We start from the raw sequence: 50,735 nt of genomic DNA, 5'->3' as shown, positions 1-50,735 counted from the left end.
TGTTTTAAGGGGCCCGTAAGCCTGCTTTTTTATTCAGAGCTGTGAGCGGGAACCCTTTTAGCTCAGACATTTGTCATTGAATGAAAGCTTTGTGACTCCTTTTCCTTAAAGGATTTACCTATGAGATTAGCAGACACACATTTGGAGTAATATAGTCACTGCATAGCTCGACAGCTAATTTATGAGCGACTGGCAGGTTTTAATCTGAAACCTGAGCCTGAGAGCTGCTCATATTTTACTCTGAACAAACACTCAAACTGCGACAAAACATCTTCAGGGTAATGCTAATTCCAAATGTTGCCAAACTTTTGGTGTGAAAGTGATCTTTAATCCTAATAAAGTCCCACTCTGATCATCTTTTGATCTATTTTCAAAGAGTTCCCAGTGGGCTATCAATAGCCAAAATAGAAAGACCTGTGTGGTTTTAGGTTCTGCAGAGCGGCAGGAGCTCATCAGAGAAATTCACCTCTATGTAGTGGGCAGGACTGTGAGCCACGCCTCACTTCCCATCATCCATTTGTTTACACTTTCTCCTGCTAGCTTACAGCCGCTCACAACCCTAACCTAACATTACTGGTGCAACAAAAATGGCGAGGAGTATTGGAGCCATCCAATCATACCATTTAGAGCTAGATCCCAGCTCAGACGAGGAACAACAAAGAAATAGTTCAGTCTTCTACATGTGGATGCATCGGAATGCAGCGGAGCAGGGAGCTCGTGGCCCACCCTGCATATTATTTTTTTCACAAATACACTTTTTTAATACTTAATTATTTTGTCTGCTACTGGTTCACATCGATTTAAAGAACCTTTACCATGCAAAGTACATTTTTTTAAGGTTTAAAGTGTAGTATAAGGTAGTGTCTGCGCTGCCAGCACCGCCCCCAGGCTAATAAAGACACACCCATTACCTCCGCTGAGCTAGCAGTGATCGGGAAATCGCTTTCCCTTTATATGCACATCCATCTTTGTAAAAGTTTGGAGGGTATATATATATATATATATATATATATATATATATATATATATATATATATATATATATATATATATATATATACATATATATATATATCACATCTAGTCCATTTCAGCAACAGCTAAATACCTCCAACGAGTAAGGCAAGTCCTGAGAAGCCAGCTCAATGGCAAAAATAAGACCCGGGCAATAAACAGCTACGCACTGCCCGTTATCAGATACCCTGCAGGAATAATAAGATGGCCAAAGGAAGAGATACAGACCACGGATGTTAAAACACAAAAGCTCCTCACCATGCATGGAGGGTTCCCTCCCAAATCCAGCACCCTGAGACTGTATGCTAGCCGCAAGGAAGGAGGCCGAGGATTAGTGAGCGTAGAAGCCACTATCCAGGATGAAACATCCAAGATGCATGAGTACATCAAGCTCAAGGCCCCAACTGACAGTGTGCTCAGTGAATGTCTCAGGCAATGGAGAGCAGAGGATACAGTGCTGGAGGACAGATACTCATGGGAGGACAAACCCCTGCATGGGATGTACCACCGGACCATAACTGAAGTGGCTGATATCAAGAAGTCTTACCAATGGCTAGAAAGGGCTGGCCTACAGGACAGCACTGAAGCACTCATCCTGGCAGCTCAGGAACAAGCCCTGAGCACCAGAGCGATAGAGGCTCAGATCTACCACACCAGACAAGACCCAAGGTGTAGGCTGTGCAAAGAGGCCCCTGAAACAATCCAGCACATAACTGCAGGGTGTAAGATGCTGGCAGGGAAAGCGTGCATGGAGCGCCACAATCAAGTGGCTGGAATAATATACAGGAACATGTGTGCAGAATATGAACTGGAAACCCCAAGGTCAAAATGGGAAACACCTCCGAAGGTTGTAGAGAATGAGAGGGCAAAGATTCTGTGGGACTTCCAGATCCAGACTGATAGGATGGTAATGGCGAACCAACCAGACATTGTAGTGGTGGATAAAGAACAGAGGAAAGCCGTTGTGGTGGATGTGGCAGTGCCAAGCGATGGGAACATCAGGAAGAAGGAACATGAGAAACTGGAGAAATACCAGGGACTCAGAGAAGAACTGAAGAAAGCCTGGAAAGTGAAGGTGACAGTGGTGCCAGTGGTAATTGGAGCACTCGGGGCAGTAACCCCCAAGCTGGAGGAGTGGCTACAACAGATACCTGGAAAGACCTCAGACCTCTCAGTCCAGAAAAGGACAGTGCTAGGAACAGCTAAGATACTGCAGGACCCTCAAGCTCCCAGGCCTCTGGTAGAGGACCCGAGCTTGGAGGAGAAACCACCCGCGGAGGGTGAGAGGGGCGTTAAATTTTTTTTATATATATATATATATATATTTATATGTATATATATATATATAGAGAGAGAGAGAGAGAGAGAGAGAGAGAGAGAGAGAGACAATGGGTCTTCAAGAAAATTTTAATTTTATCAGTTTGGATCTTCAGTTTGAGTCCATGAAAAAATGAAGACTAAATCAAACACATTGTCAGTTCAGTCACAAAAGCAAACACACGCGTGAGTAAGAGCTTAATGCAATCATGGCGCTCTTACACAAGCAAACAATCCTTCCCATGCCACACTCAGAAAGCAGGATGGAGCAGCTTCGCTTTTATGTTAAACCATTCCAAATTTCAAGCGCGCTCTAAACCGCATTCACCAAGGTTTGGCTGTGTGCTGCAGTAACACCACCCCCTTACTGTTATAGTTTTGTATAAACTGCCTGCTCCAACTTCATCGCCCCCACTCCACCCACCACCCCCGGCAGGTTCAAGTTACCCCTGAAAAGGAGGAATCTTGAAAACAAACTGAGGTCAAATTCCTGCTCCCAGCTCAATAGGGTCTGATAGGCACAGTAGATCTGTCAGAGTCAACAAGGAGCTCCTCTGAATTGAATTAAAGGCACCTCGTTTACTGTCTCCAGGTCGACAAAGGTGAAGCATGGTTTGTTTCCAGCCCCTCCATGATGTATGGACTTCTCCAAAACACTTCAGTCTTCCTGCGAATGTTTGTGAAGACTCATGCAAAGCTGCCAAAACTTTCCCTTTCTCTCTTCCACAATGCAAGACTTTATAGAGACCTTAAACAACGGAAGAACGACAACAGTAAATATTGAAGACTCAGAGAAAGAAAGGATTTATTCCTCTTCGCTCACTAAACTGACTAGCGGGTCAACTTGACCTCTGACCTCCTCCCCTTCAACCCTTTTCCAAAAACAATCAAGTGAACGCGCCTTCTCTCACAAGGAGGGCTCTTCATCTGTCTGCTCCCTCTAGGTAGGAAATCAGGTCAGCAGTGCGCTGAGCATAGCAGACATAGTTTGGAGCGAGGCCGGGAGCGTGCAGGAGTGTGGCGCTGAACCCGGCGCCGCCAGAGCGCACAGCAGCCTTCATGACAATAGAAAAGAGCACGCTGGCAGATAACTTGAAGTCTGGCTGATGAATCGAAGGAGCAGCCAGATAGCAGGAGGAGCAACCTATAGGGGATGCTTGAATTACAGGAGGAGGGAGGTGAGCCGGGGCAGTGTGGGTGGGCTGAGGTTTTGGGGAGAAAAGGAGAAAGCTTTCTGACAGCTTTCTTCTGCCTCTTTCTTTCATTTCAGGGAAAGTGGACGATGTTGCTGAGCAGCAAACACACAAACACAGTCGTCACTGAGCTGCTTGTCTTCTGTGTGCATCAGTGCTGCAGCGCCTTTATTTCTGCATACAGACCCTTTCCAAAAAATTAGAACGTCATGGAAAAGTGTGTTGCTTTTGTATAATTTACCCCAAAAAAACTTTCATAGAACATAGATTTAAGGTGCACTTTTTAATTGATTAATTTAATTGACCAACTATATATCTATTAAACTTAAAGCAGCAGCATAGGTTCCCCAGATGACATTAAATTGGTTTAGTTTGATTCCATATAGGAAGGACTTCTGATTTGGTAACTAGCCAAACAAGTATCATTGATCTCCTCCATGGTCTGGTTATGCCAAAATAGTTTGTAGTTAAGGAGACTGTCTGTTCACAGAGCGCTGTGTCCAAGCAGATCGATGGAAAGTCTAATGGAAGGGCAAAATGTGGCAGGAGAGGGTTCAGCAGCAAAAGAGACAACTGCGGGCTTCAAGAGATTATTAAAGTCAAGATTCAAAGAGCTGCAGAAAATCCAGAAAGAGTGGAATAAAGTAAAGGAACAGCTTCAAAAAACACATCTAGACACATTTGGGAGATGGGCTGTTTTGTTTTTCTGTCAGGTTCCTCGGGTCAAGCCACTTCTGAGCCTGGACCAACAGAGGAAAAGTCTCAACTGGGCCAAGCAGAAGAAGGACTGGACTGTTCGCCAGTGGTCCAAGGTCCGGCTTTTTGAGGAAAGGAAAGTGAGCCTTTCATTTGGGAATCAAGGTCCAGTGAAGAGCAGAACCCAAGCTGCCTGAGGTCCAGTGTGAAATCTGAACCATGTCAGTCATGATTTGGGCTGCAATGTCCAGCACTGGTGTCGGTAAACTCTTTCTTCAATCCAAAATCACTGCAGCAGTCTAGCCGACTGTTCTAGAGGACTTCATGATTCCTTCTGCTGAGGATGGAGATGCAGAGTTTATCTTCAAACAGGACCGGCCTCCTGCTGGTTTTCCAGAAACCCTGCTTTTTCTGCTGCTGATTACCTGGATCAGGTGTGTTTAGCCAATAAGGAGCTTTAATGGCAGATTACTGGTACTTGGAAAACACGTAGAACACCTGCCCTGAAAGCCTGGATTCTAACATCCCTGAATTAAACAATGGCTGCTGAATCTACAATCTATGAAAGAAAAAAAATGTTTTAACTGTTGGACAAAACTCGAGTGTTTGACACACGTGTGCATGAGCTCATGGTGCTGGTGGCTGAGCAGTGGATTCAGACTATGTGTACTATTACTGCAGGCATCTGAGCCAGTGTGTATAGTAAGAGGTCAGCGGGGGAGTGGGTGGGTGGGGGTGCTCTGTCACTATTTGTCTCACAGCCTCACAAACCTGCAGTTATTGTTGTTTTCAGTGGCTTCACTTTCTAAGGCCGAGTTAAATCACACGGCTCTGCGTTTGCTCCCACACTCTCCTCTTTTGTCCACTCTCTGGAGAACATGCACTCATAAAATGCACACACACACACAAAGAGTATTTATAACAGAGCGGAGTGGGAAGGGAAAAGCAGCCTGGCCTTGAAGGGGATATTTTGGGAGGTTCAACCTTCAATCACTCAGGCTGACAGCTTCTTGGTGATACCGGGAGAACAATGCAGAGCTCCTTGTTTATCTTTCTCTGAGCAGTCAGTTGGGCTCTGCCTCCCAGCAGGGTCACAGTCACCCTGCATCCCACCAGGAAGGCAGGACTTCCAGGACAACACTGAGCGCAGACCACACAGCCACTTTGGAGCATTCAAATCTTTTTCTCTGTCTCCACTTGCAGGAATACACCCAAAACAAATTGGGGACATTTTTGGTGGCCTGCGTTCTCTTTGACGGCTGAAACTCCTGTAACCATGAAGGCAGAGAGACCGTGTGGATGAGCTTCTTCTTCTTGAGACTCCATAGTTTCTAAACTAAACGCTAAAACAACCTCTTCCGAAACTCCGGAACAATCTCAGACTACAGTAAATCCAAAACTGATGCATAAAAAAAAATCTAACTATGACAACATTTGTTCAGAGATTGATGCAAAAACATTTCATGTTTCCCTAAATGGATTTAGAAAAATATTTTTCTCTTTAGGATTAAAACAAATAACCCTGCAATATGAGCGTCTAGGCAAGAATGACTGGCTGCTGTAATAAAAGCTCATTTTTCCAAAATGACCCAACTGTAATTTTCTTTTTGCTGTAAGTCACTTTCGCTAAAAATAATTTCCTACGAACTCTGTTTGACTCCACTTGAATGAAGGATTGCTTTGTGTAAATGGGTGTGTGTGTTTGCATGTGCTTGTGTTACACTGAGGAGATAATAACGGTGGCGGGTGAACACACAGGAGATGTAAGAAAAACCAAGGGGGGGGGGGGGGGGGGGGGGTGCGAATCCTGTTATCTACAGCAAAGATTAGAGCAGTGTTTACTGGAAGTAACGGTCTATGTCATCGCCATGCAACTACTGTGCAATTTAGCCTGATGACTGGGAGTCACTTTTTATGTCCCAGTATTGGAGAAAAGCTGCAGAAAAAGGCTTTCAGCACAAAAACAGGTCATTCTGTCAAAAGTTCCCCTAAGAAAAACTATCCGTGCTGTAATGTTCGTCCTAAAATATTTTAAAATGCCTCAAAATTAAGTTCCATTCATCCATTTATCCATCATCTATACTATATTCTTCCCTCTCGGGGTCAGGCCATCCTGGCCACTGTCGGGTGAAGGCGGGGTACACCCTGGATTGGTCGCCAGTCTGTCGCGGGGCCAAAAAAAACAAAAAGCATTTTGCATGCAAACCGTCTGCAATTAAAATTACATTTTACACACAACACAATTTTCAGGGTCTTTAAGGTTTAGATTTCACAATATTCAAAAATATTGTTCTTTCCATTATTCAGCATCATCATTGTTAATAAAACAGCATATGTGCCAATATGCACTAAAAACCAAACCTAAGAATGAAAATGTGAACAGTTCAGATTTCCATCAAAGAAAAGTTTTGGCAAGTCTTATTCCTCTATTTTCTCTGTTGTTGTTTTTAAATAATGTATAAAAGAATGTCCTTTAGTTAAATGTTTGGTATGTAAATAACAAAGCTCTTAAGCACAGGTCTTTCTCCTCCAAGTTATTTTTCATGCAAAAGTTAACCCAAGTTAACATAAATTTCTGTAATTTGTTTCTTACATGAACTTGTCTTAAAATAGCTAATTTAGCAGCATTAGCATCAATATCCATGATAACTAAAAAACTTTTTTTTTGTCAAAATAAATACAAATAAAATCCAGAAAACATCAGTTAAGTCCTTCATCCCTGAATTTATTACCAATGATTCCAAAAATGATTTTGATCATCTTTGTCCTTTTAAGATGATGCTAAGAGGAGTCTTGACTTCGATGGCGAGCTGGCGACGTACGGAGTGTTGGGGGTAACTCGACTGATAGCACTGCACCGTTTTCCTACCAATAAACTGCCATGAAACGTTTTAACATTAGCTTGATGAGGTGCAGAAAATCGAAGTTTATTACAAACTATTGCCTTAAATAAGAATCGCATTTTGTGCAGGTGCTAAATTTTAAAGTCATTTTTTATGGTTTTAAATCCAGTCTTGCTGAAAGATTTAGAAAATAAAAGCTCATTAGTTTTGTTCCATGAAATGATTTCCTGATGAAAGTACCACACCATCCCCTCCAGTTTCATAAACACTTGATAAATAGCAGCTTTTATCATCTCTGGAACGTTGTGACTGTTTTGTTCTTTTTCCATCTTGCTGCCCCCTTTCAATTAAAAAGGAAAAAAACTAAAATCCTCTTGACCTTTACCTTATTTTGGCTGTTTCCACCAAACACAAGTAAAAACACACAGCCTTGACACGGCTGCTCCCTCTCCTATTTTAGTCAAATCCCCCTCTATGTCCTCCCTTTCATCTGCTCTTTTAAAAGTATGTCTGGTTTTCTACTTCAATACCACAACATGACTTATGCAGACAGAGGGTTTGCTTATATTTCATGGATTTCAATGAAGAAATTGCTTCTGAAGCTGCAAACTGATATCTTTTAATAAACTCCAACTTTTACAGCATTAAAAAAGACAGAAACTTGAAAAAATACAACAAAGTACATCAAGTAGAAGGCTTTACAAACCTTCAATACAAATGATTGCAGCCACATCTTGATTAAAAACTGAAATGCAACACCTTAAACATGAAGAAACAACTTTTTCATAAACAGAAGATGCAGTGATTTTTCCGGGACACGCTAATCAAAACTCGTCCAGATTGCTCCTGGAGTCTCGCAGCTGGGAGAGGGATGTCAGCACTTCCACCACCGGCCTCCTGCCAAGCTGTTTACCTCCTCTGCTCCGAATGTTTACTGTTCCACTCTCATTCTCCTTATCACCCACCACTACAAAAAAAAAAGACTAAAGAGATTTGTCTTCTAACTAATATCAAAAATATGTGTCTAATGTGATCCTTACCAAATATATAGTTGTACTGGGCAAGCTGAGCAGAGCGAATCTTCTTATTAAAGGTAGTGCCCTGGTCAGCATTCAAATCAACCATGAAGCCAGCTTCATTGAACTGCTGAACCACCTTAAAAGGAGAAAGTAAAGCTCTGATTAACATGCGTTACACTTTAATAATTGAGGACGACTAACAGAGTCAGACTAAATTCCCACCCTGTGAGCAGGTTGAAAAATAACCTCACCTGTCTGGCATATGGCTCACTGTTGCCCCCTGCAGGGAGAACCATGATCTGAGCTGGAGACAACCAGAGGGGCCTAGTTTGGGTAAAACGAGGAGTGATGAGTAAAGGGGTGACCACATTTCCTCTCTGAGAGGCACCATTATAGATGATTATCCTCTCCTCACCATTTCCCTCCAAAGTTTTCAGCCAAAATAGCCATCATCCGCTCCAGAGACCCCAAAACTGCTCTGTGGATCATCACCGGTCTGTGTAATTGTCCATCTTGTCTGAGAAAAAGGTTAGAAGACAGCTTGAGAATACTACAAAACCATTTGACTTCTAAACTACACGATTTGCCATTTTACTCTGTATTTTTATGACAAATGACATAAAACAAGAAAAAAAAACTGTTGGAAAAAAAGATGTCTGCTAAGTAGGGCAGGTAGAGCAGTTCTGCAGGAGTTTAACCTGCCGGCACAGAGCTGACCTGACTAACAGCACACCAAGACTCCTGAGCTGCTTTAAGCGCTTGCAGATGTAGGAATGTTCAAAGGCTAAACCCACTCACCCCACATACTGCAGGTCGAACCTGCTCGGCAGCTGGAAGTCCAGCTGGATCGTGGCACACTGGTGCTGCCGGCCGATCGCATCTTTGATCAAGATGTCAACCTGCCATAAGATGTGAAGAAGGAGTTCGTTGGCAGAAGGCTTCATGAGAGTTTGGATCCGAGACATTTTGCTGGTCTCCAAAGTACATTTTTGTGGACGGAGCTGGTCGCGAATGGATTTCTTGGAGAAGCTGCTAATGCTCTGTGACTAAGAACCTGATGGTGTCTAAGGCTCTCGGAACATATTTTATTAACAAAATTAATGAAAAAAGGCAAAAATGTAGGATTCTGTTTCAACTTTTACTGAAACGCGTCTGTTGATGCTTCATGTTTCTCTGCAAAACAAAGCAGCCTTTGTCACTCACTAATCTGTTCTTACTCTAATTATGTTAATCTCAGTGGAATGACATGACACCATCTCACTCATAGAACTGAATCCTTGTGCTGATTTTACTGATCTGACAGATGACAAATGCCCTTTTTATTTGGATTACTTACATTTAAGGAGTTAATGTTTGTGGTTTAATAAAAATGTCTATTAAAGTCTTCATCTCCAAAGGAAAGAATCTCATCTGAGACCATAAAATTGAGTCACAGAGCAATAGAATAACATTTGCTGATATAATATTAATTAGATTTAACTGTTAAGAAAAAAGCTCTTTTGTTTGACATTTAACAGAAAACTTATATTTTGGTTAAAAAAAACAAAAATGATTTTAGATTTGCTCATTACACTGCAAATTTAGTTTTTCTTTGTTTTTTTAACAGGAGAATATCACATTTAAATTTTGTGGGCAAATGTATTACTGTACATGCAACAGACTTCAGGGAACAGTCCAAAAACAAAAACGTGGCTTGTGTCGGAGTCTGGAGTTAACCCGGTTACTAACGGGTTACTAACCTTTGGTCCATAAAAGGCTCCATCTCCAGGGTTTAACTCCCAATGTTCTCCAAACTGCTGCAGACTGCTCTGCAGCTGCTGCTCACACACACAGAAGCACATCGTCAGAAGACGCATTAAAGGAACACCCAATGAAAAATTGTGTTTTTCACATGTTCTTGTAGCATGGAGGGCAGATATAAAAATTAATCTCAAATTTGCTTTTCTGAGTATTTCTTTATTCAGATTGTTGTGAATCAAGGGCAGATGGGTAAAAAAGAGAAAACGATTGTATTTATGACATAGAAAATATCACATCTCTGTTTTACAATGGGGACAGGAAGAGGGGTGGAGTGGCTCTGCAGAAACTATGTCCTAGAAAACAACACAGATTTGGGGGATTTTGGCTAAAAATTGCATAATCAGAATTAAAAGACCACTGGGAAGGCTTTTCCAACAAATCAAAAGATGATGGGAGTGGCTATTTGGAGCATTGCTATGTCAGCATGACCATTGCTACTTCGCTCAATTTCAAAATATCCACAAGGATTTAGAAAATGCGCAGAATATGCCCACCGCTGCTGCAGATTTAGGCGAGATCTAAGGACAGGGTTTGGGTTAGCGAACACGTGAGCTCACCTGCTCAGCGTTGTCCCATTGCTCGGGCTCCCCGAGGCACGGCGTGGGACGTGTGGACAGCAGGCAGTGGAAGGAGAACCCAAACACCTGATAAACACTGCGCACAAAGTCCAAACAAGAAAGGATCTCAACTTCTAGCTGGAGAAAAACAGAAAAAGGGAAAACAATGGAGGGTCATCAGTGATCAATAGAGCAAACCGTTTAAACAGCAAAATTCCAAAGAAACTGGGAAAATAAAGAGTGAATCAGAGAACAAGGATCAATTTGTATGAGAGGGCTTTTGGGATCTGCATGGTGGGGGTCAGGACATGTGTGCAGCTACAACAGCACACACCGAAGCGTCGTGGTCAAACAGGACAAAGACCCTCATTCATTGAAGCTGTGGCCTCCTGGAATTTCTCAGGAGATGTTTGTCCAGCCCACCTAGTTCCACATGTGATCCCACCATTTCATCTGAAGACAGACCTCAACTGAATTGTTTTAACTTTTATTTCACACTGCACCTGTTCAGTTGTGCAGAAGATGTGGGCGTCGTCTTGACAGAACCTGCGGACTCGGGTCAGACCTCCCAGAGCCCCGGAGAGCTCGTTCCGGTGCAGGGCGCCGAAGTCGGCCCATCGCAGAGGGAGTTCCCGCCACGAACGAACCCGCTGCTCAAACATGAGACTGAAACACAGGAGGAGAGGAGTCAAGCTGCTGTGACGACACCCGGGGGGCGTGAAGAGGGCGAGTGCTCCACTGTGTTCACCAGTGTGCAGGGCAGTTCATGGGCTTCAGGGCGAAGGTCTGAGAGTCTTCTAAAGTCACGGTGAACATGTTCTCACTGTAGTGCTCCCAGTGGCCCGAGCGCTCCCACAATGCAGTGCTGTACAGGGTGGGGGTCACGACCTCGGAGAAGCCTCGCCTTCTGTATTCACTCTGCAGGAAGAATGTGTGCAACAGAAAAAGGCACAAACTTCAGCAAAAATGCGTCATTGTTTGGTTATTAGCTAGAGTTAGAAAATCCCTTTTCTTCAAAATGAATCATTTCCCCAGCTGGTTTATGGGTAGAGGTTTGGTACAACCAGAGCCAGAACATGTGGATTGTGCAACCCCATCAATCCAAAACTAATTAGGCTGCTCAGCTCAGACAAGACCATTGCCCCTTCCCTCATATCCACGTCTCCCTAAAAAGGCTCACCTTAATGAAGTCAGTGAGGGTGTTGTAGATGTGGGCTCCTTTGGGAAGGAAGAAGCAGCTGCCTGGACTCACATCGTGGAAGAAGAACAGCTCCTGGTCCTGAGCAAACGCATGATGAAAGCGGGTTTGTCAAAGAAACATCCAGTTTGATGCTAACAACTTTCTTCTTTGGAGTACTCACCGTCCCAATACGCCTGTGGTCCCTCCTCCTCGCCTCTTCCTGCTCCCTCTCCCACTCCTCCCTCTCTTTCTCTCCGGGAAACGCCACACCTAAAAGACGCCTCAGATCCGAGGGCCCAGTCTGATCGCCCAGGGTCACAGAGGACAGCTGGGGTGACGAAGGAAAAGAAACACAGGTAAAAAGAGAATGTGAGAGTGAAGAATGTTAGACATGGGATGGGAAGCAGGACAGGCATTTTAGCCTCAGACACACACTGTGCCTTCCTGTTGATAATTTCCGGTCTCTTTCTGTTTGTCAAAGTCAAAGTTTGTACAGATGATGATCGGTATGTCTCCTTATCCTTATATCTATAAAGCTGAGGAAAATTTAAAGTTTCTTTCAATCCATTCAATCCATTGGGGTCATGAGGTTGCTGGAGCCTATCTCAGTTACTGATGGCCGAATGCGGATACACCCTCAACAGGTCGCCAGTCAGTTTCAGGGCCGCACAATCACACACTCAGATGCACCCTTAGGGGAAATTTCGAGAAATCAGTTCACCTACGAAGCACGTCTTTGGACTGTGGACGACAAATGCACAGAGAGAGCATGCATACTCCACACAGAAGGGTCCCAGCCGGGATTTGAACCAGCGCCTTTTCACTGTGAGGCAAGGGCGCTGACCACTGCACCACTGTGCAGCCCCACAAAAATGCAATGACACTCAAAACTATTGCTAATAACTTTAGTCTGGCATAGCATAATTGACTAGTGCAGTTCATAAATTCTTGATTATACTAAATAAAGCTTTTTTTAATAAGAAAAGACAAAGCAGATTAAGTGTTTTTTTTGTAGTTTAACTAGATGTAGTAATAGAGAATAAGCTAAATTAAAACTAGCAGAGTGGAGGGGGTCACACAAACATACCTGAAGCATCTTGAACACCTTGAGAAAGCCTGTGTGTGGGAGGAGGGGGCTGCTGCACACTGCTAAGCTGTCTCCACACCTGAGTCACACAAAAGACATGGAAACCGTTAACCACCGAGTGACGGCCTAAGAAAGACGTCTGCATCTGGCTTGTACACAACCTATAGACTGTAACAGTGGAGCCATTAGTCTGATCTTCAGCAAGCTGCAGCCTCAGGTCACTCCCCTGAAGCGAGAAAAAAACATTAAAAAATGCCCTGAAAAAAGACAAAGCATTCATTAGGCAGAATATAAACAAGAAGCAAACATTCCAACAGGGGGGTATTCCAGAAAGCAGGTTATGCTAGCTCCCACGGTAAGTTTGAGGCTAAGGAAGTTGATAACCTCAGCTTTCGGTTCCAGAAATGGAGGTATGTTTCAGGGTAGGTCAAGTTGCCATAGCAACTCATGCTCTGAACATAACCTGGTCTGGAGCAGGTTTAGTTGAAGGTTAGTTTGTTTTCAGAGAGGTGAAGCAGCATGGCGTGTCCATTTGAAGATGATTTAGTGGATGAAGAAGCTCAGATAATACTTTTTCCACCATGAGAGGGTGATGAGACCACATATGGATGTTGGAAAGAGAAACCTTTTTACTTTGATCCAACTTAATTATTTTCTTTAGTTAAGATAAATCATGTTTTAGTTAAGTCAGCTTAAAAATAACACATAGTTATCAGACAGTTATTTTGCTTTCATTCAAATTAATTCAATTAAGTAGGTGTAACTTTGGTGCTGCTGTTAGATCGGCACCGCAAGGAATTGTGGGATACCATTCCCTTTGCCTGTCTGGACGGATTTGGGTTTAAGTGTGGGTTTTTGACCTAATGTGTATAGTTGTATAGCTGTTTTACTGTGTTTTGCCGAGTTATTTTTTCCTACTATGCTTACGTCTCTGCACCATGAGTGAGAGGGAGGGAGAGGATGATGAGTTTATTTCGCACAACTAGTGCTGTGTATAGTCACAAGAAAGAAAGTTAAAGTATGAGTCATGCTAACTGATGGCATGATATATATTGTATATTAATTTTGCATCCTCCATTTTAATGTTAAGAAAATGAATATATCTGCGGCCTCAAACTTAGACATATCAAGAAGTACAATAACTTAAGATGGAAAAACGTTTACTTGAATTGGAGAAATATGACGTTTAGTTAGATAAATATGTAATCTTGAGTTTTATAAACAATTATTGAGTTGGATAGACATGAGAAATTAGGTTGAATAAATTTAACTCAATTCTTTGTTACCAATTGAAGTAATTCATTTAAGATGGAGAAGTTGGATATACACATATATTCTTAAAAGCATTTTGCGTCTCAATGAAAATAGAAACGAGATAGAAACTCTTAAGTTTACTTTGTCCGTTCCTTTTCTCCAAGCAAAAACTCTTTCTTGCTGGTGCAGCCGTGTTACTTTTTTGATGGTCATATAATATTCATACGCCGTCGTTAAAATCTCAGACTCCGCCTCACTAAAGTATAGCGCTCTCTTTTTTTCACCACGTGTTTCCATGGTGATTCCGGAAATCGGCGATCCATTGAGAATGTCTTTATGGTCTTTATGTACCTCCTGTGCACGTGCATTAACCCAGGGTTACCAAGTCAAGCATAATTACGCTAACCCATATCCGGTATTTTGGAACCCACATACCCAGAGTAAGCAAGTTCAGGCGGAATTCAGCCAGAGTTCAGGCTTAAAGTCAGGCTAGTTTAAACGTGCCATCTGATTACCCCCCCAGGACTACAATGAGATATACAGACAAAAAACTCATTATTATTACTCGTTTCCACCTTTTTGTTAACTATAGCTGTTGGTTACATCAAGTCTTTGCTGTTTAAACAAATCCAGCAAATGCCGCTGACCTGGAAAAGTTTTCGGAACTCCTCAATATTAAGATCCAGCCTGGACAAGGGAAGATTGAGAGCTGCTGCCGCCTGACATTGCAGCTCCACATCCGTTAGAGACAAGGCACTGTTGCATCCAAAAATAAGGAAAAATCAGTAGGAAAAAAAACAAAACAGGACACGGATTGTGGAACAAAAGCCTATAATAAATCTAAGCGCGTCCATCACAAGTCAATAAATATACACACATGGTACTAGAAATACATTTCTATCAAGAAACATCTGAAGATTTGTTAACCAAAGGTCCATAAAGCTTTTAATGAATATTTTACCTGTTGTCCAGCACATGATCACAGAAAAACCCAAACGCTGTTGCTCCTTCTCTGTACACCTCAGCAGCAAAAGTTCTTTCCAACACGCCACCCAAGATGCACGCTGCTGTTCTCCATGCTGCCTGATTAAAATATTAAAAATAGTTGAAGTGCTTTGAATATTAACTTCCTTTCAACTCCATTTCATTTCAGTCTCTTAGCATTTAAATAATGAGTTAAAACCTTTAAGAGGTTATGAGATTTGGGCTTCATGAAACTGTGGCACATTTTTAGACAGAAGTTGTATAATTCATTTCAAACTTACCTGCTTTCCTTCAACTGTGTCGAACCCAAGAAGCTGCAGTTCACAATCTGCCTCTAGAGGTCGTCCGAGCTCCCAGAGCTCCCCATTCACTTTACTCACCAGTGCCCCTTTTACCCTGCAATTCCACACATAAGGACAATGCTGTACCCCAAAATACACACCAGAACAATGAGAATATTGCATCATGGGTTGTGGATTTACCGCACACTTTGTGCCACTGTGAGAGGCGTGGTTACACTCGCTGTTCCCTTGACTGTCCGGCCATTCCCCAAATGGATTCTGAGAGGCTTTTCTGCGACTTCAGATCTTGAATGAGCTTGTTTTGACTTTAAAGACTCAAAAACAAGCAGACGCTCAGATGAAGATGGGGACACCTGCAGGAGAAAGAATAAGAGTCTTAATGGGTGAAACAGTAGATTAAATACATGTCAGGAAGCACAAAAGCCAAACAAACTAATGACCTATAAGTACTGAGAATGTGTTTTCAGCTTTGGCATAGAAGGTAAATTATCCAAACAGGAGGCTAGAAACTAATTTCCTTGTAAAATCTTAGCGAGGGATCAAAGGCTGTGGTGTCATTCATCTGTGTAACACTAGTTCAACACTCAGAACTAATGTCCTCTTTCAAATTAAGGATGGTATGTCTGTATACATGTTTCACTGCATCTAGTGTATAAATACTGATGGAATGAATCATTTTGTTTTTAATAATGACATTTTCTAAACAAATACGAAAAAGGAATGCTACACTCTTGGTTCAGGGCCCATTTTGGGTTCCAGTACTGCTCATGTCTGGATTTCAAAGTTAAACTTATTTGGAGTTAGATGAGGTTTAATTTTGTTGAAGTTAAATATTTTGCTTGCAAGGAGTAAAAAAAACAACAACAACCCTGCAGCTGCAGTTTCAAAACCAAAGAGTAAAGTTGATGTTAAAGTTTTTGTTGAATTTAAAAAAGGGAGAAGAAAAATAAAATGTACTGAGTTTGCTTGTTATGATAAATTGAATTAGCAGTACAAAAATAGTACCGAATCCATGCAAGTTTCTGTTTAGAGTGGAATGTTGTCATGAGCATCACAAGTAAAAGAAAGTAGATCTGCCTAATTTTTCAGTTATTAAAAGGCGATTTTGCAGACAAAACAAATATACATGAATATTTATTCAATTTATTGTGTTGGTATTGTTCCAATGAAAATGTGAACTTCCTGCTAATCTAATGGAGGAAATCTCAATTGTTAATTGTCTAATAATAATTAAAAGAAATCTGAACAAACTTCCTGTTTTCAAAGTAAAAGACGGAAAAACTGCAGTTTGTAAAAATAATTTTTAAAAAAAAGTCCTACCCTTACGAAAATAAACACCAGCCACAATTCCTACAAAGGACAGATATAGATGAGCATGTCACCCCACTGACGTAACAGTGCTGGAGGCTAATGCTACAATCCGTTACTGCTTTGCTGAAATAAGCCGTCACACCTTGCTGTAACTGCGGAAAGTCACACGTGCTGCCGACCCACAAGCGACCAACCGGACCAGCTGTGTCACCGCCATTTTCTCCCGGCTAACTACACGTTTATCCACACAAATAACACATAACTCTCCCCTTCCATACAGGCGGCCATAACACCGGAAGCATGAAGCAAGCGGGCAGGGCGACGTCGTGGTTGTAACCCTATGACGCAGCCTCGACGCAGCGTGCGCGCTCTCTCTCGCTAGAGCGCGCTTGAACACAGACGCTTTGCGTGTGTGTAAACAAACATGACACCACAAGTTAGAAGTGAGGTTAGTCAGACGCTACACATTCCTGCCACAGATATAAATCCATATAGCCTGTGACACTGCGGAGTGTTTATTAGAAGAACAGCGTTTTAATACAGGAAAATTACGACGAGAAACCAGCTGAAATATTGTTCACTTTAAGACCCCCTTTACTGAAAGTTGGCATCGTTTGGTTGCAGAAACATGTTCTTTGACAAATACGAGAAAAAATAAAATGTTATTTTTAAAAGGCGAACTTAACGTATTAATCCGTCTCGTATTTTATTTTTGTGTACATTCTTTTTAATCACCGCGAAGGGGTCAATTGCATACAACTGCTGCAGGTCAGTCATACTTTCTATACTTTAAAGACGTGCAGTTATTTTTGAAGTAGTTACTGCACTTCCGGGTTACGCAAATACTGTAAGATGAAATATCGCTCAAGTCCACTAGAGGGAGCAGAAGAGCCAACGCTTAAACATCGAACTATTCTATTAAAGTCACAGTACAACTTCTGACACCCCCTCTTCCGAAAATAATAATAATAAACATGGCGACTGCTTTTAGAAGTGTCTGTTTCTGACTGTATTCGTGTTAAGATGTAGTGAAAATGAAGGGGGCTTTCACATAAAAGATTCTAAGTTCACTTTTGATAGGGACTTGTAATTAAGCTTAGTATGGACTCTATCAATTTAAAAACCATAACATTTAGCTGTAGAATAAGACTTCAAATTGCAGCTGACTATTAAACATCAAACCAAAATGAGCCACCAAAAAGCTTTCAAACCATATTTAGAAAAGAAGAACTAAAGAAAAAAATTGCATTATGGGTAGTGGGTGGCTGCAACTTAAAGTCATTTATCCCCACTGGAAATTCATCTTTTAATCACTGACAATGGAGGTAAATAAGCATAGTCTGTGACTTCAACCAAGTGTTTTCTCATAAATTTGAGTTTCCTTAAAAAAATAAAAAAAGTGTAAAGCAGTTTGCAGCAAAATAAATCACATAAAAAAGGGGGTAAATAAACCAAAGAATTTCTTTGTGACAAAGCTGAGTCAAACGCAAAGAGGCAAACCGCGGCTGCAGAAATGTGTTCATCACACCAGAAAGGACTTGGACACTCAACGATCAGTGACACAACATCATTGATGAGAACAGCAGGTAAAATATCAAATACACACAGGCCATCAGCTTCTTCAGTCATTTCCACCAAGGTGTCCTACAGAAAACAAAACCCTCATTTACAAGGACAGTTAGGATGTTCACTGTGGTTTTAGCTAAGAAAGGTTGCCGTTTTGTCCTCATATTTTACTTTTGTAAACAACTAGTATGTAGTAGCTCCAACATGTTATTGCAGGTCATATTAAATGGTAACAGTAAAAATCAGCACTTGTGCCAACAATGTAGTAGCAAGCATTTGTTACATTTTTACAATGTAAGCTTTCACATTCTATAAACAAGAGCATTTTTGTTTAGCTGGCATTTGAACTAAATAAGCATGGGAGATGAAACACTGAACACATTAGAAGTGGGCTGCACCTCTTACCACCAAAATAGACTACATGAAAGAGTGCATACAGTTCCTGCACAACAGGGAGAATTCCTGCCTTAGTGTCAACTTTGACTTTTTTTTTTTATTAATTCAATGAAGATTTGAAAGATACAGATATTCTTCTCTTAAGATGGGTTAGGAAAGATGTGAAATTAGTGGATAAAAAAATGCAGTGAAGAGGTCTCAAACACCTGGAGTGTTTCAAATAACTATATGAATTTGTTTAAAGAGGACAATTTAAAGGGATTTAACCACATAAAGTAACCCCACCCTTGCCCAAATCAATTCAAACTATGGATTTTATTCAAGTTGGTACATGTTGAAGTCTCCCCACCGGTGAACTCCACCTTCCACTTACTGAGTATCTCAAGGGAATCTAACTTCTAGTCCCGAAACATGTTTATAACAAAGATCAGGTTACATTATCCTCTTCCTCTTTTGAGTGGATTCAAAAAGGAGGACAGAAGTTTGCAGGAAAAAAAAAACCCCTCCTCAGCTTCATAAAGCTCATCCAAGGCCTCAATCACAGTGAAGACTGGGTGCGTGAGTAAAGCTCATCGTCCTCTTAGTTCAGGAAAAAAAGGCTTGAAGAGAAAAAGTGGTATTAAATCAGACACTTTTTATATGTACAAGCTCAGAAATGTACAGCGGGAGGAATAGACGGGTCAGAAAGGTCGAGCAAGAGAAGAATATTTACAAGCCTGTAGTTCAGAGATAAGAACAAGTGATAACCTCAGCTGCAGCTAAATATCGCTTTAGAAGAATATTTATATAAAAAAAATACTATTTTTGATGCACAGCACACTTGTGGAAGAGGAAATTACTTTGGAAAGTAACTTAACACTGCAGTCACAATTTCTAAAACTAGTTTGACATTTTGGGAAAAAAGGGATGCCTTGCTCAGAGGAGACATTTATCCTTTAAATATAATTTAGAAAACAAAAGAGTATTAACAGATCTACATGGAAAAAAAATGTTTTTGGTCAAGTTCAAATTTAATCTCCACCCTGGTTCAGAGTTCTCAATAGACATCGGTTTTCCATATTCCAGTTACATCGTTAACCTCCTCATATTCAGAACAAACCATGCCTCGCTGCTTTTTCCCATGAAACATTGCAAGATGATTTGTAAGTGGAAAATCTTTCATTTAAATCTGGGGTTGGAAGCCAAAAGACACGATTCCCAAAATGTCAAACTACCCGATCCTCAGTTTTCTTGGAGTTACAATCCACTGCTTCACTCTGTAACTTAGGCAAAGTAGCCAAACAGGAAGAACAAGTTGAAATGCTTTAACGTGAAATTTCTGCTTGAACTAATTGTGTTTTATTTATGTTTTATTGTGTAGTTCACACTTTTATCTAACTAGCTTGTGTACGGTATGTGGAAAAATAGAAGAAAGAAGGTTTTTGTTTTGTTACATTATGTGCGGTGTAGCACGACTGCTAACCAAACTGAAGCATGGAGCTGAAATCAGTTATTTACACAGCCTAGCGTCATTTTAATTGAACAGAGTAAAGATATGTGGGCTCATACCCGCAGGGCTAACACACACTGCACTCTTAGTTGTGTGGCTTAGACTTCTCATTCGGTTTTCATAGACGACACTTCAGTAGCGTGGGGGCAGAAAAGGCCTCTTCTGCCCGTGGAAGGAACCTCCAGAGAATGAGGGGCCAGCATGTTTCCCGCCACGGAACCCGCCCCTGGAGAGACCTTGAAACGGGGTTCGGGCTCGCAGCGGCGGTCTCTGTGACGTGGGACCGGACAGGATTGGGGGACGAGGACTGGGCAAGTTGAGGAGGGGGACGGGGTTGGATGTTTGGTTGTGGGACTGGGCTGGAGGGCTAACGGGGGGTTTCTGATGAGAGGGGGCAGGAGCTGTGTCGACTGCAGGGGAATCAGGTGTAGATGGTGAGGTTGAGGAGGATTTGGGGGAGGAAGAGGAAGAGGGGAGAGGTAGATTCAAAGGCTCCTTCACTCTGCCGAGTAAAGGTGGAGGAACACCAGGAGTGCCTGGGCGGTGGAGTGGGGGTGTATGGCGGGGGACAAAAGACTCTTTAACAGTGCCGGGACGTGAAAATCTTGGCGGCTCGCCAAGCAGCGAGCCCATGAGAGGTGGGGGGGTCACTTTTCTTCTTTTAGGCCCCATGTGACTAAGATCTCCACTTTCAGATCGGACTCGGGGAGGGAGAGATGAAGGATGATCGGCGTGTCGTAACAACCCCCCCATCATAACTCCAGGGGGCACAGGTGGCGGTGACAGGCAGGGAGGTGCAGGGGGTGGAGGAGGTCGAGGTAAGGGTGGAGGAGCGCCAAAGAAAGGGGATGTTGGAGGAAGGTGCTGGAGGTGTGATGGAAGAAGAGTCTGCATGTTCTCTATGTGGTAGGGCATTTGGAAATGAGGAAGAGGATGCGGGAGAGGGAGAGGTGGGGGTGGATGAAGATGAGGCATCAGGAGATGTGATGGAGGAAGAGGAGGCATTGAGGACATATCTTTAGTGCCTCCCTGTCCAATGTTAAGAGGATGAGGAGCAGGCTGCGCTTCCCTGTACTGTTCCTCTTCATACCACACTGAAACCCCCGGACGACAGTTAGCCCCTCCCCCCCGGCGGGAGCCTTGACCAATCACGCGGATGCTCTCTACTGTCTTGATGGGTTCCCCAGCAAGTGGTCGGTTGGAGTACCCCAGAGTCTGGATGGGTGCCCCCTCAGTGTGGGGAGACACCAGTGTCTCAATACGGTGGTACTTGCCCTCCTTCCCATCTCCCCCTGGAGCCTTTTGGTTTTTCTCCTTCTCCTCCATCTTGCCATCCTCAGACCCAATGCTCATTTTACCAGAACTGGCAGAGACTCTCCTCTCTCCTAACCCTCTGCTATTTCCCACAATCCTTTGCTGGCTGAGGTGTTCTTTCTTTCCCTTCATGTCATTACCAGAAGAGGCGATCTGCTTTTTCATGACTTCATTCCCCTTCAGCTTGGTGGTGTTCTTCTTCTCAGCCCTGTATCTGGAGAAAGACGAGCCTAAAAAGTTCTCGTTGTTTCCTCTTGTGGGGCTGACGGCAGCATCCCAGGTTTCACTGCGATAGGCGGTAGGTGAGAGGTTGTGTCCTCCAGAGGAGCCTAAAGATTCTGGCACACTTGAAGGCGTGTCCATGATCTCATCCTGGGTTGGGGTACCTGCCCCCTCGTCCCTTACTGGGGTCCCGTCAACTCCGTCAGGACTCACATCCCCCAGAGCGAGACTAAAACCTGGATTACCCTGCAAGAAACTGTTGATCTTGGATTCTAAGCTGGGAGGAGAAACAGTAGGAGCTGAGGGACGAGGAGGAGGAGGAGGGGGGGGTGGTGGGGGAGGAGGGGACTGCTCCCTTTCCTTCTCCCAGCTTCTGCTTCTTCCAGGGGGGGTGTCACGCTTGAAACTTTTCTCCACAGTGGGTTTGTTTTTCGGGGTGTTTGGGGTTAGTGGGGTTTTTACACTTGTGGCATCGGGTGAGGTACGGGAGGAGGGGGCAGCGGAGGTGTTTGTCACACTTTGCAAGAGAGAGGACAAAGCTGTTCCAAGACAAAATGGCAGAAAGTTATTTATAAAAAAATACACATTTAAAAAAAAAATAACCCATCGCGATCACTTTAAACCTAACCTGGTGTGCTGGTTTTAGACAAAGCACTCAGTATCCCCTCTGGGGTAATGTCCACACGTGACAAGATGCTGGCCAAGGCTGGATTCGATGTAGTAGCTTTGGGGACAGCTGACTGGCCAGTGGGAGTGGTGGGTGTCCCAGGAGATGGTCGAGGCATGGGGCTAGCTTCTGAGTGGCAACCAAGCAAAGAAAATAAGCACATATACAGGAAAACAATACTCAGATTATGGAAATGCTAGAAGTACCTCTTAAACCTTTAACAGTAACCTGCTATTTCCGATAATTACAAAAGACTCAAATGAAAGCAGCTTTTAATAGAAATGTTTTTGTATACACCCAAAAGCTCTTATTTGTATCAGTTTGTGATAAGAACTGGTTTGTATACACATTAAGACTTTATCTGTAGACAATGGTCCCTCGATATATCGCGGTTGGCTGTTGACCTTGCAGATCAATCTCTGTGTGTTTAGTACAGAACGCATTCAGTTTTGCCAGAGTTCCATAAATCTTTAATCGTGAGCAGATCTTTGTTTTCGTTTCATTATACTGGGCTTTTATTTCTATGAGAGTTTGAACTCACGGTTTAAACAAGAGAAAAGTGTTAAAAAGTTCCTTCATGTCTGCGAAAAGTGTATAAATTGTGCAATGAGGTATTTTTCAGCCTTCTATAGTTCTACTTCTTGGCATTCACCTATTGCAGGTTATTTTTAGAACGTAAACCCTGTGATAAACGAGGAAAAGCGGAATAACATTTGTGCAAAACTACAAGAATTTTCAAAACCAGCTACAACTGTTTGATGGATTTAGTTATAGTTTTAGTTATATAAGCATCAATCGCCTGGTTTTTTTTTAACAATTACCCCTTAAAACATCAACAACAAAATTTAGCCTGGAGATACATGCGGACAATGCAGCAATGTGCATCTTGAGTTTTTGTGCTGTCGTGTCTAAAATGTGTGAGAACAACATCAGCCGTAAAAACAAAAAGGTAAATGTATAGCTGTATATACTGTATTCCTCAATTGATAGATAAAACGTGCAAATAAGCCGTTTATCCTTCTTTTATCATTAGTGTCGCCAAAGCTTTTTGCTCATTGTCATGCATTTTTAAAACAAGCAAAATTAAGAAAAGAAAAAAAAAAAGAACACAATTTTTTTAAATATCTTGGATGATTCTTTAGCACCCAGGTACTTGACATAAAACTACCTATTAATGATTTATCCTGACAAGATTCAGCAGGACATAGCTGGTTCAGAAAACATCAAGAAATCTTCAAAAGGAGGTGTAGTCATGAAAAAACTCCATTGTGTTTTAACCTCAATATGTCTAAATATCAATTTGCACAGCTAGATTTTTCTGCAGTTTCTGCTGAGGAATCCTGTTTGTGTAATATTGCACGACTGTACTACAGCATGTGAACATCGTTAAAACATTTACGCTAACTTAATAAGAGTCAGAACAGCTAATTCTGGCGTGTGTACAGTAATGTTAGTTTGTTGTAGGGATGCAACGGTACACTTTCTTGATGATTCATTGAAACCTTGACCTTCTAATGTGATTTGCAATTTACAAAAACAACATCTGGTCGTCCAAGCAAGCTCACATTGACAGTAGCAAAATGATAAGCGAAATCCTCCAAAAAAAAGAAAAAAATTTCATCATGAGAACCTCCAGCACACCCTTGCTACAAATACTATGAAAGTGTATAGCTATACAGTAGATGCAGTACTTTTATAGTAGCTGCACTCCAAGAAAACAAATGGCATACTAAAGCTCGAGCATAAAGATCAGAGCTTCTAGACCTGGATTTTAATAACAAACAGGCCCAAAATTTCATTTTCGGATGCCAGAGAGCATTCCAAGACAGGAACCTCATACCCACAATGAAGCATGGAGGTGAAAATGTCATGGTTTGGGCATGCTTTACTGTAGCAGGAACTGACCAGCTCACCATTACACACTCCAGCATCAATTCTGGTGTATAAGAGGGTGCTTGAGAAACAAGTGATTTTATCTTCCAAAAAAATAATAATAAAAAAAGCTGAAGCTGAACGGGGACACTGAAACATGACATGTTCACTGACCTGGAGGAAAACTAAGAAATGGAGTCAACGCCCACATTTTCAGAGACCCTTGGATAACTAGAAAAAGCCTTTAACTGTATGTATTTAGTTACAGTGTACAACTAGATTTATGGTGAGGTATCCTATCTGAAAATGCTATAGTGTTCTTTTTTTCTTACATGAATATTTAAGAATAAAGATTACATGAGATCTTAGAAATACTCAACTTACAAAAAGCCTCAAGAAGCCACCAAAACATTCTCTCCATCAAACCCACCTGTATTCTTCATTGCAGATGTGAGTGAGTTGAGAATGGAGCTGATTTTCCCGAGGTCCACTTTAGCCAAATTCACTCCCAGAGGAGAAGTTGGTGCACTGGTAGCTTTGGTGGTTGTGGGAGTCACTGGGGTTGATGTGGGAGTAGAAGCATTGACCTTTGAAGCTTTTGCAGGCGTGTCTGGGAGTTTTGACAGGACATCTGGCTTTAAAGTCTTGGAAACGGCATTTGTTGGCTTTTCTTGCTTGTTAGCTGGACCTAAAAAGCAAAATTGCCACGGCTGATAAATTCCTGTATCAGACACAACAACTTCTTTGAAAGCGCTCTTTTTTTCCTATCAACAAGTTCTTTTAAGTGACTGCAGGTCTACACCATCAACTCACCGTCAGTTGCAGCAGTGTCAGTTTCTTCATCAGACATATCCATGTCCTCCGTGTCTCTGTTTTCACTTTGAATTTCTCCTTCATCCATCGCTTTTCCATCCAGCTCGGGATCCACCTGTGCTCTGCTGGAACCCAGTCCCAGAAAGGGAGACTCAGACCCCGTGGGTGAGGGGGCGTCTTCAGAAGGGGAAGGGACAGGAGAATCCTCAGGTCCAGGTAGTGTCGCCTTCAAAGAATCTAGTTTACGTTTTAGACTGGTCACTCTGTTGGCAAACGCGTTATAAGCCTGGAGAGAGTGACAGTGAGTTATCAGAGGACAAAAAAACCCAACAAGTTAGATGTTAAAAGTCTGAAAAAAAGAGAAGTAGCACTATTAAACAAATTTTTGTAGATTTTAACAATAAACAAAAATAGTTTTATCATTTTAGATTAGGATGGACACATTTCCATAGAAAACACTCACATTAGCCACAATTTTGACCTCCTTGTACTGTGTTTGGTAGAAGATGTCTGCATTTCCCAAAGCTTCCAGCAAAGGTGGACCTGTTTTCAACTCATTTTCCAGGAAGGTGACCAACTCCTGAAGCTTCAGACTTCCTTCCTCAAAATCTTTTGCAAACTTATTTCCCCCAGCCTTATCTGACGAGGGACGACAAAGGAAGAGTTCAACACCTTTGACATCTTTCAGAGCTCAGCACACTTCATTTAAAGCAGGGGTCCCCAAATCCAGGCCTCGAGGGCCGGTGTCCTGCTGATTTTCCAGAAAATCTGCCTTAAATGCTGCTGATTTCATGGATCAGGAGTGTTTAGCCAATAAGGAGCTTCAATGGCAGGTTGGTTGGAAAACATGTAGGACACCGGCCCTCAAGGCCTGGATTTGGGGACCTCTGATTCAAAGCTTTAGTCAAGCAAACAAACGCGGAGCAATGATTTAGAATTTAAATGCTATTTAAAAAAATGTATGTATTATTTTTATTTTGACAGGATCTGAATTATACTTTTGTTTACTGAATGTGCTCAACTTGTTTTTAGCTTCAGTAACACCCTTGCAGAATGCATTTGAGCACTGCTGCAGAAAAATACTTGGAAACCAAAAAAAAGGAAACTCGAAAATGGAGCAAGTGTTCTCCTTCCAGTCATACCAGCTCACTTAGTTTCAAATCATGTGTTTCTTTGATAACTGACCACCGACCATGTGGAAGATAAACTTTCCTGTGCTGAGTTTTGGATGTTCGCCCTAATGTACAAACACCAGGCCAATCATTAAAAAAAAAAAGGTGTTTATCTTAATGCCTTATCTTAAAAACTTCTTAAATTTTTTCTTACTGTGATTTAGAAATTTAAATCAAACCTTCTACATGCAATGGTTGGCTTTTTATTTAAACAAAGACCAGACGGAGCTTAAATTATTTCAAATAATGATAGTATTTTGCAGGAACCCCAAAGAAGGATGAAAGTTCAGCATTTACTAAAAACTTATATATGAAAAAAAGTTTTTTTTTGTCTTGAATTTGAATTCCTCTTTCTCTTAACAATCGTTTACTTCATTAGCAGTTTAAAACAATGTGACGAAAATGACCTCTAGAGCTCAAAAACAGCAATAACACGCTCAGGACAAATATAGGCCTGTGTATGAAGAACAAAAACTTTTTGCACTTCTTTGTGAATGGTTTAGATCCATTTAAAATTATTTTCAAAAACTACAAAATAATAAATTAATATTTTAAAATGATATTGTTTCTTTCAGTATAAAACATTCAAATAAATAACTTTGATAGTAAATCCATTTTAATCAGAAATGCAACAGTGCCAGGCCGCTAAATTAAGGATGTTTTGTTTCCTGCAGGTCTCAACTCTCATAAAATCTATATTTGTTTAAATAGCTCTTAAATTGAACTTGAGGTAAGTCATTATTTGGTTATCAGGATTAAAAAAAAAATGAGAGAAATTTGAGCTGGCAATCAAATTAGCACTAAAAATGTAGGATTTTTGGTTTGTATAAAGAGATCAGTTTAATATAAATATATGTAATTATAGGTTTAGTACAGCAAGACGACGCAAACATTTAGTCTCACTTATAATTGCAATGACCCTGTTTGGAAAATACACCTCACTTTTGCTTTTCCTTCTTATAGAATTAGCTTCTACTGAAAAATATTAAAATCCAAATAGTTAAAGTGTAACAAATTTTTGTGCAACAAAATACTGAACAAACTTAATGACTGCTCCTACACATCAAGTTTAATAGAAAGGGAGAAAGTGTGAAGGTGCAGAAATGGCTTTACCCTTGAGCCGCTTGAGGGCCTCAGTGCTGCAGACATCCACCCCGAGAGCTTCAAGCTGCTTCTCCCTGAACTCCTCTTCACCAACAGCTTGCTTAGATCTTAGCAACAGCTCAATTAGTGGCTGAGGCTGAAGAGGAGAATGTAAAAAAAAAAGAGATGAGCATATGTTACATAAACAACATGTCTGTTTTAAGAATATAGCAAAGTGGCAAAAACATCAAAAACTTACAGTGAATTCTGCCACAATCTTTGACTTCATGGCAGCTTTGGTTCCTGTAGTGGCTGTAGAGTAAAAGAAATATTATCTTTCAGAGTTTGGATTATGTTCTTAATAAAACCCATCATGTTCCTTTTAAACATAGTGGCAAAAATTCAGATACATTTCTTTTTTTTGTCTTTAAATTGCATAAACTAATGACCTTTGATCCCTTTTCTTTTGTTTCATGGATAGCATTTTTGGGTAGAACCAGTGGTATGTAAACAAATCAGCAAATTTATCAAAAGCTTTTTGTTATCACTCCAACAAAAAAGGCTAAATAAAAACAGGAAAACAGAGGATTTTTTCCCCCAAGATTAACTCATTTTTAGACAAGGTCTAACCCACCATTTTGTGTAACAAAAAGTCTCACCATTAGAGTTAGGGCTGCACGATATGAGGAAAACTTGCGATGTGCGATATGAGTGATCAATAATGCGATAACGATATAATTTGCGGTACATAAAACAAAAGCAAAACGACCAAAAACATCATTCCTATTTCATTGCAACAGTGTAAAATTTATACTCCAAATGACCCTTGTCGCGGTAGGATGCAAACATCAAACATAAAAGGGCTCATCTGATTGGTCAACAACGTGAAAGGGTCCATCCGATTGGTCAAATGCATAAATGGATTTATTTGATTCGTTAAATGCTTCAAGCTGCCATACGATTGTTTTAGCACATTTAAGGTAAACATTTATTGCGATTTTTGCTGACTTTTGCGATATGCATATTGCACAGCTTGATATTGCGGTAACGATAAATTTGCGGTATATTGTGCAGGCCTAATTAGAGTACAAAAATTACAAAAGCAACAACACAGAAAAATGTAATTTTCTGTGTAAGAAACTTAGTGTTCCTCACTCGTAAACTGTTACGCTAAACAGTTTTGGACCAAGACGCAAAGGCTTTTTCTGTAGCTTTTTGTACTTTTTATGTTATGCAGTATTGAAAGAATAAAATACCTTTATCCTTAATTTTTCATACCTTTGAATTTTCAAAAATAACATCATTAACTTTCAACAAATAATAAAGTGGATGATTATAATGATGAGGAATAAGTTAATTTTCTTTTCAATGTGCAGCAATAGGTTCTCGAATCTCCATTCATTGACAGCGTGATCAAACATTGCATTGATCAGTGAGGGTCTAAGCAAGCAGCCAACTGTGTTAAATATACCTGCTTTCCACTTTCACTTAATAATTATATATCAGCTAAAACCTAAATAAAAACACTTTGGCTTTTATTATTACTGCCTAATCAATAAACTCCCAAAGGGTAAAAAAAATTAATTGTATTCTTGTGTAGTCAAAAAGAATCAAAACGTATTATTACTGAAACATTTTCAAATAACAAGAATGAAATCTCTATTCTTGATTATTTAAAATGTACTTGGTAAAATGCTACTAAAATAATAATAGTTTAACAAAAATAAAAATTTAAAAACAAGTCTAAATGTATTACTAATATATCAAACACCAACACAAAGAGCCTTGCATTAATAAAGACAAACATGGAGTTTAGAAACATTGAGGCTTCAATGAACAAAGCTTTGAAAACAAAACCCTTAAACTGACCGTTAACAGGAGGAGCTGCCTTTTCTTTCTCTTTCTCCTTCTCCTTTTCCTTTTGCTTCACTCGATCTTTTTCTTTTTTGTGCAGGTAGGTTTTGAACTGGGCAATGACCTCCTCTGGATACACGTTCCTCTCTGCCCAAATCGTAAAGATCCGATCCACAGATTTGCGGACTTTCCCGTCCCTGACAGAATAAAAGGAAGACAACACAGTCCTCTTAGTAAATAAACAAATACATGTACTCTGCACACTTTTTAACATTTTTCTAACTAAACGACTGACTTCTTTCTGTAATCTTAGCGTTTTGCAAACAGACCAACATAAAACTTGGTACCCACTTGATGAGTTGAGCAGCATTGGGCAGGACGTCCGAGAAGGCTGAGCGGAAAATGGTGGCGTTTTTCCTTTTACAGTTTTGAATCACGTCATTGGCCAGGTAGAAAAGATTCAAGCGGTGATTGCTGTCAGCTGAAGGACAGAGACAAAAATTTATATCAAAGACACAACTTAAGTATATTCTGGGTATCTATAAATGTTGAATAAACAAAAATGCAACAAGAACCTTAGTTAGTGTTCATGTTAGGTCATTCCCCTAGAAATGTAATCGTTTGATAAAATTAAAGAACAACATCAATTTCCAACTCCATAAATATGTTGCTACTAAAAACACAAATATAGCTACTTCTTTCTGTTTAAAGATGCTTCTCTGTAGAAATGATTTGAGATTAACTGATTAACAGAATGTTAAAGGCAACTTCAACGTTTCAGTTCAGATTTATTTTTAAAATATGAAAAAGTATTTTAAAAATAGCAATATTTACATAATATTTGCAGTTACAACCATTTCTGTGAGATAAGTTTAACATTTTTGTAATAAGAGATTTATAGAAAAAAGGAACTTTTCTTGACAAAGTAACAGGCACTGCCAGGTGATGAACCTTAATGGATATACATTTCAAAAGTATATAAAACAAAAACTAACAAAAAGAGGCTCTTTTAACATCTAGATCCACATTTTTAATAATGGCAACTAATTTTTATCCATTTCTATTTTTTATTTTATTATTATCTATCCAAAATGTCACAGGCATGATTGTAACTGCTTTCATTTGGTCTCAAATATATTATTGTTGTCTAATTCAATCACATTTCATTTTATTCTTTTAATGCAGTGACTAATGTGAGGGGAATCACAACACAGAAGCAGACCGAGTTAAGAATTTGTGATGCAATAATAGGAACAAAAACACTCAGAGCGAACCAATGTAAGGAACTCTTTCAGGCAACAAAGAATCCAGGAACAAATTCTATGCATTTTAGAATAGATAGGGATGCATGTTTCTAATAGACCCCTTGCAATGGGGAGCTTATGGTTTACAGTTATTAGTGTGATTGTCAAATAAAAGAAAGGTTGTGCATGTCTAATAAAGAAACAAAAAGGATATTAATGTATGACATTTATCTATCGGTGTTGGTAAATATCGGCTATCGGCCACAATTGCAAGGGGAAATATTGGTTATCGGTTACTGGAAATGTCGGTTATCAGAAAATATAATCTCTGCCTATCCCTAATTTAAATGTGACTAAAAAATTTCCAACAAGGGGAAAAAAAAGCTGAATTTGGACAGAAAAGATCTACACTTACAACATTTACTCCATTTTTGCAACTGCTAGTTATTGTATTTAGACAAAAAAAAAAACTTTTTTTTGAATAGTCCTAAAACAAAGAAGCTGAACTCAATGCTTTCAAAAATTAGGAGTTGGTTCACACCCAAAGCTTTTTTTATTTTTTTCATTGGAGTTGATTTATTCTTTAATCAAACTGCCACTGGTAATAAATTTAGTTTGGCTACAAAATACACTTATACATTATTTGTGGTATAAGCTGAATAAAAGGTCAAAGTTCTGTTGATTAAAGGATAAATTCTCATATCATAATCTAACTCTGAACAGATTTTATCCAGAGAAAACCAGATAATACCTTAAAAAATATATATTATATGATTGCGTTATTATGGGTTCAGTGAATCAATATTGATCAAATATCTTCAGGGGCCTCAGAAATAGCCGGTGCCTGGCGAAAATTTGCCGCCTGTGAGTGAAGTAGTCGCCTTTTTGCTGACAAACAAAACTTTCATTTAGTGCTTGGCAGCAAATAATCCATGTATGTAGGGTCTGAAATTAACAATCGTCAAATGCAAGCTTTTTTTGGGGGGGGGGGGGGGGGGGGGGGGGGTAAAAGCACTTTATTATTTGTTAAAAGTTAAGTAAAAGCTAGAGGTCTACTCACCAAATGGCAAGTAAATGTCCGGGTTAAATTAGCCGTGCTCATTAGCCCTCCTTTTGGTGATTTTTCTTTAATGCTCCTATTGTGAGCACGTGAGGTACACACAGGCGCACGTGATACGTGAACGCGGCCCCCTCGTCACTGCTGTTAATTCACCATCTTGTAGGGTTTGGCTGATAATGCAGCGGGACATAACGATTTTTAAAAGGATCCAGGCAGATCTGGAGGATAAACCTGCTGGACTTACAGCAGCAACAGAGTTTTTAATATAGTGGTGTGCTTAGACACCGATGCTATGATGACATGACATCATTATGATGCCAATGAACTGTTCCTAAATATTAGAAACAGACGTGAATCCACAGTGAATAAAGCTTTCGTAGCAGCATTTTTCTAACATTACAAAGCCAGTGTTCAGCTTTATCTGTTGTCTGATGTTTTTTCTAATGTCTTTACAGTCAATGACATTAAAATAGTATGTTTTCAGGAGTTTTTTTTAAATTTAATTTTGTGCTAAAGAAAACAGAATTCATTTAATTGGGATTGAAAAAATTAACCCCTTCATTGACAAGTAAGTTTACTTTATAAACAATGGTCTTATAGAGAAAACTGAAAAGTTTGGGAAGTTTTGTAAAATAGTGAAGCAGTCACAGGAATATAGGTTGGAGGAAATCCTAGTTGTCAACAGTGATAGAGTAGAAGTTAAGTACTAAATCCCCTTCTCCACTGCTTATCGATCCGGTATTTTAACGGTACTCTTAGCGATACTTTTTGAGGACGAAAAATAAATAAATAACAAATTAAGAACATAAAGTGTTTTATTTCCTCATTATGCAACAACAGTTTTTTTTACAAAAAAATTTACTTTATACATGAGAATGTTCCAGACAGGATATTCATTTAATTATTTAATCTAATTATTTTTATTCTTTATGAGCGTGATGTTTCCTTTGATCTTTTGTCCATTTTCCACAACCTTGAACAGACTTTTCTTTCTGTCAAAGACCAGAGTTAGGATTGAGTGAGATGATGGAAACAAATTCACTTTGATGCAGCCTCCTTTCTATTTATTTATTTTTGTTTAAATCCAGTAAACCAAATAAATTATATTAATTTTACGGATGACAACTATCATTAGTCATTAATTATTATTAAGTATTAGGAAGTATTTTGTATGTTAATACTTTGTTCAATAAAGTTGAAAAAAAAACAAGTACCGTAATTTCCGGACTATAAGCCGCTACTTTTTTCCTGCGCTTACAGCCCTGCGGCTTATTCAGTGACGCGGCTAATTTATGGATTTAATTGGCGGCCGCCATGTACGTACTTTCGGACTTAGTGTATGGTTTGAATTCTCTATCCAACTCCAAGCAACAAGTCATTTATTTTTCAACACACCTCTTAGCAGCCAAACAGCATGCACCTCACTTTAGGTCTTAGACACTTCAGTCATGGTTCAACAAAAAGAAACACGCATGCCCAGCTGCATCCCAGAATCATTTGGTGCCATTAGACCCAACGTGCACGTGATCGCCACTACAATATGATGCAGCTTTCAAGTTAAAAGCAATCGTTAAAAGCAGCGTGAAAAAATCCACCATCACCAACGGGTTTGGAAAAGCCGGTCAGCTGCTGACGGAAAAGCTGCAATCTGCAGCTGGGCTGCACGTAAATATGTGGGAATAACATTAGCCTTTATTTTGTCGGGACACAACTGGAAACACAAATTGACGTGGTCGTTTTAACTGTTTCTAAGGACTGAGCGGAATTTTGCTTTGAAAAGCTCACAGCCTCTGTGTGAGCTGGAGACACTGCTGATGGCAGTCTGATGGCTCCCACACGTAACAACGCATCCGCCCCTCATCCACAAAACGTTCAGTATTAAGTCCGATTGCTCTGCACAGACACGATTTGCTCGGTCCACCGGCGCAATGGGGACGAAGCGCTCCTCCTTGGAGCCACCCTGGCCAGGGGTGTCGGAGAACATAGGAAGGGGAGACAAAGAGCCCGCTTGGCGAGCGCGGAGCGCAGAGGCATCCGCGGAGCAACAGTGTTTGTTGTGGAAGGAAACTTCTGACGCACGCGCCGCACTGAGGCGCGCGTATCGCGCTAAAGGCGCGCGCTTTTCAGTCGCCGATGCTTTATTTTACTGGTGTGTTTTTTTAACCAGCCCTGTTACTCCCATAACGCTGCCGCGACACAAGCAGAAGGAGAGATGCTCTCCCGTTAGCCCCACCATCCACTGCTGTTCCTTGCTCATTCTTAAACACGTACAACAGTCTGGCGATCCGGGTTAGACCTGCCTTTAGCCCCTAAGACTAATGGGAAATGGGGTATCGCGGATGTAAATTTCCTCATCATAACTGAGGGATGTAATGTTGATTATATGGTTACTGTTTGTAATTTTATGTATGATACCTAGATTGTCAATAAGTAAAAAAAAATAAAATAAAAAAATTAAAATAAAAAAACCATAACTGAGGAACTTGTGAACAGAATAGAGGTGCATGCTGTTTGGCAGATGTGGGTGTATTCAAATACATGAGCCTGAGGCAAGGCTGTCTCCTCCCACAGTGTGCTAATGAATTGCACTCGGTCTGGGAGTCAGGACGTGTTTTGTCAGGCTGACCATGTTTCATAATACATGCGGCTTGTACACTGACGCGGCTTGTGTATGTACAAAAGAAGTTAAACACATGGAAATGGGTGGGTGCGGCTTGTAATCGGGTGCGCTTTATAGTCCGGAAATTACGGTATTAGGAAGCAGCTGATAGTGTGTCACGGGTCTGGAATCATAAGCGGTGAATTTAAGCCACGCCTCTCTACCAGTTTGTTTTGTGTAGAACGCGCCGCTACAGCGTGTTCTACATACGGTAGCACAACAAACGGTCATCGTAGCAGCAAGGTGACGGCATGGTAGGGGCTCCTTGATACAAACTTCATTAATTTTACGCAGAAACGGGTGTTCTTAGTCCCCTACGAGATCGCCACTGACTGTGTGTGCGCTCCCTTGTCTTGTGTGTGTGCGCGCGCGCGTGCTGTCTGAACAACAGCCCCCCCCTTGCACACAAATAGACAGACAGAGCTCTCCGCTTCAACGAGAATACCGAAATTAATATCATCATTAATTAACGGGAAATTGACTGACTTGGTGAGTTAAATATGGCAGATATGGCTTGTGGGACACAAAAAAGAAAAAAAAAAGTAACTTCTGCAGTACAGATAGCAGAACCGTTCAGGTCAGATCTTAACGATACTGCGGTCTTGAAGAAAGTGGCCCCGGGGCTGGTTCAATACCGGGGCACGGTACCCATCCCTGGTTCTGGAGAGCAAAAGTGCATTCTATTTTTAAAATTCAATTTTTCAAAAAAAAATGGAAATAAACAAGCATGGGAAGGACTAAGAGGAAAAACAGCCTTTAAGTATTTTGAATAGAGAAGAGAAGAGCAGAACAGTAACATTATTATAGAAAATATTTGAAAAATAAATGACCACATTAAAAATAAACGCAAATAAACAAACGAATCACAAGATTTCCACACAGCTGTGCTAACTAAATCTTTTCAGAAGACAGAACAAATAGAGAGTGAGCAGGAAGGCATGTATCCAGACCAGTATGTTGTACAACATGAACTACGCAACAACAATGGCCGTTTCTCCAACAATAAGACGCTGCTATCAACACAGAGAAACTTCTAACACACATATACACACTCACACACTTTCTGATGAAGAGAAACTTGAAAAAATATCATTATGCAATGATAAACATATACAACTATTGTTTGACCTACCATGCGTATGTGGTCAAATATGCCTGTTAAAATTACATTTGCAGCAACATAATCTAAAGAACAAATCACGTCTTCTAAAGCACCAAACCAAACTATGAAAGCTTTGTATGCTGTTAAGGTTAAAAAACAACAGTGTGTGCATATTTGAAATGGAAACTTATTGATAAAACAGGAAAGTACATGTATGAACAGGTTATATGCTAGTCTTCAACCTAAAGTCAATACATCTGTAACATACAAACCTAAAACCTACATTCATGGCTTTAAATTAACTACTCTGAACTTCACACATTAAATTACAACACTGGAACATAGAATCTAGCAGGGATCCAACAATACAAAACCAGATGTTACAGCATTAAACTGAATCTTGGTGAAAGCGAACAGTTGCATCCCTATAATCCCTATAATCTAGCCCTGCTCATTTTAAAAATGACATTAGCATGACAGAAACTCAGGTAAATCGGCCACTCCCAAATTTTGCTAACTAGATACTACTTCTTTAACTTTCGGCTTGTCTAAATACTACTAAAAAGAAAAAGGATTATAGCGACAGAGCATTTAAGTTTCAAACCTAAAAGAAACATGGTTTAAAAATCCTCATAACATTTTAGTGAACTATGGGAGGTTTGAAACTATATCTACACCGGAAATGTACTATACTATAATGTACTATTACATGTATGTAATGCGACTATACTTTCTAAAGTATAGTCGCATTACATACATTTTCCTAAATTCCAAAACCTGTTTAGAACTGTTCAAAATATCGAAAGACTTCCCCTCCGATTTAATTTCACAGCGAAAAAAAAAATACTGTATTAAAAAGTGCTTTTGCAAAAGAAGAATTAAAAAAAATTGTAACCTTATATTTAGTCTTTTTTTTTGAATGAACAGGAGACTACCCTAAAATAGTATTTGTGAAACTTGTTAGCCCAGCTTCCAAGTTAAAATGATGTGCTTTAGAGTCTAAATGCATGGAGAACGCCATTATTCAGCTAGAGCAGGGGAAGGCAAACTATATACGGTGCACTAAAAATAAATTAACCCCTGTCTAAATGCAGAAAGTTAGTCTGCGTTCATGTGGTGTGGGAAAAATGCGTGTTTTTCTGACATTTGTGTTTGTTTTCTGAGTCAGACCATTCCAACACCACATGAATGCAGCAAATCTGTAAATTTGCGTTTTCCCCCGACGAAAATCAACCTCTTGGTGCAATTGATACTCTAACGAAAACAAATCCCACAGTTTTGAGATTGAAACTCCTAAATTCTCTGTTGTAAACTATTAATATTCAATGCAAATTAAAGGATGTTTCCATGTTATCCCTTTCTCTAATGAGGTGGATTTTTAACTTGTGGGCCACAAAGGGTTCTAAAATTTGACAGAAGGGCCGGACCAGCAGCAGATGCATGTAGTGTTTTAGTAATCCACCTTATAAGAGAAGGAAATAACTTGGAATCTGGACAAAAACATTTATTTCAAACTTTTTGGCTTTCGTTCTCATTTAAGAACGACTTACAGCATTTGATGTACCTCATGTTAAACGCAAACTTAGAGAAATGCTGCATTCGTGTGATGTTTGAAAAATGAAAAAGAGCTAATCTTACATAACAATCCAATATCCCATGGATGCAGGATAAATGTCTGCACCTAAATGAAGGTCAATGTATTTGTAGTGCACCATCTATAGGGAGACTTCAGAATTACAGGGGGAAATAAACAATAAGGATTATCAATATATTTTATTCCAGTTTGGCGGGCTAGATTTAGTAGTTAAACACACAAGTAGTTTAGAATATGACCCCCGGCCGTAGTTTTGGGCCACATAACTTTTTTATTCTCTGATGTGACTAATGTCTTCGTTTCTTTTTTTGTAAAGCCCTTTGGTATGGAAGCGATTGTGTAGCATAATTAAAAATAAAAGTCAAAACCAGAAATGCTTTTTCATTTTCAAAATGAAGCTGCATCAAATCACTCAAAATTAAAATGAAAAAGAAATCCACCAAAATGCTTTTTCATGTTCTTCTTCAGCACTGCTTATTCTGTCAATTACAATGATAAAGAAAATGGTTCTTGACATTTCATTTCAAAAAGTTCTCTGGTAAAAGTGTAGCAAAATTCAGATAGAAATGCTCAATGGTATTGAATATTGCAACAGTTTTGCGGGGTGGATGTGAAAACGCAAATGCAATCCCCTCTTTGCATTTTCGCTTTAATTATGTCACAGAATGAGCGATGTTAAAGAAGAAAAGGAAAAAGCATTTTGAAGAATTGCTTTTTCATTTTAATTTTGAGTCATTTGATCCAGCTTCAATTTGAAAATTAAAAAGCATTTCTGTGAATCAATTTTAATTGTCAAATTAGACATTTCTATCTAATTATTATGCAACACAATCGCTTCCATACTTTGGAGTTGTAAAGTGCTTAGTTTCAATTTAATTAAATCATTCATAATCCTTTTTTTTAAATAAATAAACACTATTTATGAAATAAAAAAATTACTGAATAACTGTGATCTTCAAAGAAAAAGGCAGAAAAAAATAATACTAATAGGCTACATTTCAAGAATATTACCAATAAAAAGGCTGTCCTCTCCCGTTATAGTCCTTTCAGACTGGAGGGCTGCAGCTCCTCATACATCTCACAGTTTGTGCTTCACAAATAAAACTCAGCAGCTGTGCTGTGTCCTGCACAACTGTGAAGTCAAATTATTTTGTCTTCGGCTGCAACTGGACATTTATCTGCATTATTTCATCAGTACAGTGGTCCCTCGTTTTTTGCCGGAGTCATGTTCTAAAATTAACCCGTGAAGATGAAAGCCGTGAACTCCTCACTACACACTTTTCCGAAACAGACATGTACATTTTTTAGACTTTACTCTCTTTCAAAATTGTAAAAATTCAAACCTTCCTAGAAAAATATTGCAGGAACAAAACAAGGATCTGATCGCGACAAGTGCTGCATTTATTTGTACAGGAGACGAGAATCGGGACACAGAACAGGGTGCACTGTTAGAGAAAATAAAAAGCATAATCGCACTAAAAGAATCAGTGAGACCACAAAATATGAACAGCAATGTAGAAAGGGAAGACTGTGTTCAGTTCTATTTGAAAAGGATTTTTAGAAGGGTTGAGATAGGGGCACAGACTGTAGGAGGGCGAATTAAAATGTCACGTTCTATGAGGGTCTTGATTGCGTGGCCAGATTCAAAGAAAAAAAGGAAAATAATAATAATAATGCGTCTCTGATATTGTTTAGTGGGCCGGACCACTGGTCTAGCCATTCTGTCAAATTTTAGAACCCTTTTTGGCCCATGCTTCTTTCCAGGGAACGGCAGTCCTTTTTTTAAACTGATATCACCACAACCCAATAGCAGTCATCACAACAAATAGGTCAATGGCCTCATCAATCATCTTTGCCATGCTGCAAACACAAACATTGCAATGTCACCAACATAGTCAAAACAATGTCATGGCACGATAGTGCCACTGTATTTTATTTAGGTTAAAGTCTGTGTAAACAGATGACGTTTATTTTTCTATTTTGGGTATTGTAGGCAAACTTTCATATAATCAATTTTGCCAACATTGGTCTAGGTATATAAATAAAACGACAGCATTAATCAATAAATAACTGTTTTTGCTGTCAACTTTCACATGACCATTTTTGTGTGTGCAAAAAACGATATATAAACCATATATCCTTCATGAAAAGAAGAAGCAGCTTCCTTTATAGTACTGTCTTCATACCCAGATAAATCATACTGTCAGAAACCTGAGCATTATTTTCAACTCTAAGCTAACTTTTATCCCTCATATAAAACGTGGTTAAAACTGTTTTTTATTATCTTAGAAATCTGGCTAGGGTCCACCCACTACTTTCTCTTGCTAATATTAATATTGCTAATGCATGCTATCATCGTCAGTAGAAGTCATTATTTTAACGCCTTCTTTGCTAGTCTTCCAAAAACCAACATTAGGAACCTTAAGCTTCTCCAGAATTCTGCTGCATGAGTTCTCACCAAGAGCAGGAGGCGGGCTCACATCACCCCAATTTTAAAATCCCTGCATTGGCTCCCCATATGCTTCAGGATTGATTTTAAGATATTTTTAACAGTTTTTAAATGTCTTAATGGTCTTGCGCCTTCTTACCCATCGTATCTTTTAGTAAAATATGAACCCTCTGGTGCTGGTCTTTAAACCATTTCCACTGTAAAAACTGAAACCTACGGAGGAACATCTCTTCAGCACTATGGCCCCATTTATGGCCCCATTTATGGAACAGTCTGCCATGGCGTCTCAGAGCCGCAGAGAACATAGTTCCTTTTGAAAAAGGCTCAACACACATCTTTTTAACCTGGCTTTTAGCTAATTTCCCTACTTAAATTTCTTCTATCTATCTATCTATCTATCTATCTATCTATCTATCTGGTATTTAGTCGTCTATTTTATTTTATGAATTTACACTAGATTATTTATTATTTATTTTTAATATTCGTTATTTCATCGTTTTATTGCATTTGTTTATTACTTTTATAAGTACGTTTACTTTTTAATTCTCGTTTTAATTTATATTTCCGGGGCTTTCTCGATTGGGATCTCTCCCTCTGGGTCAGCTGCTGTTCTTTAATCACATAAAGATAAATAAAAATAACTTTAAAGTCCCACTTTAAAGTCAAATTGTCTTTTGATCCATTTTAAAAAGTGTTCCCAGTGTTCTTTTAATTATGATTATTCCGTTTTTTGGCCCATCCAAAAAAACCTGTAGTTTTTTAGAACATAGTTTCTGCAGAGCAGCAGTATGTCATTAGAAATTTGTCTCGGACTTTCCCATGATTTCATTGTTTACACTAACTCCAGCTAGCTTACAACCCTCGCCTAACAGCAGTGCAACAAAAATACTACATCTAGCCGTACATTTGTGAGCCTCGTGCTAGCTCAGATGAGGAAAAGGAAGATGTACATGGATCCATTTGTTTACGAGTTGATGCACTAGAATGGAGCAGAGCAGGGAGCTTCTGGTCTGCCAATTGTAGCACCTGTCACATTACAAGCTTTTTCAGATGGCACTTTTTTCGTCTACTTCTGATTCACAAATGTAAATATATATCCATCAGACTATTTTCATTGGAGTGGGTCTTTATTCACTTTACAAGTACTTTTGATTCATTATTTGGCAGTAGCGTTTTATCATCATGTATCAAGAAGACAAGACAGTGTGAACAGAAATGTAAATTCTTTGATTCTGATACAGAAAATATACTAAACAAATATTAAAATACATGACAGCGGCCTATTTTGCATAAACTACCATCGAAGAAATAATTCCCATTTTGCATAAAAATGTAAAAGTTTAATCTGTGCTAAACAGAAATGGGCACTGTCACTCAGTCACTGATGGACGAAAAACGTACTTGAAAATCCTGAGTTCAAGTCATTTAACTAAAACCTAGTCTTATTTTTTATTTTATTTTGATTATGTATTTTCGACGTAGGTATTACGATGGAGCCATTATCCAATACGGGCTTCACATAATGGAAGGCCTAACTGTAAACACTGTTAACGACGAATCGCTAGCTTAGCTAATATTAGCGGCTAATTTGCAAAGACAACGACGCCAACACTTCGGCTCAATACAATTGCGAAACTCAATTTTTATTCTACACAACCCCCGTTTTGGGGTTCTGCACATAAAGCATAACCGAACCACAGCAGGGTTTTGCAAAATTCTTTCCTAAATGCATTTGACTCAGCTTAAATATGCTGGCTACAGGCTAGCAGTTAGCTTCAGCGAGAAACTACTCACATTTCTTTAGCCACTTCATCCAATAGCGAACAATAAGGCTGTAATGTTTCTTGTTTTCAATGCACCAGCTTGAGAGTCCTTGTATCGACTCCATGGTGTTAGACACTGCCTGAAACCGGCGGTCCAACGACGCTTCCAATGCAGCGGTGGAGCTGCGAGCTCCCTGGCCGCTCGCAGCCTCGGAACCGGCCGCCATATTTCAAGCTCTATCAACTAATGATAGGGACGAGGGCGAAGGCGTGATGGAAGACAAGGCAACGCAGGGGAGACCACGCCCCCCGCGAGTCATTACATATGTATTAACTTCATGCCATAAAAATACCAACCTACACACCAATATTTTAACTCGGTATTTTTTTTTTTTATTTGGGCTAAAAACTTATGAAATGACCCAGGCAATTGAAGCGGTTAGCAAACAAAATCAAAGATGAAGTCTTTTTTTCACATTTTTTAATTAAGGCAGTTTTAAATGTTACAAGGAAACATGGCTAACCTCTGTGGATAGGGGGTCAACACACTGATGGGTCAAAAAATAAATGATGCGGTAACTGTGTGAAAGGTGTCTAAAAGCAAGGTTTCAAAAAATAAACTTCAAAAAGTAAAAGGTCAACTTAGTGATAGTGTGTTGTCATTAGGACATTCTTCCTAATCAACAAAGACAATATGATTTAAGTTGAGGATTTTATAGCAGAAAATGAGCCGAAACAGACTGATTTAGGTCGGAATCAGTCGGTCTAAACAGGACAGACTTGCATCCAATGAAATCAACTAAATGCAAAACTACATATACTGCCTTGTATACACAGGAGCTCACTTTTTCTTAGAAAAACAGGTTTAATGTGCCCCGTATTTTCTGTTGAAGTCTCTTTATTGAGTCTTTGTTCCTTCCTCCTCAGCAGCCAATAGATAATTCTGGCTATTGTGAGGCAGCAGGTCTGCAGGTTTGACTGTAGCAGTCCTTATTTGAAACAGATCTCTCCCCTCGAAGGTTTCAATCATCGGTGCCGTCCAACACACTATGGCTGAGGGCAAGGTCCCAGTAATGTTCTGTTCCGTGCTTCTTGAAGTGTTCTCGGGCCATGCTCTCTGTGGGACACTGCTTGAACTTGATCTCTCCATAACTTCGATCTTTACCTGTTCCCTAAGGAAGCAGAAGGAACCATTAGACTTGGATGGACTAAAGAAGTTCTAAATGTGCAATGGAAACAGAATAAATGCATGTTCACTCACCTCCCAAATCAACCAACACTTGTTGTTTCTCTTTGTGTCATCAACATCTGGATCTAAGATTTGAAAAATGTGAGCATATTTTATTTGAAGCAAACACTGAGCCAACAATAGTACGGTATGTAGAAATAGCTTGTGTCCTGATAATTGACATAAACCACTTTTGAACCGTTATCAGTGGTTGGTGAAAACTAAAAGCTACAAAAGATAATTACCCATAGCTGTATAAATAAACTGCAAATCTCAGACACATAATTTCTTAAACTTGCGATTATTATTTTTTATAATTTGCAATCAATTAAGACGTTTTTCCATAGCAGCAATACAAAAGCAGTAATCTTACCATCTCTTTTGCTACTGTGTTCTTCCCACTTGATTCTATGCAGCATCAACTTCCTGAATTTTTTCTGGGATTTAGGGCCTTCAAGGGAAAGAGACAATTGATTCTTTATTACATTTCATATATGAATTTGCTGGCATTTTCTCTTCCCAGTTCAGATCAAGTGAGGTTCAATTGAAAAAAAAAATCAGTATTTTCTCTCTATAATGAAATCTTCTAAACAGTAAATGAAAGGCTATATAAACAGTAATAATTGAAACATGTCAATAAATGTGTTATTAAGTTTCAGCAGATCAATATAAAAGGACATCAATATAATTTAAACAGATTTCTTCCTTACCTCCCTCTACAACAACAAGATTAACATCTCTGTGCAGAACTACTGTTCCAGTCAGGTACAGCTGGTTTGCATTGGCCTCCACCTTAAACTTCTTTGCAGGATTTGTCAGGTTACGGATTCTGTAAGATACAACATTTATATTGGTTTTCAAGGTGTAAAAAGAGCTTTGAAAACAGATATTTAAAAATATATATATTTGCTGTTCCCGTCCTCAAATGCATACCTGTACACTGAAATGTGAACTCCGTTAGTGAGGTCTTCTTTCAACTTCTTGACCTTCTTCTCTTTTCTTTGCTCTGTTGAAAGCTTTCGAGCTGCATTGGCTTCCTCATGAGCTCTGAAAAAGTGTCGCTGTTAGAAAAACACTTAAGAAAAATGTGAGTCTCTGTGGATTCTCACGGTAACAAAACACCTACTTTTGTCTTTTTGCCATCTGTGCTCTCACATGGGCCTCTACTTTAGTGGGGTCCTGGACCGCCTCCGTCCCCAAGACTCTCATCAAGTTGGAGATACGAACTTAAAAGTACAAAAAAAATCATCATGTACCATTACTTGACCTGATTACAGGCATAGAACAATGTTCACTTGTGTGCAAGTACCTTTAGGTTCCGGTGGTGGCATCAATCCAAGACGGACCTTTTCCTGCAATTCTTTTTGTGCCTCCCTCCGCGTTTGTCTCCTTAGTTTCTTCTGTTCTTTCTTTGTCAAATACACACCCAGGGTTACTGGTTTATCAGTGTCCACTGGGAAAAGAAGAACAGTTGTAAAGAATATAACTAATATTAATGGAATGAATGTAATCAGAGCTTTTTCTGTCAAACATGTCAAATAAAACATTTTATTCTAGAACCTTGAAAGAAGCTAGAAGCATTAAAAAAATTACACAGAAAAACAAATGTGTGTACTTTTAACTTAGAGATGGCAAATTTTTTGCTCTGCATTTACTATAATAAATAAATGTTTGTTTCCTCAGGAACATTCCTTGATACAAAGTTTGCCATTTCAAGACAAAAAAAAAGTTCCTCCACACAATAATAAAAAAAATTCATTAAAGACACTGAGGCAGAAAAATGGTAATTGGAATGGTTCTTCAAAACAGTCTGAGACTTTAAAGTTTACAGATAAAGAGAAAAAATACTTAGACAAAAATCCCTTACAAATGTCTTTAGAGACCAGTTTTGACCACAGGAAGAGTTTAGATATTGTACAGTCAAAACTGGGATTAAGTCTGGCAAGGGGTGCCTAACAGGATGTTAGCTGAGGACATGTTACAGTGGATTTCATCAGATATAGCTACAATTTTCTAATTTAGTGGTTAACAAATCACTTTTCAAAAGTTTATTGGACTAGGATACTTACTTTACGGTAAAGCTTTCTGTCTGGCTTTGTCAGAGTTCCCTCATTACTACAATTAAAAAGCTTTATAGTGCAGGACAATCTATTGCCCTGGACTTTAAAGGCAAACAGCAAATATGACATCACCTATTTCACGAAGTGAAAATCTAAATTTATGACGACTTTTTATGAATCCACTGAGAATGAAAACATTGATTGTTTATTTATAAAAAAATGCATCTAAACACTTTTTTCGCAAAATTGTTCGAACGCAATGCATTATGGTCTATATTCGCCAATCTAGTGAGCATCAATGCACACTGTTTTTTTGCAGAGACGTCTGGAAAAAAATTTAGGGCACTCGATTCTGAAATAGTAGATTCTGAAAGCACTGCAAAATGGCGAACGAACTATAAATACAACTATGCACTGAATAGTGAAGGAATTCATAAATTGCCTGTTTTTTCCTGAAAAACACACATAAAATCTTATGGATATAAGACGTATCCTCGAAACATCCATGACAAATAGCTGTTAACAGTCTATTATCAACATCACAGGGCAGAAACTGTAATTTCTCAACACATTCTTTTCCACCTAAACTTACCAGGAGGTCTCATTTGTGTAGGGTGTTCTACCAGGTTTGTTACTCCAAAAAATTCCACGTTATCAAACCTCGTTTCCGGTTTGCTAAATAGGAAAAAATAATAAAGTTAACCAAACTAAAAGAAATGCACAGATAAGGTTAACATATTGGTTTAAAAACTGCAAAAACATTTTAAAGTTTTTTTTCTTACAAAACTATGTTGGAGGGCAAGATGAAGGAGTCCCACCACTCAATACTGGGTACTTCCCCATCTCCAATCTCCTTTCTAGGCGCAATCAATGCCAGTTTGGTGGAAGCCTGAATTCCTGTCTTTTTAGCAGCCTGGGAAATCTCATTCTGAAGCCGTTCCAACTGGGCCTAATGGGCAAAGACATTTATGCAAAAGGCATCAAACAAGGTGTTTTTGAATTGCCAAATTGTATTTCTGAATAATTAACAAAGGTCTTGAGATGATAATGTCAAGCTTTTCACCAACCTTGGTTCGAACTCTCTGGGCAATCTTCTCAAACCGTCCGGGCTCATGAAATTTGAAGCCTCTGCGGAGGCGCTGGGCAGGCGTAATGAGCACACGGTTGTCAAAGTATGATGTTGACTCCAAATCATCACTAGGTTTCTCCTTCAGTTGCTGACGGAACTGTTCCCTCTTTACCGCCCGTATGTTAGCTGCAAAAAAAGGAATAGTGGTCCATGAAGTCAAAGCGCAGTAATGATGAGACACATTTACACACCGATCCAGAAGACCTACCTTTGAGTGTGGGCATGCGGTGCGTAAGTTCAACCTCTTTGCCAGTGGCATCAACAGTTCTTCCCTTCTCATCAAGAATGAGGGGTGTTGGCTTGTTCACTTCCTTAATCTCCACTTTACTTCAGTTTCACAAACAGATACAAATGATTATTTGTATCCAGAAAGCAAATACACAATCTATTGTTTTTCCCCCCAATAAATTAGATATCTTCAAGTTACTCACGGTGGAGCAATTCCCATGGCATGTAGATTAGCAAGTGCTACCAGGTTGTGAGGTCCGGTGTTTCCCAAGGCTCCCAGGATACCAGGCTTCACAGATAACTGGGACTGAATGCGGGCCTGCAACTCTGCTGCCTTGCGGGCTTTTTCAATAGCATCATTCATAAAGCTGGCAGCCTGCGAGGGGGCAACAGATGAGGCACCAGCGGCGCCCAGAAGCCGTGAGCCATCCAACTGTGACTTTAAGGTTAAAAAGAAAACTGAGTTAGAGACAAAAAACTGTTGTTGATTTTTGTTCATGATTGTGCATAACAATTACTGCAGCAGAAGGGACCGAAGAAAAGCTCAGTTGTTTCTTCCTTTCTTCTATTTGTTTTGTGGCAGCCTCCATCATCTGCTTGATCTGAAAGAAAGTATCATGGTTTTAAAATAAATATTTATCTCTAAAAATTCATACTTCATAAATAAAATCAATAAGTAACAAACACATTTGCAATACTGTTAATCCCAAACCATGCAAGATGGAAAAAATACAACAATTAATGTGTAAAAGGTACTCCAAAGTTCCAATATCAACACAAAGACTAAATATATGTTCCCTTCTAATCTATATGAAAACCAGAAAGCGATACATTTAAATACTGCTCATTAGGTGTACATATTTACTTTGAAAATTATTGTTTTTTGTTCATCCTTTTTAAACGTTTTGGGGATTTTCTTTGAGGAGTACATCAAGGAAAACTGACACAGTTTAAACAACAAAGAATTGATTTTTTACAATACATTTACTGGAGCTGCTCATAGTTTAGTTGAGAAGATAAATAGGAACATTAAAGTAATGATAACACAGAGGCCCAGGCAAAATGACAGTACTCCAAACAAGCTATATTCTTGCTTATTTTAACATTTTTAGTCACATAAACATTTCATCTTCCTCCTTTTTTACCACATACCTGAGAGAAATACTGAAGAAGTAACCCGCCCACCATACATGTAACCATATTATGTTGAAAATCCCAAATAAAGAAGTATTTTTCACAGATGACTCAGCACATAATATCTATGCCATTTGTCTTGTACCTGCAGTTTGGTAAGCATGCCAGGGCTTTCAGAAGGAGGTCCTGGGATGACCTCAGGCTCCTCCACTTCTTGAAACCGAGGTGTTCGTTTTCGCTTTACTACCGTCCCATCTGCTGTCTCAGATGTTTCCCTCTTTGCACCAGAGTCATGCTCCTCCCCAAATACATCCTACGAATGGTCAAAGCACAAATATAAGTAAAACTAAACACTCAAACATATTGATTAGTGAACAAAAAAGAGCGTATAGCCTACACAGTATTTTTCCAACTTAAAAAACAATGTGAAATTGATTGATTGATCTTAATTCTTAAAAATGTTGTGGGGTTGACATTTTCAACAGAAACAACAGAATTAGTGTGACTGAAGTTAAGTAAGGTTTCTTTTTATTTTATTAAACAGTAAATACAGTCATATTTGGCAGTGGAAGACTAGTGGTAAGTAACTGACTAGTCAACTCCCAGAATTAGTGAGATTAAACTTAGATGGGACAAAGTAACCCATAACCCTACCGCTGTGCTCTTAAGTCAGACCCTTACTGTGACAGCAGCCACAATTGCTCCAGTGGAGCTGCTCAGTTCCCATAAACAGGTATTGCAAAAGTTTTTGACTGACTTTTCTCAATATAAAAGAATGATGATCCCAAAACCATTCTTCATAGGTTAATTTGGTACCCTACCTTGGTCAACAACATAAAGACCTCCATCTGATTGGTCAAATGCATAAATGGATTTATTTGATTCATTAAATACTTCAAGCTACCATAACATTTAAGGTTACAATTTATTGCAATTTTTGCAGTCCTTTGCGATATGCAATTTGCACAGCTTGATGTCGCAATAACGATAAATTTGCAATATATTGTGCAGGCCTAAATCATTAATTTTTATTCATTAATTTACCTTAAGTTCTCTCTTCCGGTTCTTTTCTCCAGATCCTTTGCTGCCACGGCTGCTTCTACTTTCCTCAAGAGCTTCAAAAAGACGTTCAACAAATCCACCAGCTGAGTCTTCGAGGAAGGGACGCAACTGGTCTGAGGACAATTAAGAGTCAAATGATTAACAATGTATTCAACAGTTCGTTGATAATCATTTCTTAATATAAGACCAGTGTTTTTCAACCTCTTTTGAGCCAAGGCACACTTTATCCTTGACAAAATTCCTGCGGCACACAAGCATCCAAAAATAAAAAAAAGGAGAAACTCTATAGTCTGTATTGATTTACAGTCCCTCCGCAATCACAGACATTTTTGTGATAATTGTGGCAAAAAAGCTGGAAGTTGCAGCAGTTTTTTCTAAAAGATGTAATAAAAGTTAAGTTAGTTTTCCGTAATAACTTTCAAATAAATTAATTGAAAATTTACCCTGGTAGATGTTTTTTCCCCTCCAGTTTATTAACATGCAATTTCATGTAACCTCACAAAAAAACAAATACATTCTTTCTAAATAATATACTTTTTACAATTTTTTTTCAATGTTGGTGCAAAGGCAACTGTAATTTTTGAACAGTTATATGATCACAATATGATTGTTAAGTTTTACACACCAAAACTAACATATTTATGTTTTCTGTAGCTACATCAAAAGTGAACATGTTGAAGTTTTATTAGTTTTTCTCTTGTCTTAATCAAAGATTAATTCTTTGAAAACTTTAACAGAAATGTTTTATTTCTTTTTAGATTATTAAATTGTTTCAATTCTGTTTGATTGTGTCTCTCGGCCACTTCAACATTATCCTATTTCTTACAGACCTTATAAGAAAAATGTTTCATTAATAAAGATGACTTGGACCAAACTCTGGGATGTTTGGATGTTATTAAAAAAACACAAACCTTGAAGAAAACTAAACTGTTGACCTTTGATTTAATAAAGAAGATTTAAAAACTGATGTGTGTTTGTTGTGGTTTCAAGACGTTTAACAGGGAAGACTCGTCCGCTGAGACGCTGTCACGTTAACCCAATGCATCATGGGAAATGTAGTGGAAAAAGCTAAATCAGAACAAGGAAGTGATGACTTTAACCACTTCTGAGAGGTCAGACTGTTGACGCAGGATTAAACCTCCAAGAATGATTGGTGGAGGGGTTAAAGGGGTGGGACTTTTCCAAAAACAGAGCTGAAGCTGCGGCTAACTCGCGGTACCGCCATTCGTTCATTCATGATCTTCTTCCGTTTTGTCCCTTTCGGGATCACGGGCTGCCGGAGCCCATCACTTGTGGGCGAAGGCAGGGGACACCCTGGACAGGTTGCCAGTCTGTCGCAGGTCACACACCCATGCACTCTCACAGTCACACCTAGGGACAATTTAGAGTTGTATGAACGGACAGGTGGGAGGTCGCTGTGGGAGGAAGCCGGAGGCCCCGGAGAGAACCCACGCATGTACGGGGAGAACATGCAAACTCCACACAGATAGGTCCCCCATTGATGTTCTGGTTCCCCCAGCTGGGACTTGAACTGGGGGCCTTCTTGCTGTGAGGCAAGAGTGCTAACCACTGTGCCAACGTGCAGCCTTATCAAAATGTCTTTAATAGAATCAAATAAACACAAAGAAAAAAGTATTTTACGATCTTTCATATTCCCAACTACTTAGTGCTTTCTTGGGGCCTGTTTGGATGAACACAGAGCTGATATCCTAGATTTGGTAAATGTTTTTAGATCAGTGAAAATGGGTAATATCACACGGCACAACGGTTGAAAAACACTATTAGACTAAGACCATTAGTGACTGTAATCATAAGCAAATGTTTACGGGAAAGCTAAAAGCACCAAACATTTGACAAACAAAAGAATCTCTTAAAATTTTTTACGAGTTTGTTTTTGCTTTATATTATAAGACTATCTTAATGTGCAACCTCAAAACAAGATGAATAAGAGACGCTTAAATTCAGAAATGCACAAGTAACTGTGTCATCAAAGATGGAATAAAACAGAACAAAAAAATGAAAATAACCACAACAGAATTAATTACTAATGATTGAAAACTTCTTTCTTCATGCAAATGAGCATGGAATTTACCCGTGGTCTTCCTTTTGTCCAATCCTTTCCCCACACAGTGTAAAGCTGCAGTGACCACCGTGGGCTCTGAAAACCCCAACACCTTCTTCACAGTGCGCTCCACCCACGGTCTCAACTCCTCCACCTCCCGCTTGGGAAGAGACATCCTTCTGCCCTTCAAAACACAGCACGCAGATGTCTTTTTTAGTTCTTGTTGGAACAGGAGTCCTATTGTTGACAAAGTTGATGAGTGAGAGCTACACAAGTGGCATTATTAATCACAAGCCATGACACAGAGAGACCCTCCTGCGTGTCAAAAATGTCGAACACATTTGAGGACAAGTTTGCCTTTTGTCATAAAAAATGAAAGTTAAGTTAACAAAATGTTGCTTCATATCAAAACATATCAATAACCAGACTAACCAAAATAGCAAACAAGCTAAACTCTACTAGCTACTTGCGCCAAAACTCATCGACCGCTGCTAGCACACGTTAGCATATTGCTACATTTGGGAGCTACCGAAATCTGCTAATAGCGGCTTAAAGGTGGATACAAACCTCTCAGTTTTGTCTACAATCCTCTTTACTTTAGATATACTCTAAATTACCCACAAAAAGAATCTAATTTCAAGGGTACAAATCTCTAAAGCCTGAACATTTCTTTCAAACTTTCTGATTAGCCGCTCCGTACATGTAACGTTTCTTCCACGAGACCCGGAAGAGGAAATGACGTAAATTCTTCTTCTCGACTTATCCTTCTCAGTCTTTTTACCGTGCTTTGTTTGATTTTCGCCATCTATGTCATTTCTCTTGCAGTTGTTTATGCGCTTTCATAAAGGCACTTTAAAAAATAAAAGTCAAAACCGCTTCTATAATATATTTAAAAGTGTTCATTAAATATTAGCAAAAATTCAGCAAGTCAAGGAAATTCACCTGACAGCTGACAA

The 50,735-nt window shown here is 39.5% G+C and overlaps 2 protein-coding genes across 6 annotated transcripts; both read right to left on the bottom strand.

The window, feature by feature from the left end:
* Positions 1–7,657: 7,657 nt before the first annotated feature.
* tars2 (threonyl-tRNA synthetase 2, mitochondrial) lies at positions 7,658–41,144 on the bottom strand. 4 transcript variants are annotated; one of them, XM_020710233.3, is made up of 19 exons: positions 16,700–16,986; positions 16,567–16,596; positions 15,427–15,599; positions 15,226–15,340; positions 14,922–15,043; positions 14,608–14,716; positions 12,868–12,932; positions 12,707–12,785; positions 11,801–11,947; positions 11,620–11,718; positions 11,188–11,357; positions 10,943–11,105; positions 10,440–10,577; positions 9,822–9,899; positions 8,881–8,981; positions 8,498–8,599; positions 8,334–8,406; positions 8,104–8,218; positions 7,658–8,030 (listed from the first exon to the last, which is right to left on the bottom strand). In XM_020710233.3, the coding sequence occupies exons 1-19, from the start codon at positions 16,772–16,774 to the stop codon at positions 7,888–7,890; spliced, it is 2,097 nt and encodes a 698-aa protein (XP_020565892.1). In that variant the 5' UTR covers positions 16,775–16,986; the 3' UTR covers positions 7,658–7,887. The 4 variants fall into 4 exon arrangements, 3 of the variants coding, with proteins under 3 accessions (XP_020565892.1, XP_004078205.1, XP_078789282.1); XM_004078157.5 differs by lacking the exon at positions 16,567–16,596 and having other exon boundaries at positions 16,700–16,942; XR_002874911.2 differs by lacking the exons at positions 7,658–8,030; positions 8,104–8,218; positions 8,334–8,406; ... (13 more) ...; positions 16,567–16,596; positions 16,700–16,986 and adding exons at positions 20,068–22,083; positions 22,173–22,340; positions 24,514–24,771; ... (5 more) ...; positions 29,357–29,486; positions 40,908–41,144 and having other exon boundaries at positions 15,460–15,599.
* A 102-nt stretch (positions 41,145–41,246) lies between these two features.
* prpf3 (PRP3 pre-mRNA processing factor 3 homolog (yeast)) lies at positions 41,247–50,530 on the bottom strand. 2 transcript variants are annotated; one of them, XM_011485324.4, is made up of 17 exons: positions 50,347–50,530; positions 49,810–49,963; positions 47,700–47,830; positions 46,801–46,968; positions 46,040–46,123; positions 45,725–45,960; positions 45,502–45,620; positions 45,232–45,419; positions 44,947–45,113; positions 44,757–44,839; positions 43,414–43,557; positions 43,231–43,330; positions 43,038–43,151; positions 42,815–42,933; positions 42,478–42,555; positions 42,138–42,190; positions 41,247–42,048 (listed from the first exon to the last, which is right to left on the bottom strand). In XM_011485324.4, the coding sequence occupies exons 2-17, from the start codon at positions 49,952–49,954 to the stop codon at positions 41,899–41,901; spliced, it is 2,079 nt and encodes a 692-aa protein (XP_011483626.1). In that variant the 5' UTR covers positions 49,955–49,963; positions 50,347–50,530; the 3' UTR covers positions 41,247–41,898. The 2 variants fall into 2 exon arrangements, with proteins under 2 accessions (XP_011483626.1, XP_011483627.1); XM_011485325.4 differs by having other exon boundaries at positions 49,810–49,958.
* Positions 50,531–50,735: the final 205 nt, after the last annotated feature.

Source organism: Oryzias latipes, chromosome 16 (assembly GCF_053564925.1).
Source record: "Oryzias latipes strain Hd-rR chromosome 16, Olatipes_Hd-rR_3.1".
In the NCBI taxonomy this organism is placed as follows: domain Eukaryota; kingdom Metazoa; phylum Chordata; class Actinopteri; order Beloniformes; family Adrianichthyidae; genus Oryzias; species Oryzias latipes.
Note: the sequence above shows the minus strand (reverse complement) of the source record. Positions and strands in the feature narration are given on the sequence as shown.

Bases quoted from the DNA above. Each gene is read 5' to 3' on its own strand.
- tars2 (XM_078933156.1), bottom strand. From the start codon at position 41,103: ATGGCGGCCGGTTCCGAGGCTGCGAGCGGCCAGGGAGCTCGCAGCTCC. The intron at 29,203-29,356 runs GTGGGTACCAAG...TTATTCTGTCAG, and splicing joins AATGCTGCTCAACTCATCAA to GGACGGGAAAGTCCGCAAAT. The intron at 25,183-25,359 runs GTGAGTGTTTTC...CACTCTCTCCAG, and splicing joins AGGTCAAAATTGTGGCTAAT to GCTTATAACGCGTTTGCCAA.
- prpf3 (XM_011485324.4), bottom strand. From the start codon at position 49,954: ATGTCTCTTCCCAAGCGGGAGGTGGAGGAGTTGAGACCGTGGGTGGAG. The intron at 44,840-44,946 runs GTAAGAAAAAAA...TTTCCTATTTAG, and splicing joins TTGCCCTCCAACATAGTTTT to CAAACCGGAAACGAGGTTTG. The intron at 43,331-43,413 runs GTACTTGCACAC...TGTACTTTTAAG, and splicing joins GCCACCACCGGAACCTAAAG to TTCGTATCTCCAACTTGATG.